Below are 72,089 nucleotides of genomic sequence, written 5' to 3' on the forward strand. Positions count from 1 at the left end.
TTGGCTCTTTGGCGTTAGAACAGCATGTTTTAAGGGACGACGATTGGGGAACTTTTATTAAAACAAAGTGGTACAAGACTGGAGAGTGAAGAGAAGCAGGTTGCAGTGTGGAGGGAGAAAGCTCCCCATGCTCCGTCATTTATTTTCATTTGTTTTAATCTTTGTCTCTCATCACAAAGCTTAGAATAATAGTGCTCCGAGGGCCGATGCTAAAGAAACAGAAGGAAATTGAGGTTCATTGTGTCCGGGGCACACACCACCAGCCTCACCAGGAAAGGAAGGGGAATCTGAGAAATCTCAGGACAATTACAATTTGATTTCCATATCCTTCACTGACAATGTGCTACTTACCTGCTGTGGGAATTCAGCTCCTTGCCATATCACAGTTCCTCCAGAAAGGGACTGGGCCAGATGTGAGCAACTGAATCATAAGTTTACCTGGGTAACTGACTACTTGGCTCTTCATGGTTGGTGCTGTGACATTTCGAAGAATGAAAAATCTGGCGTTATAGAATAAAGTGAATAGAAGAAGTTGGATGCTCTAGGTAGTAAAAAGAGGCTCAATTTTTTCTTCTTGGCATTTATCGGGTTAATTGGTTCCCCTCACCTCCCTTAACATACACTGAGTAGTTATAGAATATAAAAAGCTCTTTTTCATATCCCTTCAGCATGTACTGGGACTCCACATATAGAATACCCCCTCCCCCACAAAAAAAAATTCAGACGGTGCCAAAATCTACATTTTCATTTGGCGAACTAGTTAAATCTATTCATAATCTGGTGCCTGAATCAGATTTCAGAGCCGACTAGACTGCCTTGGCTCCTGGTTTTTGTTGCTCGACCTGTCGCCGACTGAATTTAGCTATGATGTTACATCTCTCGCTGTAGAAAATTTCTAATAAGGGTGGCCTGTTTTTCTTTGCCATTGAAGGCTTCATACACAAGATTCAGCATTTCCGACCAGGGGCCCTTCTGGAGCCACCATGGAACATTTTTTGGAAAGAAACTCCTTGTTTCTTTAACTTTCCACACCCTCCTTCCCCCTTGAAATGTTCGCTTTAATGGCTCTAGCACCACATAAAACTCATGTACCCACCAGTGAGCAAATTGTGCAGAGAACGTTGTCAGGAATCAGGAGGCACGAAGATCTTAGGGATTAGTTGTAAAAACACACGGGATTTCTCTATTTGCGACACAGGGAGACTGTTGGAAGAAAGGGCAGAGGGAGGCTGGGTGCCCAGTTACCTAGGGTGAGGGCTCCTTCCTTCTGGAGGGATATTCAGAGAGAGAAGAAAAGAAAATTCAGTAGAGAAAAAAGAGAAGATCAGAAGGCAGTTGCTAGAACACCATGGAGCGGGAGACTCATTTGACATGAGAAAATAAGGATTGGGCTTCCCTGGGGGTTCAGATGGTAAAGAAGCTGCCTGCAGTCCTAGAGACTAGGTTGGATCCCTGGATTGGGAAGATCCCCTGGAGAAGGAAATGGCAACCTGTTCCAGTATTCTTGCCTGGAAAATCCCATAGATAGAGGAGCTTGCTGGGCTACAGTCCCTGGGGTTGCAAAAAGTTGGGCATGACTGAGTGACTAACACTTTCACATTAACAAACATTCAATAATGATTGGATTGTTAAACATTAGGAGGTGAACGTGGAATTCAGTTTACTATGGATGGCCCAGGTATCATTACTGTTGCCCTATATGGTTTATAATTCAGATGATAAATCACAGGTTTACCCTATACATTATTTTATTCAGGAAGCCCATGATAAGTAACTGCTTTAATGAATGTGTTTTTAATTAAATTATAGGAAATATAAGCCCAATTTTTTCTTTTCTCAAACATCGGGAAGTTTTGTTATTCCATGAAGAGATTAAAGGTATCAGTTCAGTTCAGTTGCTCAGTCATGCCCAACTCTTTGTGACCGCATGGACTGTAGCATGCCAGGATTCCCTGTCCATCACCAACTCCTGGAGCTTGTTCAAACTCACATCCATTGAATTGCTGATGCCATCCAACCATCTCATCCTCTGTTGTCCCCTTCTCCTCCTGCCTTCAATCTTTCCCAGCATCAGGGTCTTTTCCAGTGAGTCAGTTCTTCACATCAGGTGGCCAAAGTATTGGAGCTTCAGCATCAGTCCTTCCAATGAATGTTCAGGACTAATTTCCTTTAGGATGGACTGGTTGGATCTCCTTGCAGTCCAAGGGACTCTTAAGAGTCTTCTACAACCCACAGTTCAAAAGTATCAATTCTTCAGCTCTCAGCTTTCTTTATAGTCCAACTCTCACATCCATACATGACTACTGGAGCACCATAGCTTTGACTAGAAGGACCTTAAAAGTATGCCACACCCTTATTTACTTAACTACAACTGTAGGGTTTTATTTACTTCCATATTAGAACAGTTATTGGAAATCAACAGGATGATCAGGAGCTGGCAAGATGGTAAATGTTTTGGTGTCTGTGGGTCAGAGTCTCTGTTACAGTTTTATGAACTCTGCCAACATAGTACACAAAAGCAGCCATAGACCGTACAGAAACGGAGATGGAGGTGGGCTTCCCAGGTGGCGCTGGTGGTAAAGAATTCATTTGCCAAAGCAGGAGAGGCAAGGGGGGCAGGACTGACTCTTGGGTCTGGAAGATCCTCCAGAGAAGGAAATGACACCCGAGTATTCTTGCCTGGGAAATCCCATGGACAGAGGAGGCTGGTGGGCAATAGTCTGTGGAGTTGCAAAGAGTCCGGCATGACTAAGCAACTAAACAGACACACGGTCGTGCTGCAATAGAGCCTTCTTACAGTAAAGATGACAGGCTGCGTCTACCGGTGAACCAGAGACTGCACGTCTAATGTGGAACATTTACAGCCATGAGGCTGGGCTGGGATTACGCTGACAAATAAAAAGGCAAGCTACAATACAACGATCATATTGTACTAAATGACACACATTGGTCTAATATGTTAAGGGATGTCTGGGTTATAAAATCACTAGTCATTTAGGTGGTGTCCATGCACACCCCTATGATTTTCCCAGCTCTTCTGGGGGTTTTGCACTGAGTGTTATTTTACTCTTCTACTAAGGAAAAAACAGGGAGGGGGGCAAGCCCAGTATCCCAGGTCATGAGATCACTGTCAAGTGTGAATTGACGTATTTCTATGGCACATTGTTCTGCCTCAGTGCCCTGAGTAAAACTGCCTGGGCTGGGATGTGGGTCCAGCATTAAGCAGCTGGGTACTGGGACCACATTATTTAACTGTTTCTTATCTTAGTTTCTTCTTCTGTCTACAGAGACCATCAGGAGGAATTACCTCATGAGGTTCCTGAAGCTTGGGCTCCTCTAGAGAAAGTTCTTAGAACAAGATCTTGCACATATTCAATACTATAGTTCTTTTGTGTGTTCTTTTTAGCCATACTCAATGATTCTCTCACTGAAGATGTTAAAGGTTCCCTGAGAAAATAAGGTAAAGATTTTTATTTTATTTATAGTTTATGAGTATGCTAGGTCAAGAAGAACAAGAAAATAGCAGGATCTGTTTTAGAAATCTTCAGTTCAGTTCAGTCACTCAGTCGTGTCCAACTCTTTGGGACCCCATGAATGGCAGCACGCCAGGCCTCCCTGTCCATCACCAGCTCCCAGAGTTCATCTAAACTCATGTCCATTGAGTCGATGATGCCATCCAACCATCTCATCCTCTGTCGTCCCCTTCTCCTCCTGGCCCCAATCTTTCCCAGCATCAGGGTCTTTTCCAATGAGTCAGCGCTTCACATCAGGTGGCCAAAGTATTGGAGTTTCAGCTTCAACATCAGTCCTTCTAATGAACACCCAGGATTGATCTCCTTTAGGATGGACTGGTTGGATCTTCCTGCAGTCCAAGGGACTCTCAAGAGTCTTCTCCAACACCACAGTTCAAAAGCATCAATTCTTTGGCCTTCAGCCTTCTTTATGGTCCAACTCTTGCATCTGTACATGACTACTGGAAAAACCATAGCTTTGACTAGACCGACCTTTGTCAGCAAAGTAATGTCTCTGCTTTTTAATATGCCGCCTGGGTTAGAGACCGCTTTTCCCACCTGAAGATGTCAGCTACACTACCCCATGAGCGGAGTCTCCTCGGCCTTTTGTCCTTCTGGAGTTGATACAACATAGCTCCAATCTAGAAGACAGAAAAGGTGCAGACTCCAACCCCGCTTTTTACTAATTTGAGCACATTTAACCCAAAGGGAAAGCCAGGCGGCTGGGTTGACTGGGGTCATTTCTCCTGCCAAGTTTGGGTGGGTTTGCACTAGTTGAGCATTTAGTGCCAGCCCTGATCATTATGGGCTGGCACAGAAAATTAAGCTACCACACCTTTAATGAACTTAATTCCCTTATTTTGACAGAGTTCCCATTTCCAGTGATTCACAGTTTACATTTAGACAGTTCTCCTATAGGCGTTTGCCAAAGGACTTAACTGGCCCGCTGAGCCCTGGATTCGTTAGCAACTAGAATGAAAACCATCCAAATCACCTTTACAGGTTCTGTAAGCCGGATTTGGACTCGAGATATCCTGTGTCAGAACACTCAGGGTCACCTCCGAACACATGCCCGATGTCCTCTCCACTTTTTCTTAACGTTGCATTTTGAAGAGTAGGGACCCAGGCCTTTGGTGGGGGGCTGTGAGGAGACCTGGATGCCCACAGGCATATGACACACGTTTTATTTGCTTTTTACCATCATCAGAGGGCTTCCCTGGTGGCTCAGTGGTAAAGAATCTGCCTGCCAGACAGGAGACACAGGTTGCATCCCTGGCTCGGGAAGATCCCCTGGAGAAGGAAATGGCAGCCCACTCCAGTGTTCTTGCCTGGAGAATCCCATGGACGGAGGGGCCTGGTGGGCTACAGACCATGGGGTCACAAAGAGTCAGACACGACTGAGAGATGAAAAAACAACAATGCCATTATAAGCGTGTGCTGAAAAAAAGAAAGAAGCAGAGAGGGGTTACTGGAGAAAAGAGCCGCACGAGAATAAAGCGGACATAATTTGCTTCATCTAATGACAAAGGAGTTAGGTTTTGGTGTTTAGGAGCTGGTGGGGATCGATGAAATTGTCTCAACTTCTCATTTACTTAGTGAGGGAAAGACGGTGATGGGAACATAATGTCTATGTACCAGCAGAGAGTGAAGCATTTTCAGAACTTGCTTTAATCCTTAAAATTTGTTCAGAGTCCAACAGCTATTAAGGATTAGAACTGGGACTGAGATTTATCTGGTTCCAAAACTCATGCTTTTAAACACTGCTCTGGGATCAGCAGACTTTACTGTAAGGAGCCAAATAGTATTTTAGGGCTGGCCAGTTAGAACATCTCTGTTGAAAAGACTTACATCTGCTGTTTTAAGGTGTGGAAGCAGCTAGAGACGGTATGCAAATGAGCAAGAGTGGCGTTTGGACAACACTTTGTTTGCAAAACCAAGTCAGAGGCCAGACGTGGGCTGGGCACCATGGTTTGCTGACCGTTGTCATGCTCTGTACTCTAAACTTGATTTTTTTTTTTTTTAATGTTTCCTTTCATGCTTTCAACAACTTCTGGAGGACTGGGTACTAAGAGCATTTTATAAGCGTCTCTGTTTACCCTCCTTCCATCCATTTATCAAACGTAATGTATTGATGACTGGCACAGAGATATTTGCTTCCCTGGTGGCTCTGTAGTAAAGAATCTACTTGCAAAGCAGGAGATTCAGGAGGTGCGGTTTGATCCCTGAGTTGGGAAGATCCCCTGGAGTGGGGAATGGCAAACCCCTCCAGTGTTCTTGCCTGGAGAATCCCATGGACTGAGGAGCCTGGCGGGCTGCAGTCCACAGGGTCTCAAAGTGTTGGACATGACTGAAGTGACTGAGCACACATGCATACATAGAGATATTAATCAATCCTTAACCTTTCCCTTCCTCCTTCATTCTGTGGTCTTTCTTATTTCAGCCATCCTTTCGTTCTTGAGACTATCTCAGAAATTCTATTATTTTGCCCAGTACTCCTCAAATTCCAGATTATGAAAAATTTTTCCCCTTCTTTCTGGATGAATTCACTTTAGCTCTAGACATTAGGTGTGACCTTCTTTTGACCTAAAGCACTCTGTCACCCACCCTTAGAATTCTGCTCAGGTCGTGTGTAATCAGCAGTTTGGGAATCTGTAATGGATTTTCCAGGAGGCACCTCTGATGAAAACGTCAACTTTCTAAACAAAGACAGTTGTCAGAATATCCTTTCAGAAATCCAGATTATTCACAGTTCTCATCATGCTGAGTTTTCAGTTCTTCAATAGTAAGGGGGCATTGCCACCTGGTGGAAAAAATATTGAGGGGGTTAGATGGTCACCTGGGGAGGACACAGATACGCACCTTTACACATCAGCTGCTAAACGTTGCCTTAGTAACGTCACTGCGATGCCTGGTGCTCTGAGAACTGACCCGTTTCCTTGCTCAGAACCTAAAACAAGTAAATGCGAGTAAAAACTATTGACGTTATGTTTGAATAGATTCGGGTGATCTATTTTTAGAATAAAATGGCTTGAAATGCCATATTCTTCCTAATTGTTAAAGCTCCATCGGACTCATTTCTTTCCCGTTTGTAGACTCATCCTCTCTTTCTATAATTTTCCATTCCTATGCATGGATTTGTTTCTTTGTCTGTTTCTATTTTCCAGTAATACTTAGGTCTTCTATGGCTTCTCCACTTCACCCGAATACGTCTTCGAGCACCTTTCAATGTTGATTCTTCATCAGCCTGTGTCTGCTGCCCCTGAACTTTATCTCCCTGTTGACCGTCATGCCCTCTGAAATCTGCTCCATCTCCCATCACACTCCCAGATCTGCGATCAAGTATGTTACATTTGGCTCACTCAAATTGTTCTCCCCACCCTTTCGCTTGGGGGCGTCCCTGTAACTTCAGCTTCGCCCTCGAAGTTCTTCGTTCTTGGTTCCCAGCCTTGCGGCTTCTGCTTGCCCTCTCTGCTCTCATTCCGCCAATCATCCTTGTTTCGGTCTTTGCCTAAGATTGCTGCCCTTTCAGTCTTTCCTTCTTTCCGTCCTTTTCCCCTTCTTTTCTTCTTCCTTCTTTCTTCTTCTCTCCTTTCTTTCCTTCTTCCCTTCTTCTCCTTGCTTCTTCTCTGTGAGTGTGAAAGCTAACAATGCTATAATCAGTCTCCTTTTCACAGCCTCACTTTCTAGATCTGTCCATCCACTTGTGTGGCTTCAGCTCGTCTTCAGAGCATCTGCCTCCCCAGGCCTGGACCCGATAGGTGCCCTTTTCTCACCTTCCTGCTTTTTCAGATTACCCTAAGTCCAACATCTCCTTATATCAGCTGAAACCCACTCTGGACAAAATTGAAAGGACCATATTTCTTAACATGTTCATCAAGTTTCTCAATTCCCCCTTTTAAAGGAAAGCACACTTTCTCTAATATTCAGTACTAGACATAATGCTGTTGCTGCTGCTGCTAAGTTGCTTCAGTTGTGTCCGACCCTGTGCGACCCCATAGACGGCAGCCCACCAGGCTCTTCCGTCCCTGGGATTTTCCAGGCAAGAACACTGGAGTGGGTTGCCATTTCCTTCTCCAAGGCATGAAAGTGAAAAGCGAAAGTGAAGTCGATCAGTTGTGTCGGACTCTTAGCGACCCCGTGGACTGCAGCCCACCAGGCTCCTCCGTCTATGGGATTTTCTAGGCAAAAGAACTGGAGTAGGTGCCATTGCCTTCTCTGATTAGACATAATAGAGCAATTCAAAACTGGTTACTGTTTTATTGTTGTCATCCAGTGCGTCATCACAGGCTCTCTTTGTCTCTTCTGAAATGTTTGTCTTGAGGATAAACTTCATGAGTAGAAAAGCTTTGCTTCTGCTCATCATTGTCTCCCTGCTGCTACAGGGCTTAGCATATCATACATGTCTAATAAATATTTGTCTGTAAATAAATGGAATGATGTTCACAAATCTTTCTTTTTTCCATTCCAAGTGCCAAGATCCATGCCATATCCTTTTTACTTTATCACAGGACTCCAGAAGCCTCTTATATTTTAGCGCTCCAATTTGACTATGCTTCACTGATGGCACAGCCTCAGCAGGTAAAGAATCTGCCTGCAATGCAGGAGACCCAGGAGACAAATTGTAACAAATTCTGTTTTAGCCAGATCCCATTTTATACCCAATTCCCCTCTTAGTCTTTCCTCCTCATTACTTTCATTTTTTCAAACAAATTAGATGCACGTCAGGAGCAGAACTGAGAGATCAGATTTTTGTTTCCCATCTTTATTTTCTGTCTCCCTACTCTATTAAACCATATACAGATCATGGGGTTCCCATGAGGATCAAATTGGACACTTTTTAAAAAGTCACTTGTAAATGAAAACACTTGGTTTGTGTCAATTAGATTGTTGTTTTGGTATTCTGTTTGTACTGTAATTACAGTAATAGTAGGAAATGGCAACCACTCCAGTGTTCTTGCCTGGAGAATCCCAGGGACGGGGGAGCCTGGTGGGCTGCCATCTATGGAGTCGCACCGGGTCGGACACGACTGAAGTGACTTAGCAGCAGCAGCAGTCACAAACTGGGCTTCCCTGGTAGCTCAACTGGTAAAGAACCCAATCACCAATGCAGGAGATGCAAGAGATGTGGATTTGATCCCTGGGTCTGGAAGATCCCCTGGAGAAAGGAACGGCAATCCACTCCAGTATTCTTGCTTGGAGAATCCCTTGGACAGAGGGGCCTGGTGGGCTACAGTTCACTGGGTCAAAAGAGTCGGACATGACACACACACAGCCACAAACTGGTCGATCTATTTTTGTCTGGAAAATCCAACGGACAGAGAAGCCTGGCGGACTGTAGTTCATAAGGTCTCAAAGAGTTGAACACAACTGAAGCGACTTAGGCAGTCAGGACCAAATCCTTACAAAATTATAAATTTAGTGGAATGCTTCTCTGAAACAGTAGATAGGATATGCTGTTTCTAAAACATTAATTAGATTATAAGTTCTTTATGGGAAAGAACTATCACATGTAGACTTTATCTGTGTTTGGAAATTTATTTCTTGCCTTTAAAAGAATAAATGTGCCAGTTTAGACTTAAGGGAAAAGAAGCAAATGTAAGTTTGTGTAAATAAAAAGTTGATTTCTCACTCAGGAGGAAACTTATTGCTCCAGAACAGTACGTGCTCTTCCCTGTATAAAGTAAGTCTTAGAACATGGACATTACACACTGTCCTCTCAGATGTTAATTAGGTTGCTGTATTTCAAAACCCATAGAGACCACCTGGCTTTTTCACCACTGTCTTCCCAAAGCAGGGCATACAGCAGAAGTTCGATAAACATTTATTAGTTAAGAAACCCAGTCTTCTGTTATAGCATCGATGCTTTTGAACTGTGGTGTTGGAGAAGACTCTTGAGAGTCCTGGACTGCAAGGAGATCAAACCAGTCCATCCTAAAGGAAATCAACCCTGAATATTCATTGGAAGGACTCACATTGAAGCTGAAGCTCCAATACTTTGGCCACCTGATGCGAAGAGCTGACTCATTGGAAAAGACCCTGATGCTGGGAAAGATTGATGGCGGGAGGAGAAGGGGACAACAGAGGATGAGACGGTTGGATGGCATCACCGACTCAATGGACATGAGTTTCGGTAAAGTCCAGGAGTTGGTGATGGACAGGGAAGCCTGGCTGCGGTCCATGGGGTCACAAAGAGTTGGACACAACTGAGCGACTGAACTGAACTGGACTGAACTGAATCATATGAAATATTCTTTTTGACTATCTTGCTTTCCATCCTGGTTCTTCTCCAGGGCTAGCTCTTCCCTGTTTTTTCCTTGATCACATGATCTCGCTGTCAGGTAACACTTTGGAGTTACAAAGCGGTCAGCTGAAAATAATGAACTTGGGTGGGCCACGCAGACTCACCCGGAGTCCATGTTTGGGTTTTTTTTTCCCCCTGAGTCTCTAGTGGTTGGAAGTTGCCTTGTGACCCGATGCTCACCAATGCTGTTTTCAAGCAGCTGGAGTTGCAGCTGGCACAAACTGGTGTTCAAATATTTGTTGAATGAATAATAAAAAAAAATGAATGGAATAGGGAGGGAAAGTGACATGTACAACTCCCGCCTCTCCTAAAAGACCACTGACTTGTACCCTCCCTGGCACAAGGGCGAGCTTGTGCCCCAGCCCTGAGGGTGCCCATGACCAGAGCACTCTAGGGAAGGGCTTGCCAGCATCGTCTCTAAAGGATCAGATAGCAAATATTCCACACTTTGTAGCCCTGAAGTCTTTGCAGTTCCCATCTCCGTGCTTGCAGCCTCAAAGCAGCCCTAGATAACACGGATACACTGGGATGTGGTTGCATCCCAGGGAGCTTCTGTACGCAGACTCAGGCAGCAGGCTGGGCTGGAGCTGCAGTTCCTCTGCCCCAGGTGGTCCTGGGGGAGCCCGACAGGAGAGACATGGGTGTCCTGCAGCTGAATGACCTCATCACCCTGGATAGCTCAACTCAGGGCAGGAATATGGGAGAGAAATAAACACCTTTCTCCTTTAAGCCACTACATTTTGGGTTCTTTATTACAGCAAAGCTAATTAGCTGGTGCAGGCACTATATAATGAATTGCTAACTGGTTTTACTGTTATTGTTGTTCTATTGTTATAATTATCTTTATTTTTATTATATTAAGTCTCTATTGACCCTGGCGTAAATTGGTTATATGATTAAACACCAGAAGTGGGGCTTCCCCTGTGACTCAGTGGTAAAGAATCCACCTACGATGCAAGAGATGCAGGTTCAGTCCCTGGGAAGATCCCCCAGGGGAGAGAAATGACAACCCACTTCAGTATTCTTGCTGGGAAATCCATTGACAAGAGGAGCCTAGTGGGCTACAGTCCATGGGGTCCCAAAAGAGTTGGACAAGACTTAGAGACTAGACAACAGCAAGAAACCACCAGAAATAGCCAAAGGTGGGGGGAGCGGGTGGAATCACTATTATAATGTTTGGTAAACTTGGTTAATTTAATCATCAGGACACTCAGAGGAATGGAGTGTGTTAATACCTTCTAGGAAAATCAGGAAACAAAGGATGATATTGATTCAGTGTGTCACCCAAGGTCACAGAAGAAAAATGGAGGGTCAGCTGCATCTGCTTCCATACCCTTTGCTCACCGTGCCCTCTGCTGGGGGAGTCCTGATAATAATCCTTTAGCATCTAAGCCATCAGGGAACCCCTTGGGATTCATGTCTTGGCATCAACTTGCTAGAATTTTCACAAAAGCGATGGGGCCCCTGAGTGATTATCCTGTTCTGCGCTGCCCAGTACGGTGGTCACAGGCCACATATATGGCTACTCAAGTTATATGAAATGAATTAAACGAAAAATCCAGTTTCCCCCCAAAATTGCGCAGTCAATGTGACTGTGCTCACCAGCCACGTGTGCTAATGGCCACTGGCTTTGCACAGTGGGTTACAGGACATTGCCTCACTGCAGAAACATCTGCGGGGCAGTTCAGTCTCTCTCCTGCCTCTAGATTTGGCTGCTTCGGTTTCTATGCAAATCCAGCGTCTGGGTACTTGACCTTCGGCATCCCCTTAGAGCTGTTCTCTTAGCGTCTCCCAGAGGAAGCTGCCCCCTCCAGATTCCTAGATTAAGTTCCCCTGCGGCCCTTTCCTCTTTTTTTTTTTTTCCTTTTTGCGCCCCACCCGGTGGCCCCTGCCACTCCTGTGCTGCTTCTCATGTCTTCAGCGCTAATTGCTTCCCAGCAGGATGGAGCCAGTCTCTCCAAGTCCAAAGGAGGAGAAAAGAAGAGAGACAGTGTGTGGAATCTGCCCCGAGAGTGTAGAATCTGCAGGCTAACTGCATGTTCATGGTAACCGTTGGAGCAGCCCCCCAGGTTATGAGGCTGAAAGAATGTTTGCGTCTCTTCACTCTCCTGGCAAGAACCCAGGAGACACGGGGACTGTGAGAAACCTCTGGGCGCCTCTGGGTGTTTAATAGGATGTGTTTGTGTACCTGCTTGTCTGTGTAGGTGCGTGTTTTCCTGCCCCCTGTGCTGCGTGCTAAGTCACTTCAGTCATTTGCAGTCTTTGCTGTTCTGTAGACTGTAGCCCGCCAGGCTCCTCTGTCCATGGGATTCTCCAGGCAGGAATACTGGAGTGGGTTGCCATGCCCTCCTTCAGGGGATCTTCCCCACCCAGGGATTGAACATGTGTCTCTTATGTCTGCTGCATTGGCACAAGGGTTCTTTACCACTCGCGCCACTCAGCTTATCTGTGCAGATGTGTCTTTTCCTGCCCCATAGAGTGTGGAAGCCCCCTTCACAGCGAACACACACCTGCCACCCCTGGCCGCCTGCCTATTGTCTGAAAAGCTACAGTAGGTGAATCAGAAGGATATCTTTATCCAGGCTTTGGTTGAGGTTGAGTTTGCTTTCATTAAGGGAGCGGTATCTCCAGAGTTTATGGAAGTGGAAGTGCCGCACAAAGGGCTCTTGTCTGACATTTGGAAATGAATTGTCTGAGGAGACACACGCAAAAGCCTTCATTGGGAAGGGTGCCCAGAAGGAGGCAGGAGGGAGAGGGAACCCAGGACGAGGCTCCCCGCGTGGCTCGAAGTCGCAGGGTTTGTGGTGATGGGTTTAGATTCCGGGTTGTCTTTACCGAATCGTTATGACTGAGAGTCCTTCCTGGGGGCGCACGCCTTGTGCAGCTGAGATGGGTGCCATCGAGAAGGACTCTGGGAGGTGGCAGGATATGCAGTGTCCCCTTTTGACCCTTCTGCAGCTTTTCTGGTTGGTGGTGGCTTGTCAGTCCTGTGTTCCTTTCCAGGACCTCCTGTCATGAAATAACTCACGCAGATGGTTACGGTGGTGAATGGCCAGAGTGGGCAATTTCTGGCAGTGTGGTTCCCCTAACAGAAGCTTGTGGGAAACTATCTACCTGTTCAGATGCCCTGAACAATGCGGGAGGGCCTGGCAGAGCTCCTAGTCATGCGCTACCCCTGAGCCTGCGCGTCTGTCTGCATCCTGGTGTGAAGGATCGCGGGTGATGCGAATTGCTTGGCTGGTGTGGGAGATGGGAGTTGGTGCACGACTCTTCCCAGGGGTGTTTCATCAGGGATGCAGAGCGGACCAACCCGGGCACATTGCAAGGCCCCGGCTTCCCATCTCTCTCCATCAGGAGTAGATACTCCAAAAACACGCACAGAGATGGTACCGTTTCTTGTCACTGAATTTCACGAGCCCTGTATTAGAGAACTTGGGAGTTTCTAAGCGTTCATCACAAAAGGAAGGATTTGGGGCAGCCTGCACCCTCTTGTTTGGATCAAAGTCTGGTCCACGGGGTGCTTTGTGATCTGGACGTTTAATGAAATAATTGGTATTTGCCTTCCGGAGTGAGAATTGACTTTCTTTGACCTCCTTTGGAGTTCTTCGTTTTAAGATAAGCTCAAATATTGACAGAACTGGAACTGAGATTAAAGGACATATAAAGTGCATTAGTGTTCTAGGAAAGCAAGAAGAAAGACCCAGGGGCCTCTCCCACAGTAAATAAAAGCGACACAGATTCTTAAGAAAACACTGCTGAATTTCACTCGTGTGTATGATGAAATGGATTAAGTTTACAGTGGTCTGAAGAGCAGGATGGATTCTTCACCTCGACACCCCCAGGAACAAACCGCAGCCTCACCCGAGCTCCCTTTTTATTCATCTTGACCACTTTCTTTTTGGTGTGCATCGCAGTCTGACGCATAATGAAAGCCAGCTGTCGGCCCCAGAGGCCATGAGGGAAGGGTCCGCAAATGTTCTCAACGCCAGTCGCCCAGCCCAGGCTGTCACTTGATAAGTCACTTAAAGAAAGATGGCAGGAGGAGAGGGAAAAGATGACGGCCGATGCCCTCATTATCAGAGGATGAATTATCCACGTGCTCTGTGCATTATCTGGGGCTTCCAGTGTCCCAGTAGTTGATCTGTAGATTTATGCCAAGCTGGAGAAAGAAAGGAAGGAAGGAAGGGAAAGAGAGGAAGGAAGGAAGAAAAGTATGTCCTATTTGCGACATAAGCAGGATTTAGGATTCAAAATGATGACTGATTATTGATGGGGCAAATAGAGAATTACCTGGTTCCCAGTTAATATAAATGAATATGTTTAATGTGAGAGCAGGACAGAGCAACACGGAGTTCCCATTTCCCCTTGTAAAATATTTACTGTTCAGGTTCTCCTCACCAGTCAAATCGGTCAAATATTTACTGTCAAAGTTCAGGGGCAAGGTGATACACGTGACCATACATGATGCTATGATCCACGCTGGCCAGACTGAAGTCAGAGCTCCTAAGTTTTAGTCTTCATTCAACCACCCTGGCTCTCTGTGTTCTTGGAAGGAAAAAAAAAAAGTCACTGAAATCTTTTCTGCCAACCAGTGAGTTATTAAACAGAAATTATGTGACTGAGATGGTAAAGAATCTGCCTGCAATGCAGGAGATGAGGGTTTGATCCTTGGGTCAGGAAGATCCCTTGGAGGAGGGCATGGCAACCCACTCCAGTATTCTTGGCCTGGAGAATCCCATGGACAGAGGAACTTGGAGGGCTACAGACCACAGGGTCGCAAAGATCTGAACACAACTGAGCGACCAAGACTTTCATGTTTCTTCTTCATGTGCTTTATGAAGGCTTGTGACAAACATCTGCATGTATTTGTGAGGGCTTTGAGATTCTATGATGTTCATTTGAATGTACTTTTGCTACTTAGTTGAATCACACCGACATTGTAAAACACATCCACTATCATTAACATCAGCTTGAAATTCAGCAAAGATAGATGATGTATCCTTCAACATTGTTAATTTTTAGACCATATTAACCATTCTCAGTACAAAGGAAATGCTTGTGCTAGAGTTTAGGGTACCCCTTTCTCCAAAAAGTGCATACGATTTGCCCTTTGAGTTTGGTTATGGTCCTGATGGGTTTCTCTGCAGGCTCAAATGATAAAGAATCCCCTACGAATGCAGGAGACACCGGTTGGATCCCTGGGTCAGGAAGATCCCCTGGAGGAGGAAATGGCAACCCACTCTAGTATTTTTGTCTGGGAAATCTCATGGACAGTGGAGCCTGGTGGGTGGGGCGGGTGTGTACAGTCCATGGGGTCACAAAGAATTGGACAGGGCTGAGCAAAATAAACAAGAGCAGCAACGTGGTCCTGACACGACCTGTTGATTCCTCCCGGCACAGGAGAGTGAGGCTTGGTGGGGCTGGGGGTGGGGAGCAGGGAATTGGTGGATAACAGAGGGGCCAGAAGAGGTGTTTGCCCTGTCCTGCACACAGCTTTTCATCCATTGCATTCAGCCTCCACTTTGATATTCAGTTCTCATCTCAGTTTTTCTCTCTGTATCTAGGAAGCCCCTGTATCTGTCCACATGAAGCAAGCACATTCTGTTGGTTGCAACAGGATCTACACGTCTGAAGTGACTCAGCTTTCAACACTGCCTAAAGATTTGTGAGTAGGACTCCTACCCTCTGTCTGGCTTCTTCGAGGAGTGCATGCCTGAGTCAACTTCCTAATAAAACTGACCAAAACACCCAACAGGAGTCTATCTATCCCTCTGACGAGTATCAACAAAAGCTGTTGGAAAGACTCTGTTAGTTCTGCTACCTCCGCTAGGTCCATGAGAGTGTTTCCACCGGACCTTTCTCTTCTTTTATTTATTTATGGTTTTAATTCCTTTTTAAAATTTATTTTTAATTGAAGGATAATATCTTTACAATACTGTGTTGGTCTCTACCATACATCAACATGAATCAGCCACAGGGATCCGAATGTCCCCTCCCTCCTGAACCTCCCTCCCACCCATCTAGGTCATTGCAGAGCAGGGAACCACACTCCCTGTTGCACGGCAGCTCCCCACTCATCGTCTGGTTTTCACACAGGATGTGCGCGTTTCAGCCCTACTCTCCCAGTCCCTCCCGCCCTCTCCTTCCCCCACTGTGCCCTTAAGTCTGTTCTCCACTGGACATTTCTCTTCTGGTTTAATGTTTTCAGCTGCAGCTGTGTGCTAAACAGAGAAAATCCACTCTCAGGACTTTCTGGGCCTTGGGTCAAATGTCCCTCGGTTGTCATTCTAATCTTAAGGTCCTTTAAACAAAAGAGCTTTGTCTCAAAACATGGATCAGTTATTTCCTAAATTAGGTGAATAGCTTACCTAAGCTAAGACAGGAAGCCACTTTATTAATGGATTCAGGACAAATCCACAACATTAAAACATTTGATATTGCTCATAAATACAAAAGGGAAATAAATCTGGCTGAGAACAAGAAAAATGCCTGGGTCCAGTCTCTTTTAAATCCCTTAAAGTTAGAAAAAAAAAAAATGAAATCTTTCCTGATACTTCAAATTTTCACAACGTTGTCTTCAGCTGTTCTCTGTCCCTCACCTAATTTTCATTAAAAAACCTACATCTTAAACACTCCATGCGCTACTCACTTTTCATTTCTCTATAGGAGTTTGGAGGAATTCTTTTAAATCACTGGAAATCATGGACAAAATAATGGAAATCTTCCTCAGTAGGAGTTTCTTTAATTGCCGACACGCTTTGCTCCAGCGTGAATTTATCACCACTAAGGGTATTAGCCTGGTGAAACTTCAAAAATCTCCTTATTCCAAGAATGTTGGAAGGACTGAAAAAAAAAAGACAGTATTCCCTCACCATTATCAGAGCGACTGTGCACACTTACCTCCATGCTTTCCCCAGATTCACAGCTGCTTCGACAAGAATGTCCAAAAGAATACAAAATGGAGATTCGGTGGAAGGCAGTCTTTAGGTTCCTGATCAAGAGTTATTTCTATACGGAGCCCCTGAGTATTTCCCAGACTGTATTTGACAATCACCTTGCATGAGAATCTTTTTTTTTTTTTTAATTTTACTTTGCTCAAGTCCTACTGCAGAACTCCTGAATCTTTAAGAAGTGAGGTCAGGAAATCTGCACTTTTAAGTAATTCCCCAAATGAATGAACGCTAAAGTTTGACAAGCATTAAAACTGCATGAAACTATGCCAAACCTGGACTTCCCCAGTGGCTCAGCAGTGAAGAATCTGCCTGCACGTCAGGAGCCGCAGCAGACACAGGTATGGGATTTTTGTATGACAGAAAAATGTACTTGAAAGAAATGAGCAAGACCTGTATGTGTCAGAATGAATAATTTTCAAAAGCTAAAATGAGTGAAAAAAATTAGACACAGAAGGGAATTAATGTTATTTTATTATTTTTGTAAGAGTTAAGGCACAGTATACATATGTACCTGTGCACACCAAGATATGATCAAATGCACCTGGATTAGTAACTTCCATGTGGATTGCAAGGTTATGAACCGTATTCACCATAGCAATTGCTTCTAGAGAGGGAAAGAGAAATGAGACACAGGAGACAAATTCAGATTGTTGACACCATTCATAGTTAATACTTACATTTCTTTATTTGCTACATGCTTTATGTTTAGTATCATATTTAATCTCCTAGCCATCATTTGGGGTACTGTTACTAATGTCCACTATTTTTAAATGTTATGTTTCTAGTACTGATGCATGTATACATGCACATTTTAAATCTCAAGCCAATTCGGGGGGAAAAAAAGAAACATTTTCTAAATCTGAGTAGTGAGATTTGGGTGCAAGTTAGTGGATCATATTATTTCTGTCATTTCTCTTTTTTGTTTTTGTTTTTCTTTAAAACATATACCTAAGATCACATTAGAATGCCCATGACACTTCTTCAATTAAAAAAAAAAAATCCTGCTTTTCTTTTCTGCTTCACTTCATCTATACTATTTCTGACCTATATACCCCACTGTCTCTCTCACACACACACACACACACACACACATTTGCGTGTGTATGCATGTACATGTATGTATGCCTGTATGTGTGAGTATCCATGTATGTATGAATCTGTGTATATGCGTCTGTTATATTACTGTAACTTCCTAAGCTGTGTCCACGCCAAAACTGCACCAAGATGTCTACAGTGGCTCTATTCATAACTGCCCAAACTTGGGGGCAACCAAGAAATCCTTCAGTAGGTCAAAGGGTGAATGAAGTATAGCCAGACAGCAGAGCATCATCCAGGACCGAAAAGAAACGAGGAATCCAGCCACGAGAGACAAGGAGGAACCTCGGATGCATGTGACCTAGTGAACGAAGCCAGTCTGAAAAGGCTCCATACAGTGTTTCCAGCCTGAATGACGTCTGGGGAAGGCAGAATTGTGCAGACAAGAAGACTGGTGGTTACCAGGTGCTAGGGCGGGGGAGAGGAGTAGACCGAGCCCGGGGGCCTTTTGGTGCTGAGACCCGATTCTGTATGACTGTAGGGGTGAGTATACGTCGTGGTACTTGCGCTCAGACCTGTAGAATGTAACCACCAAGCGTGGACGCTAATGTAAGCTATGGGCCTTGGGTGATTATAGGGTGTCAATGCGAGTTCATCTTTGGTACCGAAGGCACCATGCTGATGAATGATGTTGATCATGCAGGAGGCTGAGCGGGTGTGGGGCAGGGTGTGTGGGAAATCTCTGAACTGCCTTCTTAATTCTGTTGTAAACCCAACAGGGAAGAGAGCCCAGGCTCAAAAGTTTGACTTAACAGAGGCTGACAGATGGAGAATTGAAACAGGGCTGGTTTGACACCATAACGTGTTTTTAACCCACACACTGGAAGCCTTGGTATTATCATTTGCTGTTGTTTAGTTGCTCAGTCGTGTCTGACTCTGTGACCCCGTGGACTGTAGCCCGCCAGGCTCCTCTGTCCGTGGGGTTCTACAGGCAGGAAGACTGGCGTGGGCTGCGATTTTCTTCTCCAGGGCATCTTCCCCACCCAGGGCAGGACCCCAGTCTCAGGTCTCCTGCGTTAGCAGGCGAGTCCTTCACCGCCTCGGAAGCCCTCTGTTGGTGTAGACATGAAGCCTCTAAGGCGTTGAGCCGTCAAAACGGCCTCACCTTTAAAGCATATGTAGCACTTGTGTGTGTCTTAAGGACTCACCAAGTGCTCTCTTCAGAAAACTTCCCCAGCCCCTCGAGCCCGCTCAGGAACAGTCATTCGTCCTTCTGATCCTTTCCTATTAGTTGTTCTTTGAGTTGAATCCGATCACTGAATCCGATTATGGAAATTACCGGCCACTTTGAATGTCTTAATCCCCGGGGGCTGGTCGATCCCTCCCAACATCCAGCAGGAAGGAAAAAGGAACAAAGAAGACAGAAACCTGAGCGCCTGCCTCTCCGTTTCCTCACCTCGCTCTGGAAAAGTACAGATGTATCACTTTGCAGGCAAACCCCCAGGGCCCCAGGCCCCTCTCAGCTTTGCCAGTGCCGTCTCAGTGGGTCAGGCACACTCAAACCAGAGCTTAGCTAACAAGAACCCAAGTCTGTGTTGTTGACTTGGGAGCCTTGGAGGCCCACCGTTCCAAGAAGGAAGGGTGGGCTTTTCAGTGGTGTGTGTGTGTGTGTGTGTGTGTGTGTGTACGCAATGCGCTTGGTTGTGCCCGACTCTGTACGACCCCACGGACTGTAGCCCGCCAGTCTCCTCTGTCCATGGAATTTTCCAGGCAAGAATACTGGAGTGGGTTGCCATTTCCTACTCCAGGGGATCTTCCCAACCCAGGAACTGAACTCACGTCTCCTGGGGCTTCTGCATTGGCAGGCAGATTCTTTACCACTGAGGCCACCTTGCTGATGCTGCTTCCCAGATATTTCTTGTTTCTGATGTTAAAGATGATGCATTCTCACCAGCTTTGCTACTTACTCTTCAGAAATTGGAAACAATTAATAATCTTTTAAGGAGATACTACCTTCCTGTCGCTGTGTCTTCAAAACTCAAGTCAAGTGTGTTAGGTTTACAGAGCGCCTGGAAGTTGCAGCAGATTGCTGCTAAGGTGATGAGAGACGGTCCAGGTTCCCCCAGGGGGTGAACCCGCATAGAGAATTAGGTTCGCAGTTCAGCTTAAGGAGCCTCTGTTCACAGAACTATCAGACTTGTGTGGTCCCTGCTCTTGTGTATTTATTTTTAACCCTGTATGGGGGGTTGGCAGCTTCATCAGGCTTCCTAAAGCACAGGGTTTACTTGAAGGGCACACATGCCTCAGAACTGCTTGGCCATCTCTTCTCACGGATGGAAGGCCTCTCTCGTATCTCAGTCCCTGTTGGTGGGCCTGTTCCCTTTTCTCCTTAATAACAACTGGCTGGTCACTTCCGTTTCTTCCAGCCAAATCACAGAAGAGGCGAAGTTTCCTGCTCTCTCTCTGTTTAGCCTGCTTCATTGGTCAGTTCTCCTGCACAGCCAGGGTGTCTCCTAGGCTTTCCTGAGGCCAGATGGCTATTTTCCTGGTATGGCCAATCACCAGTCCCGTCCAGTTGAAAAAGACAAATTTAAAGATAAGGACCTGATACCATTTCTATAAAGCATACACGTTAAAAAAAAAAAAAAATCAGGCACTGATCTAAATGTTTTATGTGCCTGATCATATTTTAAATCTCTCCCACTCTAACTGAACCTATTCGTCATCTCAGTGAAAGCGTCTCGGTATTTAACTTTATCCTCCTCCCCCCAGGCCTTCTGACCTCCCTGAGCTTCTTTTGGCTGTGCTCCCAGCCGCGAACCAGTGACAGTCCTTTCAAACACGCTATCACCAGAAGCCTCCGTTTGTTTTATCCCTCGCTTCCTCAATTCTCCGATTTCAACTTGCTAACAAAAGAGAATCCCTCCGTTATAAGATCTTTCTGTATTTCACCTCTCCATCTCAGAATTTCTTTCCTGTTAGTTTCCACGTTCTTGTCCCTTTTGGTTTATAATTCGTCTCCAGACTTCTTCTGCTCAGTATACACACATGTTCTCATCTAGTCAAATCCTCAAGAGGAAAAGCAAAAGAATCCTCCTCCAGTCTTGCTTCCTCCTCAAACTACAGTCTCATGCTCTTCCCTCCTTCCACTGCTGAAAGTCTAAGAAGTGTAGCCCACACTCACTGTTTCTGCTCTTTTCACAAGTTATCCTTGCCCTTAGCCTGCTCTTACCTGTTGTGACCACTTTGGAGAAAGTGTTCTCCAAGCCGACACAAAGACATCCAGTGTGCGAAGATCTCAATGCTCTCACATCAGTTTCCAAGCACTCCGAATATTCTACAGCAGTAACATTTAATGCACTGCAGGACGTTCTATATTAAAATCCACTGCTGCATTTAATTCTCACGTTGGTATTGCTGCCATTTTATAAGGGCTTCCCTTATGGATCTTGGTAAAGAAGCCGCCTGCAATGCGGGAAACTCAGGTTTGATCCCTGGCTTGGAACGATCCCCTGGAGAAGGAAATGGCAACCCACTCCAGTATTCTTCCCTGGAGAACCCAATGGATAGAGGAGCCTGGCAGGCTACAGTCCATGGACTCTCAAAAAGTCAGACATGACTTAGCAACTAAACCACCAACAACCACCACTTAGGGCTCAGCTAGTAAAGAACCTGCCTGCGATGTGGGAGACCTGGGTTCAGTCCCCAGGTTGGGAAGATCTCCTGGAAAAGGGAAAGGCTACCCACTCCAGTGTTCTGGCCTGGAGAGTTCCATGGACTAGTCTATGGGGTCGCAGAGAATTGGACACAACTGAGCGACTTTCACTTTCCATTTTATAAACCAAGAAGTTATAAAAAATGATTTGCACAAGTACCAAAAGATAATAAGTTTACAAAACTCATGTCAAGTTCAGCTGTTTTTCCCCCATGGACATTTAAAGCAATTGGAAATTGTCCTTGCGTTTTCTAGGGCACCATACTTCTGGTTCATCTTCTGTAGGTCACTGTAACTGTTTCATTAATTGGCTCCTCCTTCACTTCACCTTTCTACGCAGGTTTCTGCTGAAGTTTCAGTACCTGCTTCTTTTTCCTCTTCCCTTCACATCTGCTTCCTGGGGGAACATATCTACCCATATTGCCTGTGCCTCTCTCCCAAATTACATTCTGAGCCCGCTCGTTTCCACTAAGGTCCAGGGTTTGTATTTCAGCCTCCACCTAAGCATGTCTCCATGGATGATTTTTGCCGGCACCATAAACTCAATATATCTGTGATCGAATGCATGATCTCACCTACAAACAAAGGAAACTAACAGAGTGTTCCCTGAGGCTCCTTTTCCTTGGTTACCGCTCTCATTTAGTCGCTCAGTCCACCCAGCTAGTTCTCGTTCTTCGGTCCCTAAGTCGTGTCCAGGTGTGCGACCCCACGGACTGCAGCGCCAGGCTTCCTTGCCCTCCACTCTCTCCTGGAATTTGCTCAGGTTCATGTCCTTTGAGTCGGTGATGCCATCCAACCGTCTCATGCTCTTTCATCCCCTTCTCTGGCCTTCCATCTTTCCCAGCATCAGTGTCTTTCCCAATGAGTTGGTTCTTCACACCAGGTGGCCAAAGTATTGGAGCTTCAGCTTCAGCATCACCATCCAAATAGAAGTCCAAATAATTCTGAATTTTCCTTTTCTCTCAGAAACCTATGATTTCCAATTCTGAACTTTTTCTAGAAAGTCTTGTTTCCACTCATATGTCCACCATCCTAGTGCAGATACATGTTATTTCTCATACAGATTATTCAGGTCCTCACTGAAAATGGCTTTGCATTCATCCCTTTTCATCCCAGAGGGATCTATCACATGACCTGGTCATGTCACCCCTCTGTGGAAAGACCTCAGACACTATCTATGATTTATATACACAAGGTCACATTCCTTTCCTAACCTGTCATTCCAAGCCACCCACTATCTGACCCCAACATAACTTTTTAAAATCATGCCCCACTAGATCTCACCATGTGAGTGCACTTTCACCAAACTGGACAAATCACATGCTAAACAAGCACATCTGCTTTCTCCCTTCTGGAACTCTGCTGATGCTTCAGCTGGGGATCCTCTCATCTCCTCTTATAACCACCCCCCACCCACGAAGCTGTTGTTGTTCAGTCACTCAGTTGCCTCTGACTCTTTGCGACCCTGTGGACTGCAACACACCAGGCTGCCCTGTCTTCCACCATCTCCCAGAATTTGCTCAAACTCACGTCCATTGAGTCAGTGATGCCATCCAACCATCTCATCCACCCACTAAGTACTGGTTTCTGTACTAGTTCTAATGTCTATGCTGCTAAAAATAACCAGGAAACTGAGGGCTGCTTGGCCCTTCTCTTATAGATATAAAATGTATTCTAGAAATATCAATGTGCCTCAGGACCATTGCAGTTTTGAAATCAGCACATATAACCTGTTTGAGGGTAGAAAGGACAAGAATGTCCATTCAGAAGACTGGGGCACTTACTCACCCAAAAGCAATCTTCTCCTCTTTGCCAGGTTGTGTGAAATGTCCATTTCTCAATCTTCATGTAAAGGATTCATGATTGTCAATAGACTTCCCGATTCCCCAGGCCTCTGAAAAGAACTTTCAATTCTTTGATTCCAAACAACTGTCAATGCTTGCATCTCTGATCCCCTTCACCTAGGTTTTATAGAATTTTGGGAATTACCCCAAGCAGGGATGTTTTGGTCTTTAAACAGCTGTCTCAGAAACTTGACCCAGTGGGGGTCTTCCCTGGTGGTCCAGAAGCTCCACCTCTCAAGGCAGGAGGTGCAGGCTCCATCCCTGGTCAGGAAAACTAAGATCCTACGTGCCACAAAGACTTAAAAACAACTTGACCCAATGGACTGGGGTGAACAGCCTTGTCTCTCAAAACTCAGGTCCACCTGCAACTGTAGAATGTGATCCTTCGTGAACATAAGCTTTGTGATGTGATTGCTTAAGATGAGGTCACACTGGATGAGGTGGGCCCTAAGTCCAGCGGCTGGCATCCTCGGGAGAAGGCCCCATGGGACACAGACACACATGGAGGCAGAGATTCGAGTGAGAAGTCTAGAAGCCAAGGAATGTTGAGAGCTGACAAGAGGAAGCCAGGAGAGAGGTGTGGAATAGCTCCTTCCTGCTGACCACTTGATGCCAGACCTCTAGCCGTCAGAACTCCGGGGAATCAGTTGTTAGTGTCTTTAGGCGTTCCCTTCCCAGTTTGCAGGGTTCGGTTCCAGCAGCCCCAGGTGGCCAGTCGGTTCGGTCAACCCTGGACTCAGAAAACTGCCACCCAGCTTAGGTCACATCACATCTCCTGCACTTTTGGGGGGGGGTTACCTTTTTAAAAAATAGTCCTTGACACATCCCAGAAAGTCACATCTGCATCTTTTTTGGCGGGGGGACAGACTTTTGGAAGTTTTCCCGAGAGTCTGCTTTCCCACCCCGCCCCCCACCAGCCCCCCCCCGGCCCCCCCTGCACAGGACTTGTCGCTCCTCTGCCAGCATCATCCCTAAGCTCGTCCAGGGGAGCTGTATCTGCAGCTTCTGTGAGAGTCGGTCAGGACATTAGACGCCAACTCCTTGGTCATCCAGTGCCTCTGGTTTCTGCCTATTGCAACTTTACAGCCTCCTCTGCCTGGTGGCTCAGATGGTAAAGAAACTGCCTGCAATGCAAGAGACCCAGTTTCAATCCCTGGCTCAGGAAGATCCCCTGGAGAAGGACATGGCCACCCACTCCACTATTCTTTCCTGGAGAATCCCCACGGACAGAGGAGCCTGGCAGACTGCAGTACTTGAGGTCACAGAGTCGGACATGACTGAGCGACTAACACGCTGCCTGCGACACTTATCACATTCTGCCTTCGTTGAAGCTGGTTGCACACAATTCTTGCCTTCTGCCCACAACTGATTAAAACTCTTAAAGACAGGCAGCAGATTTCATTCACATCCGTGTACAAACCAGCACCTTTGGTAATACATGCATTCAATACCCGTCTATTTCCAGCCCACAAGATAGCAAGTAGGTCTCAAGGTAATTAGTCGGTGTTTGGTCAACAAGTCTTGGATCAAAATGTGATATCTGAAGCTTTCCTTTGCCTCCTTTTAGCCTGCTGAAAAATGAGCCTAGACCTTTCTTTGCTTCAGCTTCCCTACCCTTCTGGTTAAATTATTTGCTATCAGACACCACTGACACCCCTCCTTTTTCTTTGAGGCAGGAAACAGCCCCCAGCATACATTAATCTGAACCCATTCCACTTCTAAATCTCAAAGACCAGAGAGCAGAGGAAGCTGGAGAGAGGCCAGAGGGACCAACTTTATTCCTCCTCCTGTGTCGTGCCCCCCATGTCTAATCTTCCCCACCCTACCAGGTGATTTAAGAATTTCATCCTTTCTTTGGACTGGAAGAGGAAGCAGGGGCTGGAATTAGGTCTACATGAACTGCTGAAACGGCTTTCAATGGACTCTGAAGGCTGAGCCAGACTATTGTGTGGATCGAGCCGCCCAAGCCTCTCATTTGAGAACGAAGGTCCGCACGCTTTCTCTGGCACAATGCCTATCAGCAGAATCGCTGAAGCCAAGGCTCAGAAATAAATAACTGCTCTCTCCAAGCAGGAGGCTGGTAAACAATGCAGACACTGAGCTCTGCCAAGAGGAAAAAGCACATAAAGCAGGCAACTGCTGAATCCGAGCCAAAAGGGGGAGACTTCCACTCTAATCACTAAAGCTTTCAGAAAGCTAAATCAGCCCCGAGAGCCGTCAGAACGACGGCGGCGGAGAGATCAGGGGTTCTGATGTTCCCGTTCACATGAGGTTCCTTCAAGGACCTTCTAGATTTGTCAGATCATCAGACCCGGTCTCAGACGCTTTATCACAGCTTCTGATGCCACACCACAGATTTGTGACTTAATTTAACTGCCCCAGATGATCTGATGCACGCCCACGGTGGGAAAAAAGCACTTAGTGGTCCTTTCTGGCTCATATGCCTTTTCCAGTTACTAAATGGTGACCTTCAGCTAATCTCTTCGTATTACTGGAATGTAATTGCCTTGCAGCGTTGTGTGAGTTTCTGCTGTTCAATGAAGTGGATCAGCTTTATGTGGGCATGTATGCCCTCCCTATGGGACCTCCCACCCCCAACCCCACCATCGCACCCTCAGCTGAACCCCCTGTGTCTTATAACAGGTTCCCACTAGCTAGCTAATTTACACGTGAGAGTGTGTATGTGTGCGTGTGTGCTCAGTCGTGTCTGACCCTGCGACCCCGTGGACTGTAGCCCACCAGGCTCCTCTGCACATGGGTTTCTCCAGGCACGAATACTGGAGTGGGCTGCCAGTCTCTTCTCCAGGGGATCTTCCTGACCCAGGACTGAGCCCTCATCCCTCTCGTCTCCTGCATCGGCAGGTGAGTTCTCTGCCCCTGTGCCATCTGGGAAGCGCAGCAGTGTGTATATGTCACTTCTAATCTCTTAAGCCATGAAGCCAGTTCTCTCAACATTAAAAAAAGAGATGATAATAGTACCTTATCATAGATCTGTATGAAGATTGAATAAAATAGTGCATTTAAAGGGCCAAGCAACATGATTGTTGCACAGTCATTGCTGAATAAACTCCTGCCAGAGAGGCTAATTTCCTATTAGTTGGAGCTACCAAATGCATGTCCACACTTCCGTCAGAAATTCTATGCTGTTAATTCTCATCGTAAAACGTGGTTGCTGTATCAGCCATTTCCTGAAGGAGATAAAATATGACTCTATAATGAATATTACTTTTATTTGTTGAAATACTTGTAGAGCGTTTGATCCCCAGGAAGTTATCATCATCAATGGTTTTACGAGTGTACAGAGAGTCATTTTTAGGTGTGGAGCAAGAGAAAAGTAAATATGAATGCTTCTCCACTGTTCAAAGACGAAGGTCCTGAGATCAAAGAGCCCGAGTGACGTGACCACATCCCTGGAGACAGTGCCAGGGGCCACCTTGCTGATAAGGCAGCCGCAGGTGCCTCGCACCTGAGTTCTCCTCTGAATGCCTGCTCCAGCGCTCTGCGGACAAGAAACACTGCGGAGTGTCCGAGAATTATTTTATGGCCCCGATAGTCATTGTTTCTTTAGTGACTGAAGTCTACACCTGTCACGCTCACGGTTTTGTTTTTTTCTTCCTCTTTTTCAATCTGGAAACTTTCCTTTCCTTAGAGACTCCTAAATAAGAAATTAGAATAATAAAAAAGGAGAATTTTTTTTTAAAAGGTGGCTACCTCCTTGCTGAACTTCAGGCCACCTCAGCTGTTAAAACAGAGAGCCTGTGGGGCTCCCTGGAGTGGGAAATCCCCAACTATCTCGGGGAGCTTACTCAGTGACCAAAGGGGATTCTACAACTTCTCTGCACACACACACAAACACACAGACACGCAACCTAGCCTCTACCCACCTCCTCTGTCTGCTCAGATCTTTTATCAGCCTGTTGGCTAGGCTTTGGCAATGGAACCGTAGAAAGCTCAACCATGTAAAAGCACCTAATACGTTTGCTCATAATTTCTAAAGTTTCACACCAGCTACAAGACAGTGGAGCACTTTGCTTTCTGTAAGAGCTTTAACAAAGCAACTTACCACCATCCTTTGATAAGAGTATATTTTATAGATCATATGACTTTGTCAGTTTTTTAAATAGTCAAGCTGTGCAATATTCTCCCACCCCCAAGTGTTTTGTGTTTTCCTAATAACTATTTTGTTCTGTTTTATTTTTCTAGACCATCAGTTTGGTTAAAGTTGCATTCCATGGTAAACATATGAGAGTTCAAAACAAGAAGAGGCTTATTCAGTGTGTTTCTTTGGATATCATCACCCATGTCCCAAGGACAGTACAGGAATTTCAGTGTAACCCTTGTGTTCATGTGGCCCTACATAACTTTCCCTTTATCGTAAGTTATTTTATCAAGAAAACCAAATCGTTGTCTGACCGCTGTGTAGGGACATATGCTGTTATTTATTTAAATACCTAACATAATAATAATTTTATTGGGGAAAATTTTGTAAGACTATATGGGCTTCCCTGGTGGCTCAGATGGTAAAGGATGCACCTGCAGTGCTGGAGACCTGGGTTCAATCCCTGGGTGGGGAAGATCCCCTGGAGGAGGGCGTGGCAACCCACTCCAGTATTCTTGCCTGGAGAATCCCCACGGACAGAGGAGCCTGGTGGGCTGCAGTCCATGGGGTCGAAAAGAGTTGGACGCGACTGAGCAGCTAAGCACACACATATGAAAGTATGGGAGTATCTCAGAGGGAAATGAATGAAAAGTGATCATCTGACGTCTCTAGAAAGTACGCAGAGCAGTCCTGGGTGACAGACACAGATGTGAGCCACGTGTGTAATGTTTAAGGAGTCTAGTAGCCACACTTCAAAAAAAGTAAGAAGAAACAGGCAAGATTATTTAACCCAGTGTATTCAAAAGTTTATTTAAATACGTAATCAACATAAAAATTATTACTGAACAATATTATTATACTTTCTTTTTTTATTATGTCTTAAAAATCTGGAGTGTATTTTGTAGAATGTCTCACTTTCGACTCACCACATTTCAGGTGCCCATTGGCCAAGCTTGGCTGGTGGCTACTTACTGTATTGGGTAGTGATGATCTAAAGAAATTTTTAAAGGAAAAAATAAGAAATCCAGGAGAAAAGTCAAATGATGGTAAGACTTAAATAACGTAGATAGAGAGGGATAGATATAAGGCACATTTATGACCTTATTTTTACGTCTAACAGGACAAGGCACAGAATGAACACATTTATGTTATTAGAACACTAACCTATGAAATACAGCTTTGCTTAAATTGGATAAAAGGCAACTTTTCTGTGATTTACTGTTTTTTAAAAGAATTATCTCCCCTGCCACCATTAATGTGGGTTTGTAGATCTAAACAGAAGAGCAGTGTAGATACAGGGCAGGTATTTCATGAGAACGTGCTTTAACTTCCACAGTTTGTTCAGAGTTGTAAGAAATTCAAAAACATTAGACTTCTTTGCTGGGCAGTAAGTATGGTGTATTGGAATGAGCCAGTTAGGTCTGGGTATCAGTTTGCACGGTCAGTGAATTCCTTGTCTGAACCTCACTGATTTCTGTGAAATAGTTGCAGTGACCCCAGCCTCACAGGGTGTGGTGATCTGATGAGACCAGGTCTCTTGTTGTTGTTCAGTCACTCAGTTGTGTCCAACTCTTCGCCACCCCATGGACTGCAGCACGCCAGGCTTCCCTGTCCTTCACTATCTCCCAGAGCTTGTTCAAGCTCATATCCATTGAGTTGATGATGCCATCCAGCCACCTCATCCTCAGTCACCCACTTCTCCTCCTGCCCATAGTCTTCCCCAGCATCAGAGTCTTTTTCCAGTGAGTCAGCTCTTCACATCAAGTAGCCAAATATTAGACCTTCAGCTTCAGCATCAGTCCCTCTAATGAATATTCAGGATTGATTTCCTTTAGGATTGACTGGTTTGATCTCCTTGCAGTCCAAGGGACTCTCAAGAGTCTTCTCCAGCACCACAGTTCAAAAGCATCAGTTCTCAGTGCTCAGCCTTCTTTATGGCCCAACTCTCACATCCATAATGCGATGTCTAATTCACAGCAGCAACTCAGAGAAGAACTCTTTTTTACCTCCTTGACTCTATTCCATAGTGAGTTGTGGTCTTCTTGGTGAAAGACAGAGAATGTGTCCAAAAGAATCCTCAAGTAAGGCTAGATAGTCTTTAATGTAAAACTAGTGTGAAGCACAATTTAAGAGCCCTAGAAAGTTGGAGAATCCCAGGGACGGGGGAGCCTGGTGGGTTGCCGTCTATGGGGTCGCACAGAGTAGGACACAACTAAAGCGACTTAGCAGCAGCAGCAGCAGAAAGTTGAGAATGAGGACTGAAGACAGCCTGAAGGAAATGGGATTTGACCTTGCTTTCACCGTCATGAACCTCACTCTGGACATGGGAAGGACATTGCAGGTGGGAGGATGAGGCACGGGTGCCCAGCAGTGCATGTGGTGGAGTGAGCAACTGAGTCCATTTGCTTGGAACCGAGGTGGGCCCCAAGAGGCAGGACATTCCAGGCTAAAACTGGGGCAAACTGGGCTGCTTTGTGACTCTAGCAGAGGATTAAGAGGAGTCTTGAAGACACACTTCTATGAGTTACAGCTTTGCTAAATGAGACTTCAAGTGAATTTTCAGTGTTTCTTTCAAAAAACGGGTTTTCATACCCAAAAAAGTAGGAAGAGGGAAAGAACAGCCAATAGAGGGAAAATGAGGGTGAAAGCTACAGACATACGCTGTACAGCCAAATATAATAACTCAGCCTTTTATCTTGTCTGAATTCATTTCCTCTCTATGTACGAATTAACTCTGAGACTTGCAGCCAATATCTCCCACGTAAGAAGCTTATCTATTAGCTCCCTAGGTTTCCTTGGTAGAAACACTACTCTAAACTTATAACCAGTAAACTTGTAATGCTAGGCATGACGGAATAAAAGCATCATTATAAATGTTCACGGGAGGAACTAAAAAAAAGAAAAGGGCTGTGGAAACTCAGTGCATATGTGTCTCCATGCACAAGAATATGGATCATATTCTATCTGTTTAAGGGAAAAGGAAGAAACACCTTAATTACACTAATGGCTTACATTTTTTTTTCATGTAATTACAAGTCTAAAGTTTTTCTTTGCTGCTAATTTTGTATGAAACATATTCTTGCTAAATATTCCCTTACCATACACCTAGAGATGTTTATTTACACAGATGCAGGGTATTGGAATTTAAGGGGAGGGGGTCATTGAAGCCAGAACCCAAGGCCAACCCCTCTCCAACAGTAATTTGTGGTTTTTCCTACATTTAGTGGTTACAAAGGAGTCTTAGACTCTTTGGTGAAGACCAATACTGCACCATTATTTTATGTGCAATTTTAGGGAAAAATATCCTTACTCCCATAACCCAATAAATATTTTAGCTCACTTTGGGTGAGTCTAGTGGTGGTTAGGAAGGGGTGGACAGAATCTGGTGTCACATACGTGAAACCCAATTCCCACAGAAGCAAGCTGCTTGTCCAGTTTCTTATCTCAGTCGTGAAAACAAACTGTGTGTCTGGGTGTAAAATAAGGTGGTAATAAAATAAATCAGGCAACGAGCCAAGTTTAGAATCGATTTCCTTTTTGTTTTATTTCATGAAAACTACTACGTGAAAATATTTAAACAAGAACAAAATACCCACTTATCTACACAATGTATAATTTATATAAAAAAATATATGGAAGTATCTATGAACAGAAGCGTTCATGCAGATGCTGTTCACATTGAGAATCATAAAAAGAAGGAAATATTTGTTGAAAATAATAAGGGACTGGGCTGGGAAATGTAGAATTTCAGGATGTTTGAAAGTATGATTTAAGTCATAGCCTTGTGATTGGAACCTCCGGACATCATTTTCACTCTCCTTCACTGCTCGCAGAACACTGCAAGTGAATAAAGAAGAAAAAAAAAGTCATAAAGGCAATGATACGTTGCATTCTGACTGGAAAGGAACAAGGGAAAAATGATGAAGAAAACAGATCCAGCTAGACAAAAACAACAACAACAGCAACTCTTGCCTGTAATGTGGAGAAAGAAAAATGCCATTTCATGGTCATGGTCACTGGATCAAGGACTTGATCTGGTCTTCAAATTTGTTGTTTCTCTCCTAAACGTTTAGCTCTAGAGTGTAGTTTTCAATGAATGTTTGGGTAGAAAAGCAATCACAAATTTAATCTCATGTACAACGGGAAATATCTATGATTTTTTTAAAAAGTGTTTTCTATGGAATATCAGTGAAAACAGCAGCTTTCGGAGTTTCTAGCATGGATATGACAGTGACTTATCAAAATTTTGTTTTGAGGTTGATATGATCAGTACAATGTTTTATGCTCCTTTCAAGAAATTATGTATTTTGTTTGTATGTATATACGAAGCACACAATTGCTTGGTGGGAAAGGGGGTATGCTTTTTGATCGTTAAAAATGACATGGATAAAATATTTAAACGTTGATAAGGTAAAAGGTAAAATCGTTGGTGAAAACGTTGGTAAGGTAAAATAAAAAAGAAAAAGCATGTCTTGATTCCACCTTAGCAACATGCAAATGAGCCTGTAATCTCATGTCTGTTTGGCCGTCTTCTTCTTGCTTCCTACGATGACACTGTTTTGAAGCCTTTTGCAATCCTGTGTGGTGTGGAAGCGTCCCTTATTTTCCTTGCTCCCTGGGAAGGCTCTGGGAGTTGACTAGGACCCATTTAACACCCTTGCCTGCCGCCTTGTGGTTGCCAGTTAGAGACCGGGTTTGCCTGTACAGGTGAATGCTGTCAACACTACAATCGTGCTGCTTGGTTTACAGGTAACTCGGCTCAGCTTTCCCATAAGTCTTTGCTCCGTAGTACACACTGACATATGTTCCAGAAGTGAAGCAAGCAGAGCACAGAAACGTGCCCACCGTATCCGGGATCCGGATCTGCGACCAGGTGACCTGGGCAATTACTGGGAGAAGGAGGAATTAATGATAAAAAGCACTAAGCAATTGGTTTGCCGTTGGGAAATAATGAAACTATATCCCTATTTTACACAGCATATAAAAAGGAATTGCAGAAGGATTAATGATCTCAATGTAGACCTCAAATTTCTGGTAACAATAGGCTGAGTTGTTGAGTCCAAAGCTCTTGTGGAGACCAGACGCAGAATAAATTGCTTTTATACTTGTAACACGTTCTAGGTTAAAGGGAATCGCCTGATAGCCATAAAAATTTCAGTTTACCAGAAAAATCTAACAGTTCCAAATGTGTATGAACTGGGACTCCCCCCTCAGTCCAGTGGCTTAGACTCTGTCCTCCCAATCCAGGGGTCCCAGGTTCCATCCCTGATCAGGGAGCTAGATCCCACATGCCACAACTAGTAAGAAATATCAGCTAAAGACCCTGCATGCTGCAGCTAAAAAGAACCTGCGTGCTGCAATGAACATCGGAGATCCTGTGGGCTGCAACCAGGACCTGCAACAGGTCTTAGGTATTTGATAGTATAGTAAATATGTGTTTATTTAATATGTAATAATAAATGATATATATTTAATGCATATGCCATTGATATATATTTAATATATAATTATATATAAAATATATTATATATTTAATAATATATAAATTTTAAAAATATATAATTGTATGTGCATTAAATGACATGGTGTTAAGATACACTAAGCCAAAATAAAACCAACTGAAAGAGAAATGGACAAAGTCATAGTTATAATAGGAGCTTATTCTTTAGCTCTCCTGGTAGTTGCTACCTCATGAAGACAATAATATCAGAAAAAAAGGTTAGATACCACCCTTATGGCAGAAAGTGAAGAGGAACTCAAAAGCCTCTTGATGAAAGTGAAAGTGGAGAGTGAAAAAGTTGGCTTAAAGCTCAATATTCAGAAAACAAAGATCATGGCATCTGGTCCCATCACTTCATGGGAAATAGATGGGGAAACAGTGGAAATAGTGTCAGACTTCATTTTTGGGGGCTCCAAAATCACTGCAGATGGTGACTGCAGCCATGAAATTAAAAGACGCTTACTCCTTGGAAGGAAAGTTATGACCAACCTAGATAGCATATTCAAAAGCAGAGACATTACTTTGTCAACAAAGGTTCCTCTAGTCAAGGCTATGGTTTTTCCTGTGATCATGTATGGATGCAAGAGTTGGACTGTGAAGAAGGCTGAACGCCAAAGAATGGATGCTTTTGAACTGTGGTGTTGGAGAAGACTCTTGAGAGTCCCTTGGACTGCAAGGAGATCCAACCAGTCCATTCTGAAGGAGATCAGCCCTGGGATTTCTTTGGAAGGAATGATGCTGAAGCTGAAACTCCAGTACTTTGGCCACCTCATGCGAAGAGTTGACTCTGTAAAGACTCTGATGCTGGGAGGGATTGGGGGCAAGAGGAGAAGGGGACGACAGAGGATGAGATGGCTGGATGGCATCACCGACTCGATGGACGTGAGTCTGAGTGAACTCCGGGAGTTGGTGATGGACAGGGAGGCCTGGCATGCTGCGATTCATGGGGTCGCAAAGAGTCAGACATGACTGAGCGACTGAACTGAACTGAACTGAACAATTTAATATACAAATCTGACTTGCTATACACATGTAGACCGCTTCAGTAATTCACTGGAGAATTCATGTTATTTTTGAGCTCTGAAGAATCAAGCATAAGTACTGACTAAAAGAGATTACCTTGAAGTTGGTAGGACTACATTAAATAATTTCTCTTCAGCAGATAACACTGTTGGAATGGTGGCGCTCTTTGTCCGGTGGTGACTGGCAGAAAGAGGGAAACTTCTAGAAAAAGAATAATGTTCTTGTTTTTTGAGTCCCAGTCTCCTCTGTTTATTTAGTTTGTGCAAACGCATCATGATATGCATTTACGTTTATTTTTCTGAGTTTATGTTATAGTATATACATAAATACCTACATTTAAGTCTTCCTTAGTAACTCAGATGGTAGAGAATCCACCTGCCATGCAGGAGACGCAGCCTTGATCCCCGGGTTGGCAAGCTCCCCTGGAGAAGGACATGGCAATGCACTCCAGTACTCTTGCCTAGGAAACTCCATGGACAGAGGAGCCTGGAGGGCTACAGTCCATGGGGTTGCAAAGAGTTGGACATGCCTGAGAACTAACACTTTCACTTTCATACATTTAATGCATACGTTATTAAAAGATGGCTTACAGTTGCCTCACAATTGGAAATACTAAGAAACAAATCTAAAAAAAGGGACAATATCTCTGAGAAAAAAATACAAAATATTACAGAGAAATTTTAAGAAAACCTAAATAAACAGACATGGTGATAGATAATATTCATGGATTGAAATCTTAATATTGTAAAGACTTCAACTCTTCAATCTAGTCTCTGCATTTAATGTAATCCCAATAACAATTCAAAGTTTTTCCTTTTGATAGACCATGACAAACAGATTTTAGAATTCACATGAATGTGCACAAATCATAAATAGACAAGAATTCTAATAAAAGACAATGTGGGAGAAATTCCTCTTCCTGATACCAGGCCTTATTGCAAAGCTATAGTAATTTAGTAGTCAATCAATGTGAAATTTACACACAGATAAACATAGGTAAATGCAAAAGTATTCGATAGCTCAACAAAAGACTATATATATGTGTGTGTATGTATATACACACACACACACACAGCACATGAGCAAGGTGCTTGCCTGCTCAGCCTCCCAGTCGCATCCGACGCTCTGCGACCCCATAGGCGGCAGCGCCCTAGTCTCGTCTGTCCATGGAGTTTCCCAGGCGAGAAACTGCAGTGCGTTGCCACTGTCTTCTCCAGGAGACTGTAATACAGCACAACACAGCACAAATAGAAGGTGCACATTTTAAGTACTTTGCATTTTATTAATTATGTTATTATTCTTTATTTTTCATTTTTATTTTCAGCTCCAGAAATACTGAACTATTAAGTATGTTGCCAAGCAGCCTTCACTCAGGTTCTGTAAGTGTTAAGGCTTTTAGCATGGAGACACACAACACACACAGATACACACAACACACACAGATACACGCAACAGGATGACAGCATGACTCTATTCGCATCCAGGCCCCAGGCAGATGCAACGACATTCTGTCACTTGAAGATACATATATAGGTGGTAAGCCAACGACGAAAGAAAAGGAAAGGATTGCTAACGCGAGCGAGGACAGCCCTTACCTTGGACCGTGTGATGCTCGGATGAAGAACGTGACACCCCTGAGTTGAAGATGATGTTCTTTTTCTTTATGTTCTTTAAAGTTGCAAGAACCATTATTCGTATTTAATTAGGTGTGATGTATGTTCCTGCACAGACATTTTATTCATTTTTCTGCATGTAACACATTTCGCAATAAAATTTAAAAACATTTAAACCAAGAATAGTAGAACTTTTTAAAAAGATACCTTTTTTAAAAAATCAATTTTCGATTTTAGCAATCATGTCTGACTCTGTGCAGCCCCATAGACTGTAGCCTGACAGCCTCCTCGGTCCATAGGGTTCTCAGGCAATAATACTGGAGTGGGTTGCCATGCCCTCCTGCAGGGGATCTTCCCGACCCAGGGATGGAACCTGCATCTCTTACATTTAACCTGCATATGCAGGGGGGTTCTTTACCTCTAGTGCCATCTGGGAAGCCTGTAACATACACCGTGAGTATGTGTGTTAGTGTTCAGTCATGTCCGACCCTTTGAGAGTCCATGGACTGTAGCCTGCCAGCCTCCTCTTCCATGGAATTCTCTAGGCAAGGATACCAGAGTGGGTTGCCATTCCCTTCTCCAGAGGATCTTTCCAACCTAGAGATTGAACCCAGGTCTCCCCCATTGCAGGCAGATTCTTTAGTGTCTGAGCCACAAGGCTGCAGAAGATAACACACACTATTAATTACTTATTCAATTTCAACTTTTTATACTTGAAGAAAAGTATCTCTTTTGTTTACTAACATTTTGCCAGTTCTGAGAAGAATGTTCTACATATAGCAGATGTTGATAATTTATTTGTTCAATGAATTAATTGTACTTCTTTGTATAAACTGTAAATGTTTTAAGAGTTTGGAGAAGAGAAGGGCAAGTATTTCTCAGAGGAGTTAGAAGTTTGAACATACACAATTCCTGCTTGTATTTCTTGTGCCATATGTGGTTGAGATCAAGCAGAAAGAAAAACACCCACATTGGATAGAGGTACGGAAAATAGGGTTTAGAAGAGAGACTTTCTTCCTTCAGAATAAAAGTCATGGTTTCTAGATGGTACCCCATCATCCATTTGGAGTATAAAATAAAGATCTTTCCTTCACTTTTTTTGGGGAGACGGTTTATGGTTCCAATCTCCCACCATACTTTCCTTGAAGGATTATTTTCCTTCCTAAGCTCCTTCTCCTATGATGTCAAAGGCAGTGGAGTGATTAGCTTCATAGACTTCTGATTATCTATTCATACTCGATTTTTTCCCTTCTACAATAACTGTTGTTGTTCAGTCACTAAGTCGTGTCCGACTCTGTGACCCCATGAACTGCAGCACACCAGGCTTCCCTGTGCTCACTGTCCCTAGGAGTCTGCTCAAGCTCATGTCCATTGAGTTGGTGATGCCATCCAACCATCTCGTACTCTTTTCCCCCTTCTTCTCCTGCCCTCAGTCTTTCCCAACATCAGGGTCTTTTCCAATGAGTCAGCTCTTTGAATCAAGTGGCCAAAGCATGATGCTATTAGGTGCTGAGATTTGGGTGCAAGTAACCTTCTGTGTCCTGAATTCAGCCATACTTGAACCAAGGTGCTATCTGTGGATTTTCATTATTATAGGAGAATAATTTCCACCTTTCCTCTTCAGCAAGGTTGGGTTGATTTTTTGTTTATTTGTTTTTCATCTATAAGTAAAAGACCCCTATCTGATACAATGAGCTGGAACTGCAATCTGCAGATGTATCAGAAAAGAACATTCTAGACAACAGAATGGGCAGTGACACAGAAACGTGGGCATTCATTCTGAAAAAGGGAATTAATCTTGTATAATAATCTGAGAATTAAACCTCCTTGAAAGGTTGGGTGAGTGTTTCATCACCTACACTCGCTCATGTATTCATTCTGAGGGGTTACAGGTGAAGGGTCCGGAAAACCAGAACGTTGCATTTCAGATCAGTAGCCGTCACTTAATTCCACTTAACCTTGATTTTCCAGTCTTTTGAAAAAGAAACAACAGTAGGAGCAAACTCTTCAGCGTTTTGTGATGGTTACGTGAGTGATACCTTCAGGGAAGTTAAAATAGTCCATGGAATATTGTTTAAGCACTCAGTATATGAAGCAATTATAATCCTTTTACTGATTGGACCAAGTGCAGGACCCTGTACTTAGAAGGGTACCCTGCTGAGTTTAAAGTTCTGCTGTGGCCATCTTGAAATTCATAATAATTTCTGAGCAAGAGGGCTACATTTTCCTTTTTCAGGGGCCCACAATTTAGGCAGCATGTCCCTGGAAGGATGTTCCTTTGTATCACAGGGAGTCATGGTTGAGGGGTGAAATCAGGGACTTGTGGAGCTGGAACCACAGGTCTAAACTTAGGCAGCTCTAATAAAAAATCCATGGCCTCCCATAAATCATTCAGCCCACTTGTCTCTTACCCATTTTGACTTCATAATAGCTCTACTATCTGTTTCTTTCCACTTATTTAATTCACAGATTCACCATCAGCTCTGGAGTGAAATTTTCAGTAGTCTTTTCATTTATCTTGCTGTCTCAAATTTTTCCTGACTCAATTTGCCTTTTCAAACTGCTACGTGTGTCCAGCACTCATTGGAAGAAAACAGATCCACATCAAGGTGACTCATAATAAAATTTTAGGACACACACAAAACGAAGGCATCTTTAAAAAGTTTTAGGAAAAAAAAATAACAGAGATAAAGCACAATAAAAACAGAATGAATGGGATTACTGGGAACAAGAATACAGAAGAAACATGTCTTCAAAATTCTGGGAAAAAAATATCCAAAACAATATGATCCTAGCCAAGCCATCAGGAAGTGTAATAGTGGAATCAATACGTTTCAGAACCTCCCAACTCACAAAAAAAAATTACCTGCCACACATCTTTTGTTTGTTTGTTTTCAGGAAGCTCCTGGCATCATTCTTTGAGGCAGTATTCCATAAGAGGAATTTGTAGGATTTATTAAATAAGAAAGAAGGGAGGACAACCCCCAGGATGAAGGGAAAGAGAAGTCTTAGGAAGCCAGCTGGTGTCTCAGACATAAGCAGCACCTCACACAGACTGAGGCAGAAGGGAAACGATGACACGAATACACAAACACACACACATGTGGAACTGATCAACTATCTAATACGAGAGCCATATACAGAGAGAAGCTGTACTGTTATTTCTTTTTCTGGAAATCTCTGAAGTCAAGTAAGTTAAAGTTCCATGAGACAAAGTGCAAAGAAAAACACAACGGAGACAGCTATCATGAGAAGTCTTGAGAGTCCCTTGGACTGCAAGGAGATCCAACCAGTCCATCCTAAAGGAAATCAACCCTGGATAGTCACTGGAAGGACTCATGCTGAAGCTGAAACTCCAAAACTTTGGCCACCTGATTCGAAGAGCTGACTCATTGGAAAAGACCCTGATGCTGGGAAAGATTGAGGGCAGGAGGAGAAGGGGACGACAGAGGATGAGATGGTTGGATGACATTACCGATTCAATGGACATGTGTTTGAGCAAACTCCAGGACATAGTGAAGGAGACATGAGTTTGAGTTAACTCTGGGAGTTGGTGATGGACAGGGAGGCCTGGCGTGCTGCAGTCCATGGGGTCACAAAGAGTGGGACAAGACTGAGTGACTGAACAACAGCAATCGTGAAAACATAAAAATGCACAGAACAGAATGACAGGCAGTCTTAAAGTGCTGTGTGGCTCAGCCATAATATAAACAAAATATGCTTAGTCACAGAAAGATGTGCACTGAATATTAATTTAACCAAAAAACTGGGGGAGTAGAAAGGAGGGAGGAGGGGGTCCACCAATCTCCCATGTGTTGAGTGATAAGTACCTGAGTTAATTCTCCATCAGCTGTAGAGAAAAATGAAAAAAAAATGGGCAAGATTTTAAAAAATATTCATTATAGATAAATAAGCATCTGCCTGAGACATATGAAGATCAATACCATCAGAAACAGCTGCTGCTGCTGCTGCAGCTAAGTCACTCAGTCGTGTCTGACTCTGTGCGACCCCATAGACGGCAGCCCACTAGGCTCCTCTGTCCCTGGGATTCTCCAGGCAAGAACACTGGAGTGGGTTGCCATTTCCTTCTCCAATGCATGAAAGTGAAAAGTGAAAGTGAAGTCGCTCAGTTGTTCCTGACTCTTAGCGATCCCATGCACTGCAGCCCACCAGGCTCCTCCATCCATGGGATTTTCCAGGCAAGAGTACTGGAGTGGGGTGCCATTGCCTTCTCCATCAGAAACAGCTAGAGTGGCTTTAACTGTTGAGCCAGGAGTTAAAGATGAAGACCAGTGGAGTAACAGACAGCTGTTTTTCATTATGAAGTCATCTAGTGCCATTCAAGTTTTTAAAACTTTTCTTTTTTTATTGTGAGTTATAATATACATACAGAAAACTGCATAAAACATACTTGGAGATTTTAACAATATAATACAACAAACATCTGTGTAACCACCACCTAGGTCAAAAATTAGAACATCACCAGTTCCTAGGACTTTGGCCACCTGATGTGAAGAGCGGACTCATTAGAAAGGACCCTGATGCTGGGAAGGGTTTGAAGGCAAAGGGAGATGGTTGGTGACAGAGGATGAGCGATGGTTGGATGGCATCACCGACTCAATGCACGTGAACTGGAGCAAAGTCAGGGAGAGAGTGGAGGATGGAGGAGCCTGGCGCTGCAGTCCTCGGGGTCACAGAGATTCAGACACGACTGAGCCACTGAACAACAATAGGACCCCCGCTGCCTGTGTGCTCTCTCTGAGCAAAATTCACTCCCGATCCACCCTGACAGGCAACGCTGTCCTGACTTTTGTGATCATATATTTTGCATTGATTTACATTTTTTTTCACTTACGTTCACATCCCTCCACAGGACAGCTTCTCATGATTTTGACTCTCTGAGCCACCAGGGAAGCCCATAATCTACTTAAATCAAATTTAAATTTTGAAATGCAATATTTTGCCCATACAAGTATAAAAATTGGATTAATGTACCTTCCACTATAAAGAATTATTGAGCCCATCGTCTTCCCCACGTTGATATTTTCATAAGAAAAAAATGTATTATTACTCATTTCTCTCAGACGCTTGTAAATATACCTTTACCTTGAAACTCCATGGAATGCCCACAGAATCTGTACAAGGAGTACTTATATCACTACACAATTAATGACCAAAGTCTGTTTTTAATATCATGTGCTAAAAAGCATACTAAAATATGATTCTGACAATAATTTCCACGAGCCCTCGTGACTAACAGGAAAAGAAGATTCTAAGACCTGAAGGAAAAAAGATGACAAGAACAAGTCACTTGTAAGGAAGAATGAATATTTACTACTTCAGCCTCTACCACAAATTTGGCATTTTCAAACAGTGGTTTCCCTCCAGGGTGAGTATCAGGGTTGATTTTGGGGATTTCAAATAAACCCAGTAAAAAGCATCCTCTTCACCAGAGAGGGTAAATTAGTCTCGGAGATGGGGAGATGGTAGCGAGCGTGTATATTTTTACAAACAAACAAATGAGCGTCCATGACAACGTCAACAGGCTCTTCAGACCATCTGGAACTTCATCTATTCGCTGTCTGTCCTGGTTTACTATCCCTGAGCAGAAGGGGTTTATGAAGGCCGAGAGAGACACTCCCAGCCTCTCGCTTGACCCTTGGGATCTGGTTTTCTTTTCTGGGCTGTGTGAAGAGCGGCCCCCACTTCTAGCTCCTTGGAATCCACTGACTCCGTTCCCAGCTCTGGCCCTGCTACCTGCTCTAGTCGTCCGGACGCAGTATTCTAAGGCGGACCACTGCTACCCCTTCTCCACCTTGCCCAGAATTATTCATCAGCGCTTATTCTGGGCTGTGGAACTAAAACACGAAAGGACAGAGTCCTGCCTTAGTGGAGGCCAGGGACGCAGAGAGAGCGCCAGTTTGGAGCGGGTGAGTCTTGCCTCTGTTGCTAGGGAGGAGCTTCACCCGGTGGTCAGCGGGAGCTGGGAGCGGTGACTCACCGAACCTTCCTGACTCCTCTCTGACTCACCTCACGGCCTGGGACGAGTCCCTCTACCGCTCTGGGCCTCACTGTCCCCTCCTCCCCTACCTGGTCCTTCCAGGTCTCCCTGAGATTTCAAGCATTTGCCTTTTTAAAGTGATTAAACCCTCCAGGAGAAGTGTTTCAGAAGAAATGCTGGTTGTGGAATTCAGGGGAATTATCTGAGTCAGGCTTTGCAAACAGAGGCACTGAAGTCAGTCTCTTTTTTGTATGCGGTAGTGGAATTTTTTTTACTTTATTTTTTAACTGGAGGAAAATTGTTTTACAATGCTGTGTTCGTTTCTGCCTTACAACAATTCGAATCAGCCATAATTATACACACATCCCCTCTCTCCCCTCCCATCATCCCAGCCCTCTAGGTCATCACAGAGCTCGGAGCTAAGCTCGCTGTGTTATATAGCAGCTCCCCATCAGCTATCTATTTTACACATGGTCATGGACAGAGGAGCCTGGCAGGCTACAGTCCCTGGGGTCACAAAGAGTCGGACACAGCTGAGTTACTAACACAGGCAGCGTATGTACCTGGATGCTACATTCTCCATTTGTCTCACTCTTTACTTCCCCCACTGTGCCCACAAGTCCATTCTCTATATCTGAATCTCCATTCCTTCCCCGAAAATAGGTTAATCAGTACCATTTTTCTGGATTCCATGTATATGCGTTAATACATGATATTTGTTTTTCTCTTTCTGACTTGCTTCACTGTCTATAACAGGCTCTAGGTTCACCCATCTGAATAGAACTAACTCAAATTCGTTCTTTTTTATGGTGAGTAATATTTCTTTGTACCACATCTTCTTTACCCATTCATCTATGGAGAGACGTCTAAGTTGCTTCCATGTCCTAGCTACTGTAAATGATGCTGCAGTGAACCCTGGGGTATGTGTGCCTTTTTCAGTTAACCTGAGTTTGTTGGTTTTTCTTTTTCCATCGTGAGTTCTCTTGCTTTTCTTTCCTCTTTCAGTGCTGCTTATGGCCAGGTGCTCTCTTTTCTTTAAGGCACCTTGTGATCAGGTTACATCCCAGATGTGCTCAGAAACCTCTCAGACAACCTGTTTGTCAGGCTGGGATTTAAGCCCTCCCATGATCAGATCCCAGCCCACCTTCCTGTGTTCTCTGTTCCCATTCACATATTCTGTGATGTAGATGAACTGGTTGCCCAGCTCTTTCTCAAGTAAGTACCATCTCCTCAGGACAAAAGAAAATGAAAGTGAAGTCACTCAGTCGTGTCCAACTCTGCGATCCCATGAACTGTAGCCTACCAGGCTCCTCTGTCCATGACAAAGATCTTGTCTTATTTGATCTTGTGGCCTGGGATCAAGCTCAATGCCTCCTCTATCATCATTGCGTAGTACCTGTTGGATGAAAGAGTAAATAAATGAATGGATGAGTAAGTGGATGGGCTCTGTTTTCTCCTCCCAAAATGTCTTTAAAATGTGAACTGGCCCTGTGTTTTATGACCCATCTCAAATGACATCCTCTGCAGAAGCTTCCTGGACTCTCACCGTGGGAAGTGGCATTTCCTGCTTTCGACCTTGTTTGTTCTCATGACATAACTCCGTGTATTGAATATACATGCGTATATCAGCAGTGGTTAAGAATCCACCTGCATTGCAGGAGACACAGGAGATATAGGTTCAATCCCTGAGTCGGGAAGATTCCTCTGAAGTAGGAAATGGCAACCCATTCCAGTATGCTTGCCTAGAAAATCCCATGGACAGAGGAACCTGGAGGGCTACAGTCCATGTGGTCACAAAGAGTTGGACATGACTGAGTACGCGTGCATGTATATATCATAGCCCTCATATCAAAGTGCCTTGAAGGGAAAGGGTATAAATACTTGTCAGCTTTGTACTTTTCTCCAGAAGCATTTTCATAATTACTGTTTGCATACAGTCTGTGTGTGAACACACATGCTTTAGAAGCACTATAACCCCCCCATTTTTACAATTATTCTTCACCTTTCAGTATCTCCTGTTGTGTGGGAGCTCTGAAATTTAGCCAGCGTCTTCCTCTTCTGTGAAATAAAGAAGTAGGGCCGAACGATCCATTTGCAACTTGAGATTCTGTGGCCTAGGCACAGACTTCTTTAGGTAAAGACTGCTGGAATGAAGAAATTTAATTTAAATGCATTACTAAAAACATAATGAAGTTTTGTCATCTTCTACTGCCTGATATTTTGGTTTTCTTATAAGTCATTAAGAAAGTTAAATTTTTCATAGGTTTTCTTGTTCGGCATTTTCTGTTTGCTAATTTTCAGGAATGAAGTGTTTCCAAACTACATTAAATAATAAAAACCACAGACTCAGAAAAAGACCTTAGAAGTTACATACTCTGGTCTTTTCACATAACAGAGGAGGATACTGAGGTTCTAGAATAGAAATGGGTTTGCTCCAAACAACATAAAGCTGAATAAGAAATCCCAGCGAAGGATCTCATTCTTCTAGATAAGCAAGCAGAACAAACCACAAGAATTATTCATTTCCTTCTTCCTGATGACAAGTCCAAGCTCTTTTTTTTGTTGTTGCTGTTGTTTTCTCCATGTCCTTTTTAAACACTTGGGGGAACTAAAATTTAGCCTTTTGGTTTCAGCAGCAGCCCTATGGTGTCTAAAGCATACGGGCCAAGTTCTACTCATACTTGGTACACATCCATTGTCAGATGGAGGCAGGGACCATGTTCCAGCTCCAGCTGAAAAACAGGGCAATAAATGAGAAAAGCAACCGTGTGAGTTTTGACATTCTTGGAAAGCTCACCGTATCTCAGGCCAGATTTGCGTCCTCTATAACTCCACAAGGGAATTCCCAGAAGACATATATTTTCTTTCCTTGACAAATGTCTCAAATTAAAGAGCAACAAAGGAAAATGGTTGAAGCACCAAGGGTGTGATATTTTAAGAGATTTAACTCTGTCTTTGGCTCTTGCGAGCCGAATCGTTCACGGTTCTCTACAGGGAGAACATATGTCGATCAATTTGTATCACATTAGGGCTCCAAGGGCCCCGCTAGCAAGGTCATCTATTTATTTGAGGTTTAGTAATGAAGTAGATGGATTTTCTCCCCACCCCTACCCATTTTTCTAAAAACCCCAGCTATCTTTTATTGTTCCCCATGGTAGGTGATCCTCTTAAGGGAAGCTCAGTAGAGAAAGCAGAGTCCCTGGTGCTGATGTATGCTGACATCAATCATATCCAGCCAAGAGAAAGAGACTTTTGGCGATTCATAAAGCAGATTGAAGACAATCAAAAGCCCTTACTAACCCTTAAGGGCTTCCCAGGTGGCGTTAGTGGCAAAGAACCCACCTGCTAAAGCAGGAGATGTAAGACACATGGGTTCAATCCCTTGGTTGGGAAGATCCCCTGGAGGAGGGCATGGCAGCCCATTCTAGTGCTCTTTGCCGGGAGAATCCCATGGACGGAGGAGCCTGGTGGGTTACAGTCCATGGGGTTGCAAAGAGTCAGACACGACTGAAGCAACTTAGCACACACTAGCCCTTAAGACTTAGCATTGGCAAAGATGCCCCCCCACCACCACGGTAAGGAGCACTGATGTTTTAAATCATGGCTATAATGGACTCTTATATGAACTGAGGTTACTACCTCTGAAACACTAAAGTTATTATAAAGCACTTTCTGCAAAGGGTCCTTCTGTCTACATTAGCAAGAACGGTGACGCGTTTCATTCAAGCTCACTTTCTGTGTTCCTTTCTCTTTTTGTGCATGTGTTGAAAGGATGCTGAATCTGAATGCAAAGAAGCTTCCTGAATGTAAATTATAACAAACTTAGAGAGGTGTTGAGAGCAACAGTGCAGATACTTAACATATGATGCGTGGTAAGTACTGATCTGATACTGGGGATTATTTAAACCCTAAGACGTTTCTTTGGGTTGAGACCTATGTTTAATTTCAAGGAGGCTTCGCTCATTCACCTTCACATTCAGCCTGTGTCATGAGAAGGGCTCACTACCGTCTTGGTAGGGTTTGGATTGGATGTTTATTTCTCATCCCCAGTTCCACATGTCTACCAAGTTAAGATAGTCTAATTAAAATGAGGCTGCCGTTGACCTTTTCATCTTATTTTATTATTTATTTATTTTTGGCTGTGCTGGGTTTTCGCTGATGTATGTGGGCTGTCTCTAGTTGTGGGGTGTGTGTGTGCTAAGTCACTTCAGTCGTGTCCTGCTCTGTGTGACCCCATGAACTGTAGCCCCCAGGCTGCTCTGTCCATGGGGATTCTCCAGGCAAGGATACTGGAGTGAGTTGCTGCCCTCCTCCAGGGCATCTTCCCCACCCAGGCATCAAACCCTCATCTCTTATGTCTCCTGCACTGGCAGGCGTGTTCTTTACCAGGAGAGCCACCTGAAACCCTAGTTGTGGTGAGCAGGGGCCTGCTCTCTGGCTGCGGTGGCCTCTCTTGTTGCAGAACAGGGGCTCTAGGGCACGAACTTCAGTACTGGGGCGCATGGGCTTAGTTGCTTTGCAGCTTGTAGGGTCTTCCCAGACCAGGGATTGGACCCATGTCCCCTGCACTGGCAGGTGGATTCTTAGCCACTAGACCAGCAGGGAAGCCCCGACCTTTTTTATTTTAGATACTGCTCAGCTAGTAAACACCACTGTCTCAGCTTCCTGCCTCCTACACCCCCTTTTCCTCCCCTGCCCACAGTGAAATGAATTAGCCAATATCTAAAAATAATAATGGCAACTTTTACAACATTATAGGCCAGACACAGATCGAAGAATTTACTGTCATGAATTCCGATAATCCTTGCATTTCTACGGTCTCACTCCGTTGTGAATGGCTGATAAAGATGAGAGAAGTCGAGGTAATTTGATACAGATGATGAGATGTGAACCTGTGCGATAGGTTGGCCAAAGTCAAAGAGATAAAAAGTAGGAGGCCAGCAATTTGAATCCTACTTCAAGGAGGATTCACGACCCCTGGTCTCCACCATCTGTGATCCTAACATTACATTCTGCCTCCCTCCTGGTAATAACAGAGTTCAGATGTTTTGTTATCCTTTTCTGAGTATGTTAAAGATAATCACCACTGCATTCTTGGGAGAAATTGACAGGTATTAGGCTGTTTAGACTAGACTCAAAAGTGTATTTAAGTTTAGTTTTGATAGCACATTTCAGTCAGTACTTGATTGGAAAATGCTATATCAAGTTTAAAAAAGCCTAATCATGGGGAGATTACAAGCTTGAAAAAGAAAAGTTCAATAGAATATGAACAAAATAGAAAATGGTAAACACGCATAGTACATACTAACGGTATTCCCTAATAGCTGTACATGTGTTTTTAGTATTGTTTTCCACAAAACTAAAATTTCTGATATCTTCTTTAATAACCGCAAGTTGAATTATTATTGTTTCCTCAACAAATGTTATGTCTATAATGTATGCTTTCTAAGAATGTAGTCCATGCTACTTTTAGCAAAAGAGAAATTTAAAAAAAAAAACAAAAAAACACAGTAGTTTGGACCAAATCCTATGGTACCTTCTATATAGTGAAAGGTTCAAATAGTCTACTATTTTAAATGATAATAAATCAACTCAGATTGAGATGAATATTTATTATATTTGGAATTAACAATAATAAAAACCAAAATTGCCTTCTGTAACATTCAGAGTGGAATTTAATGGAAATAAAATGATCCTGTGAAGTTTGATTTTCTACTTAATACATTGTCATATTTTTGGAACCAAGGTCTCCCTGAGATTACATTACTTGAAGAGTTGGAATAACTGCATCCAAGTGTAAATCAGACTATTTTTCCTGGAGCCAATATCCCTACTGTGGCCTGCTCTCACCTCTGTAGCCTTTTTAAAAACGCACTTAGGAACAGTCTGCTTAAATTTAAGAAAGAAGAGAGGAATTTCTTCTTTCTGCCTCAATCTGAAAACAAACTCACTTGCAGTAAGAAAGTCAGGACTTCTGCACGTTGGAAATTTCCATCATTTTTACATCAACTGCATTGTTCACTTTCACAGAGTAATACAAAAAGAAAGAAAGAGCAGTGAAATGCCATAGAAATGCTACCAAATAAATAGCTCTATATAGTCACCATGTGCCTTAAAAATTTTTTTTAAAAAGTATTTATTTCCCCACTTCAGTGTTTCATGGGAGCTTTTAAAAACCAAACGCACGGATCATCACTGCTGAAGGAGAGCTTAACTCCCTCTGGCGTCTGACAGCCTCCACGAGACACTTAAACATTTTGTAATTTACCGAGACACTGCGCTCTGCAAAGCTGGACCAAAAGACAGGCCTCAAACTGTAGTAGCTGCTCAGCTCCTGAAACAGCATACCTGGGCTAAATTTGCAAGAGTCGGTGTAGACAAAACACCGAGCACTTGGGGGTGGAGGGCCGTGTAGGAGGAGAGCTGGGGCATCGTCTGGTTTCACTGTCCACCGCGGTCACGTGACCTGAGTAATTGCCCATTATTTCCTGTGCAGCCTAAGCTCCAGGCCAGTGGATCCGCTTTCAAAGTGGAGTGAAGAATCCAGGATACGGCAGCGTCCTGATGAATTTTCCCCTCTTCCATCTTGGTTCCAACATTTTTTTTTTTTTTAACTTCCCAAATTGAGGTGCTCTTCATGAGAGCTAGGCCTTAAACTGAATTTCTCTATTCATCTGTGATATGATTCTGAGCAGCCCTGCACCCTTTGAGCAGGGGGTTATAAAGGATACTCTCCCAGTGTGTGCGCGTGCGCGTGTGCGTGTGTGTGTGCGCGCGTGGATGCCTGGCTGAGGGGAAGCAGTGGAGGAGTCAGGCACCTGTAAAAGCATGCACGATGATAGCATTGGGTTTGGAGTGAAAGAAATCATTTTAATGTATTTCATGTCAGATAAATGCCATAGATTATTATTGTTGTCGTTTGTTGTATAGTCACTAAGTCGTGTCTTACTTTGCAACCCCATGGGCTGTAGCCCGCCAGGATCCTGTGTCCATGGGGTTCTTCAGGCAAGAGTACTGGAGTGGGTGTCCGTGCCCTTCTCCAGGGATCTTCCCCACCCAGGGATTGAACCCGCATCTCTTACATCTCCTGCATTGGCAGGCGGGTTCTTTACCACTAGCGCCACCTGGGAAGCTCCACATAATGTGTGTGTGTGTGTGTGTGTGTGTGTGTGTGTGTGCGTGTATATATATATATATATATATATATATGTTTTATGTGTGTGTGTATCAAACCCGGGTCTCCTGCACTGTAGGCAGATCCTTTACCGACTGAACTGCAAGGGAAGCCCCAATATATATATTATATATATGTGTATGTGTGTGTGTGTGTATATATATATATATATATATCGGACTTTACTCTCAGCACCAGACACAGCCGCAATTGCGCGTCGCTCCCACTCGGGCCCGCCGCTTCCTTCCTTCTGGAGCCAGCAGTAGGTACCCTCTGCTCTTCCCAGTGTCGCACTGGACGCCTTCCGACCTGGGGGCTCATCTTCCGGTGTCCTGTCTCTTTGCTTTTCGTCCTGTTCATGGGGTTCTCGAGGCAAGAACACTGGAGTGGGTTGCCCTGCCCTCCTCCAGTGGACCTCGTGTCGTCTGAACTCTCCACTGTGACCCGTCCTTCTTGGGTGGCCCTGCACGGCCAGGCTCCTGGCGTCACCGAGTTACAGCAGCCCGGCCCTCTGGCATGACAAGGCTGTGATCCGTGAAGGGGTACGTGCGTATCTACATCTACGCATATATACATAAAATCTCACACAGGAATCTTTCCAAAGGGCAGCCATTTCCCAGGACCCAGCACTAACACCCCCAGAGAGGGTAACCCGTCTGAAAAGGCACTGCACACATGTCTGTGAAGAAGCCCCGCTGGCCCTCTCCCACTTGGCAGGCACACCTTCAGCTCAAGGAACACCTCGAGTCAGACATCCCTGCAGGGACCCCCGCAAGTTTACTTTTGCTCTAGGCTAAAAACAATATGTTTGAAGAAAAACAATAACATGGCTTCCATCCTTGAAATGTTCATTTGACGAAATTTTATAGTTTCCAGACTGTTTCTGAATGACTGCAATAGTTGCTAAACAAAGACGTGTTTTTATATAACAGTTTTGGAGATTTCAACGGATTCTACAGTTGCAGAGGACTGTAGATGTTGGGCTGAGAGCAGAATGGAAGCGAACTTTCACAGCAGGAGGAACAATTATCAAATTCATGAGTCAGTTCAACTGCAGTTGAAATACACGTCTCTTAAGACTGTCCTTTCCAGAAAGAAATTGTTATGATTCTGATTCTAATTGACTCTTGAAGGCTGATCATTTATTATTTTAAGTAAGACCTTATGCCTCGAAGGTAGTCTAGGACATAAAAATGCTGACTTAGTACCATTCCCTGCTGTGAAAAGCAAAATATGTGAAATCCAAACGGCAGGTCACCATTTTATCCGAAGCACAATAACTTGGATGTAAGCAAACATATAAAATTAACCTTGGCAGCGTAATAATAAATAAGACCTTGTTAGCGAATCAGCTTGCTTTCTCCAGCTGCTGACTTGAACCTCAGAGTAATAACCTGTGATTGTGACACATTCTGCACTTCTTATCTGGGATTACAGTAGTCTGGTTTAGTCAGTAAATATACACAGACCATCTGCTTGATGCCAGACTCTCCTCCGCTAAGTGTCTAACTTGCAGATGTGAAAACTGTAGGCAAGGACTTGGAGGATTTCACCTTTTAGTGGAAAAGGCAAAGGATTAATCCAGTCATTGAAATGCAGTGTTGTAAGTGATAGCAAGGCAAAAAATAGTAAGAAGAAAACAGAAAAGAAGAATCAAATTCAGTGTGGGAGTCCCAGGGAGGCATTCTGGAGAAGATGCTTCTCCAGTAAATTTGTAGAAATGAAGCAGAAAAAACAGCAGGAGCTTTCAGAAAGAGGCATTGCAGGCACAAAATGCTGAGTGAAGTGAAAGTGTTAGTTGCTCAGTCGGGTCCGACCCTTTGTGGCTCCTTGGATAGTCGTCCCCCAGGCTCCTCTGTCCATGGGATTTCCCAGAAAAGAATGCTGGAGTGGGTTCCAGTTCCTTCTCCAGGGGATCTTCCTGGCCCAGGGATTGAACCCAGGTCTCCTGCATTGAAGGCAGATTCTTTACCGTCTGAGCCACCAGAGAATACCTTAATAAAATTTAAATTAGAGACAGGAGACGATCTCCTTATTTGGGGGAAGAAATAGTGAAGACCTGAAATAAAATACTGATGCAGAGAAGGAAGTAGATATGAGAGCCATGGGCTTACCTGATGGCAAGGCAGGTAAAGAATCCAGCTGCAGGGCAGGAGACACAGGAGACAAGGGTTTGATCACTGGGTTTCGAAGATCCCCTGGAGGAAGAAATGGCAACCCACTCCAGTGTTCTTGCCTGAAAAAGCCCATGGCCAGAGGAGCCTGGCGGGCTATAGTGCAAAGGGATACAAAGAACGGGGCACTGTTAGAAGCCACAGATCTTCAAACCTAATGATTGTGGCGCACAGGCTTAGCTGCTCCTCTGCATGTGGGGTCTTCCCGGGTCAGGGATCAAACCCATGTCTCCTGCACTGGCAGGCGGATTCTTTACCACTGAGCCACCAGGGAAGTCCCCAACAGACATTGTTAATATCAAATAAGCAACAGGATGTGAACACTGAGATGTAAGGGTTTGGCCTTTGTCATCCGTTGTCCTTTGGAACTCCTGGTACAGCACTAATCAGAATCTCAAGATTAAATTGATATCCCAAACACTTCTCTCTACTCTCCAGAACCTGCCAAAGGGAGGTCTAATACACTAAGACTCCTTTCAGGGTCTCATCTTCCGTCCAAACCTAACACATGTTTTAACTTGAGTGTCACACTGACTTTTTTTAATCCTCCATTAACTCCCCTGCAAGTATGCATAAATTATGTTGGCCATTCATATCCACTCTGCTTCTCAATGCAAACTGGACACATTGTAGCCTTGTAGGGGCGGAGTACAGAGATCCAGAAGATTCAGGGCTGGAGTTAACTGACCATGTAGATGCACTGAGACTTCCAGGAACTGAAGGGATAAGCCTGTGCTTTCCAACAAGAAAACATTGAGAAATAATGGATAAGAAAGTTGGAGATGCATCAAAGAAAAAGTATTCATTCTGTATTTCACCATTGACGTAAGAATGATGAAACCTGGCTTCAAGATACGCCTTTAACTATTTATATGTCACTGAGTCTTTGGCTTCCTAGGGTCCCATTTTCTCTGTCCCTAAAAGAAATTGCATGAATTTACCTCTGGTTATCTTTACTCTCTATTATTTAAACCTCAGACATCTTTAAATATAAGTTCCAGCAGTTTTTTTTTTTATGTTAGTGAAATTGGGTCTAGTGATAAGTATAAAAGTTACACACTAAATATTATTGAGTAGTTATCTGCTGTCTTTATTTTGCAATCATTCTAGGTTAAGCAGGGGTGAAGAAACTTTTTTTGTCTATTGATGATCAGTGGTACACAGGAAAACAATCAGTAGCCCAAGGAATTTGAAAAATAGCCATGTAGATAGTGCTGATTTTAAGTTAAACGAAAAGGTAAGAGTTTAAGTCAATACATAAAGAGGATAGCTTTTCTTGCTCTACATTCAGTATTCTTTTCATTTTATTATTTCCAGTATTTTAGTAATATGCATTATATTGGAATCTCTGTTGGAAACTACACCCAATTCATTAGTTATTAAATTGATAGGTTAGAACATTGATCTCAGGCTGATGTGGCAAGCTACCTTATGTAAAATCTTCTCCAATTCTTCTTAGTAAATTATTGATAATTAATTAGTTAATTTTTGAATATCCTAAAGTGCCGGATATACACCTTCCCAAATAGAATATATCACTTTGTATCACAAGTATTTAAAATCTGTCTCTTCCATCAACCCTGAATAAACCTTGAAGATAAACGCTGCTGCTTCAGTCGTGTCCAACTCTGTGCGACCCCATAAATGGCAGCCCACCAGGCTTCCCTATTCCTGGGATTCTCTAGGCAAGAACACTGAAGTGCATTGCCATTTCCTTCTCCAGAAGATAAGCGCTAGACACATGCATAACATGTAAATTCTCCATATGAAAAAAAAAAAATATATATGTATATGCTAAGTCACTTCAGTTGTGTCCAACTTTGTGAAATCCTATGGACTGTAGCCCACCAGATTCCTCTGTCCATGGGATTTCCCAGGCAAGAACACTCGAGTGGATTGCCATTTCCTCCTCCAAGGGATCTTCCCCACCCAGGGACCGCTGTCTCTTGCATCTGCTGCATTGATAGACGCGTCCTTTACCTCTAGTGCCACTTGAGAAGCACATATACATATATATGTGGGTAGCCTATCCCTTGTCCAGTGGATCTTCCCAACCCGAGAATTGAACTGGGGTGTCCTGCACTGCTGGTGTATTCTTTACCAACTGTGCTATCAGAAAAGCCTATATATATATATATATATATATATATATATATCACAATGATTTTAGCTAATACTATTAAGCTTGGGCTTCCCAGGTGGCTCAGTGAAAAAGAATCTGTCTGCCAATGCAGAAGATGCAAGAGATTAGGGTTCGATCCCTGGGTCAGGAAGATTCCCCTGGAGTAGCAAATAGCAACCCACTCCAGTATTCTTGCTTGGAAAACCCCACGGACAGAGGAGGTTGGAGGGCCACACTCCATGGGGTCATGAAGCGTCGAACACGACTGAGCACCCCCCCACCCCCCAATTAGGCCCGTAGTGTTTTCTAGGAACCATCGTTAGTGTTTTCACTCGTGTGACTTTTATCGCGGTCCCTTCCAGCCTCTCCTTTGTCCTGCTCTGTGCCCTGGAGTTTGGGCCTTCGCAGAAAGTATCAGCATTCCCTTTGTCGGTTGGACTCTGTTGATTTCAGCCAACGGCCGGCATCTAACATGGATTCGGGGTGAAAGAAGAGATCAGAGACGTCTCTGTTTCTTTCCTGTGTGGATGTCCAGTCTCTAGCAGGGGCTGTGTGCCTTCATGACCAGTGACGCCCCCCGGGTGTTCCTCTTCACTTGGGTATTCCCCTTCCCGTGGTCCCAGTACTTGCAGATCACTCCCACCTCTGATACTACTTTCTTCCTCTGTCCCTTGGGTGACCATGGCCTCCCACAGTTACTAAGCCTCTTCACACTTTACTATCCCCTCATGTGTCCTGATTGTTGTTGTTTAGACACTAGGGCATGTCAGACTCTTTTGTGACCCCATGGACTGTTGCCCGCCAGGCTCCTCTGTCCATGGGATTTCCCAGGCAAGAATATTGGAATGGGTTGCCATTTCCTCCTGCAGGGGCTCTTCCCGACCCAGGGATCTAACCCAAGTTTCCTGCATTGGCTGGCGGATTCTTTACCACCAAGCCACCTGGAAAGCCCTTATGGGTCCTTAACTCACCTTTATCTAGGGAACACTTTCTTTAAAGTGTCTGTATCTGAATCATATGGAAATTCCCTTTCCTGTCAGGGCCTTGATGGATTAAAGCATAAACGATAAATAAACAGTATAAAACAGATAATAATAAAATAATATTAAATATAATATATAAGTGTATGTAAGGTATGTGTTTAACCCTATAAAGAATGTGTTTTTAGACCCAGCATTCTAGGGTCAAGGAAAATGATACATAGAAATGTTAAATAGCTTTGTGAAAGTCACACAACACTATATTTGGAGAAGTCAGCCACCTGTGTTACAACATAATTATTTTTTCCTCACTCCAAAGGCTCTTGGGACCTCCTTCCTTATGAGAGAAACCTGTGGTCCCCAACTGATTGTACTCATAATTTTTGACTGTTTCTACACCATCTCCTGGAGAAGGCAACGGCACCCCACTCCAGCACTCTTGCCTGGAAAATCCCATGGACGCAGGAGCTTGGTGGGCCGCAGTCCATGGGGTCGCTAAGAGTCGGACATAACTGAGTGACTTCCTTTCACTTTTCACTTTCATGCATTGGAGAAGGAAATGGCAACCCACTCCTATTCTTGCCTGGAGAATCCCAGGGATAGCGGAGCCTGGTGGGCTGCCGTCTCTGAGGTTGCACAGAGTCGGACACAACTGAAGTGACTTAGTAGTAGTAGTAGTACACCATCTCCATCATCATCTAAATCTGATCTGAGTGTTATAATCTCATTTGTACAATTTATACTATATATCACATGTTCAACATCATCTATGTTTTGGTATCAATGGTATATTTTTCTAAGAACTTTTCAGATGTTCTGAGCTTAGTAAACTGGACTATCATTAACTAGTTTTTAGGTTGCCTACTATCAGTGGTAATGAACTATTAATGGTTAAAAATAACAATAATATAAAGGCTTGGTAAACTGAATCTTTGCCAGTCGCCCAGCCAAGCACGACTGGCTATAGACCTGGATTTTTTTTTTTTTTTTTAGCTGCTCCTCTTTACTCAGTGCACATGGGCTTGGCATTTATTTTTCCTCTCAGTGGGAAAGCTCAGAGCTGTGGGTGGCCTCTCGCGAAACCTCCTGTTAAAAATGAAGTTGAGGAGGAAGCATGGCCTCTCTCAACGAAAAAGGAACATCTGTTCTTTTCCACAGAGAATAAAAATGCAGTGAGATTGGACCCAGGGCGAGTCCATCTGCCCCCGCTCCCTCCTTGACTCGCCAAGCCTATTTTTTTCCCCAACTAATGGCCCCAAAGCAGACGGGGAGGCAGGCCCCCTGTCCTAAATCATATGGTCTTCCTGCCAGATGCAGGCACTTCGACATGGCACCATCAATTACTGGCCGGCAAAGTTGTCTCTTGGCTGTTCGGGATTTCCAGAGGGAAGCAGGAACAGTCTCCGTCAGTTATCTCTCTTTCCATCCATCCTCCTTCTCCAGGAAAGACGAGTCCCTCTTCTTCTCGAATCCAATTCTTCTTCCTGGGTTCTGTGACACTTCTCTCCTCAGACCGCTCTCCGCTGTTTCTTCCATGTTTTGAAACCACAGTGCTCATTCCCCAGACAATTTCCTTCCTCTAGACCAGAAAACAATCTAAATATCCCATTGAGAGTCTTTTCTTTTTTTTCAATGTTTTGTCTTATTTTGTTTTTTGTTTTTTTTAATTCTACAGGGGTGTGTTGGTTTCTGCCACACACACCGAGAATCAGCCATAATTATATTATCTACACGCTCCCCAGTGAGCCTCCCTCCCTTATCCCTATCCTACCCTTCTGGCCTAGGCTTCCTGTGTTAGACAGCAACTTCTCACCATCTGTCCATAAAATTCTTTTTAATTTTTTTATTTTTTGGCCTTACCGTGTGGCTTGCAGGATCTTAGTTCCCAGACCAGGGGTTGAACCTGGGCCCCTGGCACTGAGAGCACAGTCCTAACCACCAGATCACCAGGGAATTCCCTGAAATTCTTTTTTAAAATGAAGGAAATTGTTTGCAACTACTTCCTCCTACCACCTTGAAGTGAAAGTCAAAGTCGCTTAGTTGCATCCGACTCTTTACAACCCCATGGACTACACAGTCCATGGGATCCTCCAGGCCAGAACACTGGAGTGGATAGCCATTCCCTTCTCCAGGGGATCTTCCCAACCCAGGGATCAGACCCAGGTTTCCCACACTGTGGGTGGATTCTTTACCAACTGACCCACCAGGGAAGCAGTTGAACACTAGAGAAATAAACCTACCACCTTATTTCTTGAAAATCTTTTCTGAAGGATGCTTCTTCATTGTCTACATTGATTCTCCTACCAACCCACTCACTCCACACCCAGCCATCCAGCCTCATCCTGGAACCTCCATGAAATGGCTCTCGCCAAATTCTAGAGTGTGCTTTTTGACTTGATCTTCTTACAGTCCAAGGGATTCTTCAGAGTCTTCTCCATCACAGTTTGAAAGCAGAGTAATCTTCAGTCTATACGTATCTAGTTCCCCTACCCCACTGTTAATTCTTTTAGCTCTGTGTCTATCAAATATTTTATCTGTAGCACCAAGTTCTGACAATGACTCACAGTATATGTTTCCAAATGCTGGTGAAGGAGATAAACTGTTCAGCGAATGATGTCGGGACTGGTTTGTCTGGTCAAATAGGAATAAGATCTGGGAAGAATTTACAACCCAAAGTAAGGAGCACTTTCGTCATTCACCCTGGTAAATGCTGTGAGCTCCTCCCAGAAGAAATAAGATTTGTGTGGATTTCAAGAAAGAGATGTATTTGTGTTTTACACCAGATGCTCAGAATTTTTAAAGAATGGTTAACCACTCTACAAAATCTAACAAAGTGCAGGCTTTAATTTTACCACTTAAAAAAACTAGATTAACCCTAATTTTGTGTCTTCCTTAAGTGAACATTTTACTCTAAAAGGACACATTCATTTACTAACTGAAACTGTGGCAATAGAATTTAGTACATCTTTAATTCTATTGCTCAGAGGTACCTACAATGAAACACTATACATTCAAATATCAGAATGCGTGATAAATCCAGCATAGATCAGACTGAAGTTTATCATTGCTTTTCTTTTAAAAGTAAATGGAATCATACAATTTGTGGTCTTTTGTGACTGGCTTATTTTGCTTAGCATAGGGCTTTTGATATTTATATATGTTACAGTATATATAGGTTCTTCATAGGTTTATATTGCCAAATAATATCCCATGGCATCAATGTGTTGCCTTTTATTTATTCACTCATCAGTTAATGGATATTTGAGTTGTTTTCACTTTCTAGCTATTATAAATACAGCTGCTATAAAAATTTGTGTACAAGTTTTTATGTGGGCATAAGGTTTCATTTCTCCGGAGTGTGTATCTAGTAATGGAATTTCTGGGTCATATGGTAACTCTATATTCACAGTTTGGAGAATCTGTCAAATGTTCTACAAAGTGACATTACCATTTTGCATTCTCTCTAGCAGTGTGTAAGAATTCTGATTTTTCCACATTTTCACACGCACTGGTTTGTGTTATTGTTGTTGTTTTCATTATAACCATCCTGATGTGTATAAATTTTATTAAATTGTGGTATATAATTGTGGTTTTGATTTGCATTTTACTAATGGTTAATGAGTCCCTTGGACTGCAAGGAGATCCAACCAGTCCATTCTGAAGGATACCAGTCCTGAGTGTTCACTGGAAGGACTGATGCTGAGGCTGAAACTCCAGTATTTTGGCCACGTCATGCGAAGAGTTGACTCATTGGAAAAGACCCTGATGCTGGGAGGGATTGGGGGCAGGAGGAGAAGGGGATGACAGAGGATGAGATGGCTGGATGGCATCACTGACTCGATGGATATGAGTTTGAGTGAACTCCAGGAGTTGGTGATGGACAGGGAGGCCTGGCGTGCTGTGATTCATGGGGTTGCAAAGAGTTGGACACAACTGAGCAACTGAAATGAACTGAACTGAACTGAATGACACTGAGAACCTTTCCATGTGATTATTTTCCATTTGCACATCTTGCATATCTTAGAATAGGGAATGGCAACCCACTTCAGTATTCTTGCCTGGAAAATTCCATGGACAGAAGTACCTGGCAGGCTACAGTCCATGGGGTCTCAAGAGTCTGACACGACTGAGTGACTTTCACATATCTTAGGGTAATGTCTGTCCACATCCGTTATCTACAATGATATTGAGCATCTTTCAATGTGCTTCCTGGTGGCTCAGACAGTAAAGAATCTGCCTGCAATGCAGGAAACCCAGGTTCAATCCCTGTATTGGGAAGATCCCCTGGATAACGGAATGGTTACCCACTCCAGTATTCTTGACTGAAGAATCCCATGGACAGAGGAGCCTGGTGGGCTACAGTCCATGGGATCACGAAGAGTTGGACACGACTGAGCAGCTAACACTTTCGTGTGCTTATTGGACTTATATATATGTGTGTGTGTGTGTGTGTGTGTGACTGAAAGTTGCTCATTCATGTCTGACTCTTTGCAACCCCATTAACTAAAGAGTCCATGGAATGCTCTAGGCCAGAATACTATAGTGGGTAGCCTTTCCTTTCTCCAGGGGATCTTCCCAACCCAGGGTGATCCCTGGTCTCCTGTATTGCAGGTGGATTCTTTACCATCTGAGCTACAAGGAAAACTTGAGATACCAAGGTATTAGAGACACCAAGGGAGCATTTCATGCAAAGATGGGCACAATAAAGAACAGAAACTACAGAACTAACAGAAGCAGAAGATATTAAGAAGAGTTGGCAAGAATACACAGAAGAACTATACAAAAAAGATCTTCATGACCCAGATAACCACGATAGTGTGATCACTCACCCAGAGCCAGACATCCTGGAATGCAAAGTCAAGTGGGCCTTATGAAGCATCGCTACAAACTAGTGGAGGTGATAAAATTCCACTAGTGCTCTTTCAAATCCTAAAAGTTAATGCTGTGAAAGTGCTGCACTCAATATGCCAGCAAATTTGGAAAACTTAGCGGTCAGCACAAGCCTGGAAAAGGTCAGTTTTCATTTCAATCCAAAAGAAAGACAATGCAAAAGAAGATTCAAACTACTGCACAATGGTACTCATTTCACACGCTAGCAAAGTAATGCTCAAAATTTTCCAAGCCAGGCTTCAACAGTACATGAACTGAGGACTTCCAGATGTTCAAGCTAGATTTAGAAAAGGCAGAGATCAAATTGCCAACATCTGCTGGATCATCGAAAAAGCGTGAGAGTTCCAGGAAAACATCTACTTCTGCTTTACTGACTACTCCAAAGCTTTTGACTGTGTGGATCACCACAAACTGTGGAAAATTCTTCAAGAGATGGGAATACCAGACCACCTGACCTGCCTCCTGAGAAATCTGTATGCAGGTCAGGAAGCAACAGTTAGAACTGGACATGGAACAAGAGTCTGGTTCCAAATTTGGAAAGGAGTATGTCAAGGCTGTATATTGTCACCCTATTTATTTAACTTATATGCAGAGTACATCATGCAAAATACTGGGCTGGATGAAGCACAAGCTGGAATCAAGATTGCTGGGAGAAATATCTATAACCTCAGATATGCAGATGAGACCACACTTATGGCAGAATATAAGAACTAAAGAGCCTCTTGATGAAAGTGAAAGAGGAGAGTGAAAAAGCTAGCTTAAAACTCAACATTCAAAAAACTAAGATCATGGCACTCGATCCCATCACTTCTTGGCAAATAGATGGGAAAACCATGGAAACAGCGAGAGACTTTATTTTCTTGGGCTCCAAAATCACTTCAGATGGTGACTGCAGCCATAAAATTAGAAGACATTTGCTCCTTGGAAGAAAAGCTATGACAAACCTAGACAGCATATTAAAAAGCAGAGACATCACTTTGCCAACAAAGGTCTATCGAGTCAAAGCTATGGTTTTTCCAGTGGTCATGTATGGATGTGAGAGTTGGACTATAAAGAAAGCTGAGCACCGAAGGATTGATGCTTTTGGACTGTGGTCTTGGAGAAGACTCTTGAGAGTCCCTTGGACTGCAAGGAGATAAACTGGTCCATCCTAAAGGAAATCAGTCCTGAATAGTCATTGGAAGGATGGATGCTAAAGCTGAATCTCCTATACTTTGGCCACCTGATGTGAAGAACTGACTCATTGGACTAGACCCTGATGCTGGGAAAGATTGAAGGTGGGAGGAGAAGGGAATGACAGAGGATGAGATGGTTTGATGGCATCACAGACTGGATGGACATGAATTTGAGCATGTTCCAGGTGTTGGTGATGGACAGGGAAGCCTCGCATGCTTAGTCCATGGGGTCACAAGGAGTCGGAAACAGCTGAGCGAATGAACCGAAGTGAGTTTTTTTTTATTGTTGGGTTGTAAGAATTTTTATATAGTCTAGACTTTTTGTATTATGTTTTAAAAATTGGAGGAAAATTGCTTTACAATATTGTGTTGGCTTCTAGATTTAATTACCTTTTCAGAGATACGGTTTGCAAGTGTAATTCTATGAATTGTCTTTTAATGTCTCAGTTATATCCTTTGGAACGTTGTTGTTCAGTCTCTAAGTTGTGTCTAACTCTTTGCGACCCCATGGACTGCAGCATGCCAGGCTTCCCTGTTCTTCAGTATCTCCTGCAGTTTGCTCAGATTCTTGTCCATCGAGTCATTGACGCAATGTAGCTGTCTCACCCCCTGCCACTTTCTTCTCCTTTTGCCTTCAGTCTTTCCCAGCATCAGGGAATGTACACGTTTCATTTCTGACGAAGTGCAATTTACTTTTTTTTCCCCCTTTCATCACTGTGGTTTTGTAATCATATCTAAGAAAGCTTTGTGAAACCCAAAGTCATAAAGATTTACTCCTGTGCTTTCTAATAAGACTTTTATAGTTTTAGCTCTTACGTTTAAGTTTAAATGATTCCAGTAGTTAATTTACGTGTAAGTTAGGAAAGTGTTCAATTTCAGTTTTCATGAGACTGCATAATTGTCCCAGCACTCTGTTGCAAAGACTATTCTTTCCATATTGGGTTGTCTTGGCACCCTTGTTGAAAATCAAGGGACTGTAAGTGTGAGAGCATCGCTGGGCCCTTCATGCTCTTGCACTGATCTTTGTGTCCATCCCGGAGAAAGCACTGCACAGTCTTCGTTACTCTAGCTCTGCATTAAGTTTAGGCACGACTCTAAACGTGAATCCACCAACTGTGTTTTTTTCCTAGTTGTTTTTGGCTATCGTTGAATTTCCATATGAAATGGCTTATCGTTTTGGGCCAAAAAAAAAAAAAAACCTTTCTGGGATTTTGATAAGGATTGTATTGAACCTGTAGAAGACTGTGGAACATATTTTCATTTTAACAAAATAAGCATAATAAGTGTTCTGATTCATGATTTTGGGTTGTTTCCCTTTTACTTAGAATTTCTTTAATTTCTTTCAGCAATTTTTTTTTTTAAGTTTTCACAGTATAAGTTTGTTTTTTTTTTTCAGTTTTAACTTTTTTGCTAAATTTATCCCTGTGTATTTTATTCTTTTGGATGCTTTTGTAAGTGAAATTTTTAAAATTTAATTTCAGACTTTTATTGCTAGTGTATAAAAATAAATTGATTTTTATATATTGACCTATATATCTTGCAACTTACTGAGCTCTTTTATTAGTGTTAGGAATATTTCCACTTATTCTTTTGGGTTTTCTATATCCAAGCTCACATTATCTGTAAATAGAGGAAGTTTTGCTTCTTTCTTTCTGATCTGAATGGTCTTTATTTCAATTACTTGCCTAATTACCCTGGCTAGAAATTCCAGTATAATGTTGAATAGAAGTGCTGAGAGCAAATGTCCTCAGCTTCTTCCTGATCTTACGAGAAAGGGTTTCATTCTTTCACCATTAAATATGATGCTGGCTGTGATCATTTTACAGATTATTGGTTTGAAAGAGTTTCCTCAAAAAACTTGGAGTTTGTAGCATACTTTTCTCATTAAAGGATGAGGATTTAGTCAATTATTCTCTGTGTATTTATTAAGGTGTCATTTGTTCTTTTTCCTTTATTCTATTAGTATGGTGTATTTAATTGATTGACAGTCTTATGTTGACTCAACCTTACATTCCTGGGTAAGTCTGTCAAGTTCACAGCATATATAGTTGTTTTTTTTTTTTTTTTTTAATACAGTACTGGATTCAGTTTGCTAGCACTTTGTTGAGGATTTTCATATTTGAATTCATGAAAGGTACTGGTCTGTAGTTTTCTTATCGTGCTTTGTCTGGTTTTGGTGTGAGGGTAAAATCAGCCTGGTGTAGCGAGTTTAGAATTGTTCTCTTCATCCTTCTTTTTTAGGAGGTTTGTGCAGTACTGGTGTGGTTTCTTCTTTCCACGTTTGGTAGAAGTCACCTGCGAAGCTCTCTGGACCTGCACATTTCACCGAGGGAAGACTTTTGATTAGTAATTAAACCTCTTTACTTTGTAGGTATATTCACATTCTCTTCTTCAATCAGTTAAATAGTTTGTGTTCTCAAAGAGATGGTCCATTTCATCTAATTTACCTAATTAATTAATTTCTCTTAGAGTTTATAATTAGACCTGAAGTGTGGGAAATCATGAACTTATGAAAATGTTATTTAAGATTAAATTATTTCTAATCATCTTTGATCAGGCATATGTAGCACCATCTGATTAAAATTGACAGTTTTATATATATATATAAAATAATATATATAGTTATATATATAATAATAATATAGTTATACAATAATAATATAGTTATATATATAACAATATAGTTTATATACATTCATATATATTATATATAACCATATAATATATTTATATAACTATATATTATAACGAGATATATATATATATATAGCTTCCCATTTGGCACAGTGGTATAGAATCTGCCTGCAATGCAGGAGGCACAAGAGATACTGATTTGATCCCTGGGTCAGGAAGATCGCCTAAAGTAGGAAATGGCAACCCACTCCAGTATCTTTTGCCTGGAAAATTCCATGGACAGAGCAGCCTGGCAGGGTGCAATCCATGGGGCTGCAAAGAGTCAGACACCACTGAGCAACTGAGCACACATTATATATATAACTAGCAATATGGATTTAAAAAGAGATACTAAATTATTTTCAGCCAGAAAAATATGTGTTCCGTTGAAGTAGTACAGAACACCAGCCTGGTTGTTTAAAGAGTATATGTAGTTATCTCAAGTTCCTTCTAAACCTAGAAGAGGGATATGTCAATAAATGTCCATCCAAGTCTTCGTTCACCAGCTATGTTACAACATTGATCTCTTTTTTGCACTGTGACTGAACCTTTGGTAACCAGTAGTCAAGTATTTCGGAGAAGGCAATGGCACCCCACTCCAGTACTCTTGCCTGGAAAATCCCATGGACAGAGGAGCTTGGTAGGCTGCAGTCCATGGGGTCGCTGAGGGTCGGACACAACTGAGCGACTTCCCTTTCACTTTGCACTTTCATGCATTGGAGAAGGAAATGGCAACCCACTCCAGTGTTCTTGCCTGGAGAATCCCAGGGACGGGGAGCCTGATGGGCTGCCGTCTGTGGGGTCGCACAGAGTCGGACACGACTGAAGTGACTTAGCAGCAGCAGCAGTCAAGTATTTATTGAACACTTGAAAACAAAATGCTCCTTAGTTTCCTTGTTGACTAAATAAGCATGGTAATCAAAGGGAGCTTAAAAAACCAGGTATCTTTTTTTGCAAATGCAATGCAAATAACTCTTGCTTTCGGCACCTTCTTTAACGTGATTTAGTCCTCAACATAGCCTTTCAGTCTATGAACACACAAATGAATGTGGGGGAGAAAAGTTTCAAAGAATGGTTGTTCTTAGAGGATGAAGTTGTTTCTAGAAAGAAGAGATATGCAGGTTATTTTAAGTATCTCTAAAAACGAGTGATGGCAGACTTCCCTGGCGGTCCAGTGGTTGACACTTTGCCTTCCAGTGCAGGGGGCGCAGGTTCGATCCTTGGTCTGGGTGCTAAGATCCCATGTGCCTTGTGGCCGAAAAACTGAAACATAACACAGAAGCAATATTATAACTAATTTAGTAAAGATTGCAAATGATCCACATTAAAAAAAAAAAACCTTTTAAAAAATGAGTGATGGAAGAAAGTCTAGAAGAAAAATATTTGAACGTTTGTATCTAGAGAGAATTCAGTTTCCATATAAAGACTGTCCTTAAAAACTTGAGACATAATTGAAATTTAGCACTGTGTTAGCTTAAGGTGTACAAATAGGTTTGACATATATATATATATATATTGCAATATGACTACCACCATAGCATTACCTAATACCTCTGTCTAGTCACCCAATTATTATTTCTCTTTTACGGTGACAACATTTAAGATCTAGTCTGTTAGCATATTTAAAATACATGATGCAGTATTGATGACTATAAACATAATGCTTTCACCTTCTAACTGAAAGTTCCATTTGGCCAAGACTCCCAAATTCTCCCATCCACCAGGTGGTAACAACCCACTCTTTGTTTTATGAATTTGGCTTATTTAGTTCCACGCTAAGTGATATTATTCTGGCCTAGAGAATTCCATGGACTGTCCATGGGAGTTGCAAAGAGTCAGACACGACTGAGCAACTGTTACTTTTACTTTCATGAGTGATAAGAACACTTATGTTAGTCTTTGTACGACTTCTCTCACATAGTATAATGCCCTGATTCATGCTATTGTAAATGACAGGATTTCCTTCTTTTATGGAACTGAATAAGATTCCACTATTTATTCCACATTTTTTTATCCAGTCATCCATTGATGATGGATAAGAAGTGTTCCAGGGCCATAATGACAGACCTGGTCATGAACAGATTAGAGTTCATTTCCTTAGAAGATCTGTATTACATGCCATTCACTTTTTATTAATACCAATGGCAACTTACTTAGAAGCAGTTGGGTAAGTGTGGTATGTAAATAGCTTATTCTCCTAACAACCTCATGAAGAGGCATGATTACCCCTGTTTTACAGATGGTAGCATTGAATCTCAGCCAAGCTAGTAAGTGTGACAGCTTGTGTGTGTCTTGTGTGAATTCTCAACAGCTCAGGCGTGTCTGACTCTTGCGACCCCATGGACTGTAGCCCGCCAGGCTCCTCTGTCCATGGGATTTCCCAGGCAGGAATACTGGAGTGGGCTGCCATTCCCTTCTCCAGGGGATCTTCTGACCCAGGGAATGAATCTGAGTCTCCTGCTTTGATAGGCAGATTCTTCACCACTGAGCCACCTAGAAAGCCCCGTCTGTGTCTTAGAGTTCCTTAAATGAAATCAACAGATAAAACAAGGTAGAAAAAGTTGATTACCAAAACCGAACATTGGCCTTATCATCTGGAATCAGGGCTTTGGAATACAGCCTATGGAGAAGGTCTAGTGAAATGAAATTAATTAAATTTAAAAAGGAGTTTATTTTAGGTATCTATAAAAAGTAATGCAGGGAAACACTTTTTAGACATGCTTCAGTAGAACCTTTTAAGGTTAGTTAAGTCATATATTTCCATGATAAATCCTTCACAAACTTCTTTATTACTCCTAACAGTTTACTTTCAACACATCCTTCGAGCGATTAAAACAGATCAGGGACGTGGCAGTTGAGAAGCAATAAATCACAATAATTCAAGCTTTAAAATCCTTCTCTATCGCTCTTCTCTTTATCTTTCCTCTTTTAGTTCAGCTGAAGTTCTAAAAAATCCAGTTAACTGCTTTAAGTCATCATGTGACACGTACAGATAAAATCATTGCATACAAATAAAATGCAATATCAGCTATGTGGGCTTCCCTGGTGGCTCAGACAGTAAAGAGTATGCCTGTGGGAGACCAGGTTTCGATCCCTGGGTCAGGAAGATCCCCTGGAGAAGGAAATGGCAACCCACTCCAGTATTCTTGCCTGCAAAATCCCATGGACAGAGGAGCCTGGCGGGCTACCGTCCATGGGGTCACAAAGAGTGGGACACGACAGAGCGACTTCATTTTCACTTTTCACTTTCTCAGCTATGCCCAGGTTTTCCCATGCTAATGGCCGGGTTAAATTCTGCACTGTACTCCAATATTCCCATCGCTCACCTTAGATCAAACATCACCTCAGATTTTAACACTATCTCCTTGGGATATGAAAACTTGCCACATTTACCAAACTATTTTCATGGAGATTTGCTTTGTATATTTGATGCATAGACTTGGCACTCTGAATAACCTAAACCCAAATACTCATGGCAATAAAACAATTTTAAAGGAATAGCTGCATTTTATTAAGTGCTTCCAGAGTACTGTGTTCTGAGTAAAGATGTTGTTGTTGTTCAGTCACTAAGTCATGTCCAACTCTTTGTGACCCCATGAACTGTAGCAGGCCAGGCTTCCCTGTCCTTCCGTGTCTCCCAGACGTTGCTCACATTCATGTCCATTGAGTCAGTTATGCTGTCTAATCATCTCATCCTCTGCCACCCTCTTCTCCTTCTTCCAGTATTTCTTACAATATTTTATTTCCAGTGCTCTAGAGGCAAAAAAACACACATACTCAAAACATACCACAAAAAGCCCAACTCTGAGACCAGAGTTTATATAAATTGCTCTAAGGTACACAAGTATTAAGGGGAAGCCTTAAATTTAAGATCAGCTGTCCTCAAATATAAAGCCACTGCCATTCTTGTATGTTAAAGAAGTTGAAATGATGAAACAATATTCATTCTTTTATTCAACAAAACACTTGTGGAGTGCTAACCATGTGGTAAGAGTCTGGTGTTAGGAGTCAGGCCTTAAAAACTAAGACCCTGGCCTTCAAGCTGCTTATGGTCAAGTAGAGGAAGTTGGTGAGAGAAGAAGAATTAATGTATTGTAACAGGTATATGGTTTTCCCTGGTGGCTCAGTGGTTAGGAATCCACTTGCCAACGCAGGAGATGCAGGTTTGATCCCTGGGTCAGGAAGATCCTCTGGAGAAGAAAATGGCAACATACTCCAGTATTCTTGCCCTGAAAACACCATGGACTGAGGAGCCTGGTGGGCTACAGTCTGTGGAGTTGCAAAAAGTCAGAAGCAACTGAGCACCCATGCCCAACAGAGGCATATATATGAGAAGCGAGAAAAGTGAGCAGAAGCTTTGAAATCTTTCCTTTCAAATAGTCATGTTCTTAAGCAAGCTTCAAAGTTGTCACGTCTCCCAAGCAGGCCACTCTCAGAAAAGTTTGCAGTTGTTTAGTCCCGCAGGTGTGTCCAACTCTTTCTGCGATCCTATGGACGGTATAACCTGCCAGGCTGCTCTGTCCACGGACTCTTCCAGACAAGAAGACTGGGTTGGATTGCCATTTCCTCCTCCGGGGCATCTTCCCAACCCAGGAATTGAACCTGCGTCTCCTGTATCTCCTGCACTTGCAGGCAGATTCCAAAGCTTGTAGGTGCAGATGACATTTGCAGAGCAACTCACTGACTCTCCAGAACTGGTGGCCCTGCCTAGAACCAGTGTGGGGTGCAGTTTTCCATTTTGCAGGAAAAGATTAATCAATATGCAGGAGATGAAGATGAGTTTTCTCTAGGAAGATATTATACTTTCCTATTCATTTTTCCAGAGTAAGTTTCCATGAGGTGGGTGTGTTTGGGTTTAGCAGGGAAGAACGCCACAGTGGTGTGTTGTTTTAGTGGTTGTGGGATGACCTAAAGTAAAAACCATAAGTTCAAAGTGTCTGGCTGTTTATGGGACACCCACCTCCAGAGAACTGGCATTTGAGTGTGAGATTACTCATCCGTATTGACTCTTTGGATAAACACTCTCTTGTTAAGTGTAACACGGACTATACATTTCCTGACAAAATGGTCCTCAAGCTTAAACAGAATATCTGGACCAGAGTTTATTTTTTAAGATATATTTAGAAAGAGACAAGTCACTTCGATACATTATTTTCTGAAGCTGACCATGGTTTGGGGGCAAAGCGATGGACCAGAGACTTGATACTGCATCTTCAATGAGAGGAGGGCTCACAAAGATTGCAGGTATTTTCCATGGTATTACTTCATCCATGTCTTTGTAGTGCCAATCAGCCAGCTGTTTCTGGGTCAATTTGTTAAACTGTGCATTTATTCTTAATACCAACCCAGGCTATCCCCTGATTCCAATTTATCTGTGACACATGTATCCACTTCATTGTCAGGGGCAAATGAGTAAGTGACAAAGGAAGGTATGATTTTAAGAATAAATCCAGAGGAAAAAGCCATGCAAGACACACATACACATAAACTCTAATAAACTCAACAGATGACGAAAGGAAGAGTTTGGAGGACTATCCTAATATATCCAATGCTTCCTTGGTGGCTCGGTGGTAAAAAATTCACCTGCCGATACAGGGGACTTGGGTTCGACCCCTGGGCCAGGAAGATCCCCTGGAGAAGGAAATGGCAACCCACTCCATTATTCTTGCCTGTGAAATCCCATGGACAGAGGAGCCTGGTGGGCTACAGTCCATGGAGGTGCAAAGATCCAACACGACTGACCCACTGTTCCTCATGAACCCTTTTATCCCATGACCTAGTATGGAACTCTCCACTGCAGGGTTCAAATTTATACTGCAACTATCTCATTAAAACCAAAGAAAACAATAAGAAGCAAGCAAACCAAAACCATGAAATTGACTCCTGTTACACCCTTTGCCTCTGGGATATGCTTTCTCAAGCAAGATAGTCACCCTTTAACGAAGAAGTGACTCTGAAGAGGGGTCAAGATACAAAAAAGACCACTGTGCCTTGGGCTAACCCTCCTGAAGCTGCCAGACCAGCGCAGAGCATCTCTGGAGCAAGAAGTGCTTCCTGCGATCTCTGGTGCCCCGGAAGTGCTTCTGAGCCGTGGGCAGCAGCCGGGAGCCGCCCCGGGGTGGGCGGCAGCCGAGGGAAGAGTAGCTGCGCAGGTGGGGCCGCTGGGCTGCCAGCATGACACAGACCAACCACAATCTCCAGGCAGTCCTTCATAACATTTATTACTTTGTGTACTCTCTATGGGATTATTCATATTTGCCCAGAAACTGAAAAGCCAGAAATGACTAAAAGGTGGCGCATGAATCCTCTATTTCAAAAAGCTATGAGCCGGTTTGTTCCACAACCATTTCATCGACTTCACTTTTCCTCCCATGTGTTCCTGACACAGAATCAACAGCACGGTCCTGGATGAGGCAACCTAGCCTCCGGCGTGCCCTGCTTCCCAATATGGAGAAGCTTATAAACCTTCCTGTTAGCCCTGGGTCCCTAATTCTGGGTTTCTAGCTGAATTCACAAGTCTTAGTAAAATTCAGTGTTCTAGAATTTTCCAAAGTCCTCGCTCCTCACTCCAACAAACTGAAATGTGAATATTCCACTTCTGTTTATTTTCACAGCTTTTCCTCTGCTGATGGATTGCTCCCATTGCTTTAATTTGTGAAAGGACTTCTGTCAGTTTGGGGTATTAATATCTGTTTCCTTATTAACATTTCTTGGGGAAAAGCAGCCTAATTATCCTGTTGGTTAGAAGTTTAAAGATTGGGCTTGGTGAAGTTTTGGAGTAGCAGGGGCGTTTGGGGATAAGGAGGAAACATGAACTCTTAGATGATATTTGATTACACTGAATCCATGGATCTCTGTTCCACTGAAATCCGTGTCTCTCCCTTCCCTCTCTTTCTTTCTGTCTCCGTTTCTCAAAGTAACTTCTAAAGTCAATAATTTATTTTTATAGCCGTACTTCCGAATCTAGAGAGTCCGGCACTTCCATATTGTAGAATGTTCTCCAGTGAACTTTATTGTGTAATTTAAAATAATAATTTTAAAATTAATACTATATGTAGAAGTAGCGCAATAATCATAAATGTATCTTCATTAGCTATTTTCTCGTGTGTGTGTGTGTGTGTGTGTGTGTGTGTACATGCTCAGTTGTGTTTGATTCTTTGTGACACAGTGAACTGTAGCCCACCAGAATCCTCTGTCCCTGAGATTTTCCAGGCAAGAATACTGAGAAGCCCACCAGGGAAGCCCATTTTTTTTTTTAGTTTAGTTTATTTAAGCACATAACACTGATCAACAAGCAAGTTTCTTTCGTGGCAATATACCTGTACACACAAAGAACATAACAGCCAATTTTATTTCCAGGCGACTAAGATGACCTGATTGTGGCTCCTGGAAATAGATAGATAGATAGAGACATGACATAAGCACAGCTTATATGAATTGCCACTTCACTGCACGTGGGCATTTCTCAGTCTAGATCTGCTCCTGTGACATGTATCGTAGCTGCTGCTGCTGCTGCTGCTAAGTTGCTTCAGTCGTGTCTGACTCTGTGAGACCCCATAGACGGCAGCCCACCAGGCTGCCCCGTCCCTGGGATTCTCCAGGCAAGTTGCCATTTCCTTCTCCAATGCGTGAAAGTGAAACGTGAAAGTGAAGTCACTCAGTTGTGTCTGACTCCTAGCGACCCCATGGACTGCAGCCCACCAGGCTCCTCCATCCATGGGATTTTCCAGGCAAGAGTACTGGAGTGGGTTGCCATTGCCTTCTCTGCATTTATCATAGAGAAAACATAAATGAAATAATATGCATATATATATATATATATATATCAGATCAGATCAGTCGCTCAGTCGTGTCCAACTCCTTGCGACCCCATGAATCACAGCACGCCAGGCCTCCCTGTCCATCACCAACCCCCGGAGTTCACTGAGACTCACGTCATCGAGTCAGTGATGCCATCCAGCCATCTCATCCTCTGTCGTCCCCTTCTCCTCCTGCCCCCAATCCCTCCCAGCATCAGGGTCTTTTCCAATGAATCAACTCTTCGCATGAGGTGGCCAAAGTACTGGAGTTTCAGCTTTAGCATCATTCCTTCCAAAGAAATCCCAGGGCTGATCTCCTTCAGAATGGACTGGTTGGACCTCCTTGCAGTCCAAGGGACTCTCAAGAGTCTTCTCCAACACCACAGTTCAAAAGCATCAATTCTTCGGCACTCAACCTTCTTCACAGTCCAACTCTCACATCCATACATGAACTGAGAGATGGGCTTCTTATTCCTTCTAGATTTTTTTTAAATTCAGTTATCTCTAGAACCTATAGGATTATTTTACATCCAAGAATACTGTTGTTATTCTAACCCTATAGAACATAATACTGCTACTGCTGCTGCTAAGTTGCTCAGTCGTGTCCGACTCTGTGCGACCCCATAGATGGCAGCCCACCAGGCTCCCCCGTCCCTGGGACTCTCCAGGCAAGAACACTGGGGTGGGGTGCCATTTCCTTCTCCAATGCATGAAAGTGAAAGGTGAAAGTGAAGTCGCTCAGTCGTGTCCGACTCTTAGCAACCCCATGGACTGCAGCCCACCAGGCTCCTCCATCCATGGGATTTTCCAGGCAAGAGTACTGGAGTGGGGTGCCATTGCCTTCTCCGAGAACATAATACAAGTAGAACTCAAATTACAACATTTTATTTATCCTAACCTTGTTATTGTTAGTAGTGATTGTTGTTTACTGTTATTTGGAAATTCAGTTTGACTCTGAGTATATCTAATTTGCATTGCTTTACACCAAGTGTTTCCCCTTTGCCATCAAAGGGAAAGTTTTGATCACTTGCTCTCTAAATTTAGATGTGTAAAATAGTTTGGAAGAAAATATCTTTTAAAGCTTCAGAGAAACCACTTCGTATCTATAATCACAGATTTTTCCCTGAGTTTGAAATGAAACAGTACGGATCTAAATGTATACCTGAAAATGCAAAAATTATTACTAGAAAAACCTATTATATATCTCTCTCTTAGTATAGCAGTTGGCTAAAAAATAAATATTTCTTTATTCAGTAACTTATTTTAAATCTGCTAAAAAAAGGAACTTGGGTTTAGAGCAAGCTTTTGGTTTATTAAACAAACTCACACCTGGCCACAAAGTTCTTTGTATCTAGTTAAGTATATTCCCCCAAAAAAGATGAAAAGTAAGTGAGGGAAACCTTAATACAACCTAAACGAAATGTTAAATTTTCAATGGTGAAAAAGTATATACTTTTCTATGACAGACCCATTGATTTAGTTTGGTTAGTGGAGACGTGAGGACAC

The 72,089-nt window shown here is 43.2% G+C and overlaps 1 long non-coding RNA gene across 2 annotated transcripts; it reads right to left on the reverse strand.

Annotated features, from left to right (window-relative positions):
- Positions 1 to 17,219: 17,219 nt before the first annotated feature.
- LOC133232958 (uncharacterized) lies at positions 17,220 to 24,129 on the reverse strand. Of its 2 annotated transcripts, XR_009731540.1 has the most exons (3): positions 23,305 to 23,762; positions 19,010 to 19,171; positions 17,220 to 17,370 (listed from the first exon to the last, which is right to left on the reverse strand). It is a non-coding gene; the product is annotated as an uncharacterized LOC133232958 (long non-coding RNA). The 2 variants fall into 2 exon arrangements; XR_009731539.1 differs by lacking the exon at positions 19,010 to 19,171 and having other exon boundaries at positions 23,305 to 24,129.
- Between the last annotated feature and the right edge of the window lie 47,960 nt (positions 24,130 to 72,089).

This window comes from Bos javanicus, chromosome 19, assembly GCF_032452875.1.
Source record: "Bos javanicus breed banteng chromosome 19, ARS-OSU_banteng_1.0, whole genome shotgun sequence".
Classification (NCBI taxonomy): domain Eukaryota; kingdom Metazoa; phylum Chordata; class Mammalia; order Artiodactyla; family Bovidae; genus Bos; species Bos javanicus.